General features: G+C 44.1%; 4 protein-coding genes across 5 annotated transcripts in view; 1 reads left to right on the top strand and 3 right to left on the bottom strand.

Moving 5' to 3' along the window:
- Positions 1-4321: 4321 nt before the first annotated feature.
- ppp1r3g (protein phosphatase 1 regulatory subunit 3G) lies at positions 4322-6302 on the bottom strand (the record flags this gene model as incomplete). The annotated part of the gene is made up of 1 exon (XM_080488949.1): positions 4322-6302. One exon carries the CDS (start codon positions 6300-6302, stop codon positions 5529-5531), a length of 774 nt encoding a protein of 257 aa, XP_080345075.1. The 3' UTR covers positions 4322-5528.
- A 2734-nt stretch (positions 6303-9036) lies between these two features.
- Positions 9037-17072, bottom strand: cyb5a (cytochrome b5 type A (microsomal)). Of its 2 annotated transcripts, none has more exons than XM_080489114.1 (5): positions 16733-17072; positions 12457-12585; positions 12330-12359; positions 12193-12227; positions 9037-11219 (listed from the first exon to the last, which is right to left on the bottom strand). In XM_080489114.1, exons 1-5 carry the CDS (start codon positions 16871-16873, stop codon positions 11135-11137), a joined length of 420 nt encoding a protein of 139 aa, XP_080345240.1. In that variant the 5' UTR covers positions 16874-17072; the 3' UTR covers positions 9037-11134. The 2 variants fall into 2 exon arrangements, with proteins under 2 accessions (XP_080345240.1, XP_080345241.1); XM_080489115.1 differs by lacking the exon at positions 16733-17072 and adding an exon at positions 14247-14565 and having other exon boundaries at positions 9041-11219.
- A 3747-nt stretch (positions 17073-20819) lies between these two features.
- cUnh18orf63 (chromosome Un C18orf63 homolog) lies at positions 20820-40914 on the top strand (the record flags this gene model as incomplete). The annotated part of the gene is made up of 12 exons (XM_080489929.1): positions 20820-21028; positions 21857-21935; positions 22917-23028; positions 26008-26049; positions 26273-26349; positions 26660-26760; positions 27809-27905; positions 29114-29199; positions 29899-30085; positions 34995-35645; positions 36838-36915; positions 40792-40914. 12 exons carry the CDS (start codon positions 20820-20822, stop codon positions 40912-40914), a joined length of 1842 nt encoding a protein of 613 aa, XP_080346055.1.
- Positions 40915-67536: 26622 nt separating this feature from the next.
- The window catches only part of dipk1c (divergent protein kinase domain 1C), a 40613-nt gene continuing 36060 nt past the window's right edge, over positions 67537-72089 (bottom strand). Inside the window, exons 8-9 of the mRNA XM_080489483.1 lie at positions 71033-71107; positions 67537-70491 (exon numbers count right to left, since the gene is read on the bottom strand). Coding sequence (XP_080345609.1) covers positions 70276-70491; positions 71033-71107 — 291 coding nt within the window. The 3' untranslated portion in view covers positions 67537-70275. The remainder of the gene's footprint in view (positions 70492-71032; positions 71108-72089) is intronic.

Consider the following 72089-nt stretch of genomic DNA (forward strand, 5'->3'; position numbering starts at 1 on the left):
CAGAAGAGCCGAGGACAAGGACGACAAATATCCCCCCACTGAGGAAACGTTCATTTTGTGACGAGATGACAAGAAATGCTCTTCTCTCACTTTCATGACAACTTCTTGTGTATTTTTATCTTCTTTCTGGACCCTTCTTTAGAGATCTCCTTCACTTTTCAAGAGGTTCAACACTGAGATAGAGTTCTAGAATGTGCAACAGTTCCGAGATGATCCTATTTCTAGAACGTGTGAGAGTCCCAATAGGAGTTCTAGAATGTGTAGACATTCTGAAGGTTCTTAACTGTGCCACTTCAAGAATGTGTAAGACTTTCAAAACGTGTCATAATTCTAGAATGTTATAAAATATGTCCAATTCCTAGAATATGCACAAGTTCCTAAATGTGTCAGAGTTCTAGAATATACAGGAGAGAGAAGATGCAAGAGTTCTTAACTGTAAGACTTCAAGGATGTGTAAGAGCTCCAAAATATGTTCTAGAATATACAAGCGTCCTCGAATGTGTCCAAATTATGGGACAGGCAAGAGTGTCACAGTCCTAAAATGTCCAAGAGGTCTCCATTGTGTCCAATTTCTAGAATATGCCAGAATTCTGGAATGTGCAAAGGTTCCTAAACATATCAGTGTTCTAGATTGTGCAACAGTTCTAAAATATGTCAGAGTTCTAGATTGTGTGAAATTTCTAGAATATGCGAGCGTTTTAAAATATGTCAGAGTTCTAGAATATGTGAGAGGTGTCAGAGTTTTAGATCGTGTCCAATTTGTCGAATGTGTTACAGATTTAGATTGCAGGTTCTCGAAGGTGTCAGAGTTCTAGAATGCACAAGGGTTTCAAAACGTCACTGTTCTAGAATGTGCAAGAGTTGTGGATTGTGTATAATTTCTAGAATGTACAAGATTTTCAAAACCTGTCACAGTTCTAGAATTTGCAACGGTTCTAGATTGTGTCCCATTTCTAGAATATGCCAGAGTTCTGGAACCGGTCTGTGTTTCTGAATAGTTGAGTTCTAAATTGCGTTAGAGTTCTAGATTGTGTTCAATTTGTTGAATATGTGAGAGTTTGAGAAGGTGTCAGAGTTCTGCAATGGTTTCAAAATGTCAGTGTTCTAGAATGTGCAAGGATTGTAGATTGTGTCTAATTTCTAGAAACATGTCTTAGTTCTAGAAACATGTCATAGTTCTAGAAACATGTCTTAGTTCTAGAGACATGTCATAGTTCTAGAAACATGTCATAGTTCTAGAAACATGTCATAGTTCTAGATTGTGTCCGACTTATGAAATGTTGGACTTCATGAATACGTAAAGGTTGTAAAATGTGCCAGAGTTCTAGGACGTACAGGAGCTAATGCTGAGCGTGAGCAGGACACTGAGACGTTGGTTCTGGAACCATTTTCCCGTCTGACCACAGTACCAGACTTTATTACAATATGAACCAAGATCAAATATCGAAGGATTTTATTGAAGCTCTCTGTCGTTTCCACTTTCTAGAAATGTCTTTTTCTGGTTTTCTCTCACTTTCAAAGCCTAATAACTCTATCAAGGGGAACCAGAACCCAGGAGGAGAACAACCCGTCTGCTGCACATCTTATCGTTCATCCATTTGGACTCTGTTCAGTTTGAGGTACCAGACTTAAGGTACCGGTACTTTAGTCAACAGGAAGTTGTTGTTTCTCTGGTTGGAGGCAGAAGATGGCCGACAGATTAAGAAAACAGTAAGAACCCAGTTCAAACACGTTTCAAAATGCTTCTAACAAGATCTAGGAACCAGTTCAAGACCAGAACAAAAAACAGCAGGAAACAGAACTCGACCCAGAAACTGGATCCAAACTAGTCCAGCATGTTTCCATTGATGTTAGAGCAGGTAGAGATCAGATCAGAAATCTGGTTCCAATGTATTAGAAACTTAGAAATCAGTTCACTGAATAAAAATCCAGTTTGAACCTGAAACCTGATCAAGATCCAGTTCAAACATCCTCCGAGAGCCTGAGTGAAACCGATTCAAAGACCAGATCGGCCAATCAGACGACAGTCTGAACACCATCAGTCAGAAAGCAGCAACAACCTGGAGGCCAAAATCCAAAGCGGACCAGTTAATCATTTGTGAGATTATCCAGACTGCAGCTGCAGAAACTGGGGTTCCAAACTCAAACCAGTCAGGAACCTAAAACCAGAACATATTCAAATGCAGTTCAGAAGATGACCCAGTAATCTGAAACCAGTTTAAAGCTTTATAATGACACCGGAGTCCAGAATGAGTCAGAACCCCGTCGATAGGAAAGCAGAATCCAGAAAGCGGTACCGCAAAACCCAGGAACCAAAACCCAACTAAAGAAAAGTCAGACATTTTTTCTAAACGGTAAAAAATGAAAATGGAAATAACGGAAACGCAGTACTGAATATTAAGGCCCCGTTTCCATGACAACATGTGGAAATGCAAAACATTTCAGTGTCCGTTTCCATGACAACCGTGCTCATAGTCACTGAAAACGCACCGACTCTGTCTCCGTGACGACGGGCGGGGGGGGAAGCAACTCTCTGAAAAAAAAACACTTTTAACGTCGTGTAAACGGGCCCGAGTGAGAAATCCAGTGTGAAACGGGTCCAGAACCCATTTCAACCATCAGTCACAACCTGGAGAGACCCGAAAACTAGTCTGAGATGAGGAACAAACGGGTCAGAACGCCGTCCAGAGACGATCCAGTCCTTCATAGGAAAGCAACCATCCAGGACGGCGTGATAAATCTGAACTTCAAAATAAAGGCTCGTGAAGAACCAGCCTGAGAACCAGTCATAGTCCAGAAAACCTCATATCAGACTGGAAGCTTCTTTAATGAAGCAAAAGATTTTGCAGTTCGTCTGAATGTAGTTCAGAGATCCAGAAGAGACTTGATACAGTCCAGAATCTAGTCCAAATCCGGTCTGAAACCAAGAGCTAGGCCAGATCCAGTCCAATTCCAGTCAAGAAACCAGTCCAGGGTCCAGTCCAAAGCCAGTCCTGAATCCAATCCAATCTAAATCCAGTCCACATTCCAGTCCAAAACCAACCCAAAGCAAATCCAGAATCCAGTCCAAATCCAATCCAGAACCAAACCGAAGCAAATCCAGAATCCAGTCCAAATTCAATCTAACACCACTCCAGAATCCAGTCTAAAACCAGTCCAGATTCAGCCCATATCCAATGCAAAACCAGTCCAGAACCAGTCCAGAACCAGTCCAAAACCAGTCCAAGCAATGCTCAGTCATTGTCAAGATGAGCTAAAAACCGTCCTAAACGTCTTTCAAGGTCCAGTACGGGATCGAGTCACGACCCACGTCAGCGTCCACCTTAAACCAGCTAGGAACTCGTCAGAAACCAGTGAACTGAGCCCCAAAAACCCGTCTGAACCAGTCCAGAAAACTGGGCACAACCCAGAAATACAGTCAAAACCCAAGTTTCACCTGCAGCCTGAAACCAAACCAGAGAACTGGAGTTAAAAACAAACAAACATCTGAAGTGACAGAGAATCAAGAGAACAATCGACACCCAATCCAAAACTAGGTCTACGATCCTCCGCCTCACTTTCCCTATCGGGACCGATAAGGCAGCCTCGAGGATCTGTCGATACCGAGCCGATACCGAGCCGATACCGGTGGGTTGTCGTGTCTTTGCCTCCAGAGCCTTGAGAAGTTCCTGATGAAGTTTTATTTTATTTGTTTAGTGGATTTTCACGTGTTTCATGAAGTTCACCATATCAAACGGAACAGACTCTACGAGAGAGCGGCACATGGCTCGCTTTGGTCCGCCTTCCACGCTTTGTGAAACGGAATCTTCCTACAGCTGAGATGACACCTTTTGTTTGTTTAGTTCTGGACTTTTTCCGCCGCAGTCCGATCCCATCCATGTTTTCTGTCCGACATCGCGACAACATCCAGTCTGAACGTCGTCCGGAACCCCTGAAGCGCTGCTCTAGAAACAAAGACTTCAACTCTTCAGGAGAGAAAATGAAACTGATCAAACTTTAACTTTCAGGCTTTTCTTAAAGGAGGAAACACAAGAAGAGGCGAGTCGCTTCACTTCAGTTTAAAATCAAAGACCAACGGCTACATGCTAACTTCAAAAGGTTAGCTTAGCATCAAAGCTTTAGCGTAGCATCAAAGCTTTAGCTCCGCGACCTAAAAAAAGCCCAAAACCTTTTAAGCCCCAAGAAAGAAAAGAACAACTGAAAGTCCAGTTTGCAGAAATGTTACATTTTAATGAATCATTCTTTTTCTGGAAAATCCAAAATGTTCTGGTGACACACGACAATCAAACCTCCACTTTTCATAAACAAACTTTGAGGATCAATGGAATTACCATTTAGATGATGTATTGTTACGTATAGTAAAGCCACCCGAGGCTTTTAAGACCAAATATATTCATTAATTCGTCGAGTATCACTAAAATATTTAAAGCAATTATCTCAATTTTTGTAGCAAGAAAACTATATAAAATGAAAGTAAATTAAATATGTATTTGATTTATTGATTTGTTTACAAGGATGTTGATTTTAATTGAGCATATTTCATTTAATTGGGAAAATATTTGTTTTATTTACTTCACGTACACAAGAATTGTTTACTTATTGTTTCTTATTTAAAAATGTATTTATTACTTGTTTTAATTTTTTTATTTACATATTTTTTCAAAATGTTCTATTTATTTACTTACATCTTCACTTATTTATTTTTACTTAGCTCTTATTATTTTACATTATTTATTTAATCATGTAATAATTTCATTTTACAGGACTTATTTTTGTTATTATTTCTTCATTTATACAATAATTGTATTCAAATTTACAACAAGTACCTTTTCTAGATCATATTTCATTAAAAAAAAGTTTTTATATAGAATATTTTTCTATATTAATACACCAACCAGAGTAATGATGTTTGTGTTCGTTACAGAAATCAGATCCAAACGTATCAAACAGTTCAACAGCAGCATCCGGTGTTTCTGAGTCTCAGAGGGGAAAAGATGGTCTCTTATCCAAAACTATGAAGCATCCAGAACAGGTCCACTTGGTTTTGTTCTCCAGAATCACATTTCGGAGGTTTGAGATGAGTCTGAGTGGAAGATCAGTTCGGGGGGGAAGAAGAAGCACTAAAACGTCTTTCACAGTTTGGGTTCAGGAGGTTCAGCAGGTTTTTAAACAAGCGAGTTAAAATTGGTTCTCTGATCTCAGAAGGTCACGACGGGAAACATGACGGGTTTTTCAGCAGGAAGGATTTTTACGCACGACTTTAACGTTTTACGCACGGATTGGGATGACTCGTGCATGATTGGATCGTTTTTAAGGCCGTTTGGGAAGTTCTTTAGACATTTAGAAACATTATTCAAGTGACTGGTAACCATTACGCACTGTGGGAAACGTTTTACGCACGACAATAAATGCTTTATGCGGAGTTGGAACGCTTTTTGGCGCATAGTTAGTACGTGTTACGCGCAGATGGAAATAGAATACCCCTGCAGGTGGGCTTTATGCGTGGTTGGAAAGCTTTTACGCGCCGATCAGGTGGCGTGAAACGCAGCGCTGACAAACTGCGCGTCGCTGCTGAGCAGGCAGCGGTACCGGAGGGTGTAGTTCTCCCCCTCGTTGTTGTCCCAGAACTCGCCCTGGTCGTCCTTCAGGAACACGGCGAAGTGCACGGCCGAGCCGGGGTCCATGAAGGGCGGCGTGTACACTGTGAAGACGAAGCGCTCCCCGACCAGCTCCGCTTCAGCCGCGCCCGCCGGCAGGGCCTGCACGTCCACGTGGGACAGCCAGTCGTTGAAGGTGTACCTGATCCCGACCTCTTTGTCCTCGTAGTCGCCAAGGACCCGGATCTGCCCGCGCACGTCGAATTGCGTGATGGTGATGAGCTCCAGGCAGACCCGGAGCTGCTGCACCCTGCGCTCCACGTCCCGGGGCTCCAGGAAGCAGGCCACCAGTCGGTCCGGGCCCGGGCCCGTGCCGGGGTCCTGGCCGGGCTTGAAGCCCTGGCACAGGTCGCTGAGGAGGTCCTGCTGCGGGGGGAAGCTGCGGTGTCGGGACAGCACCTTGCTGGGGATCTGCGGCTCCTCCAGCGTGCTGTAGTGCTTGATCCGCGCGAGGCTCTGACCCATCGAGTCCGCGAACTTCACCGACTTCTTCCTGCCGTTGCCACCCGGGGAGCCCTCCAGCAGGCAGGCCGGCAGGGACCGGGCCCTCCTCCGGTCCCTCATGAACCTCTCCAGCCGGGACGCGTCCACCTCGTCATCCAGGATCTCCTCCTCTCCGCCCTCCTCCTCCAGGCCGTTCTTCATGCTCCAGTCCCGGGACTGCGACGGCGGCGAGCGGTACATGTGTGGACCCCCGGGTCAGAAGTCCGCCTGCAGGGGTCCCGGAGCGGGGCAGCTTGTATACACACTCCCCCCCTCCTCCTCCCCCTCCCCCTTCCCCCCCCGGGACGAGAACTGCAGACAACAGAACTGGAACGAGTGCGGTGGTGTCGCCACGCGCTCAGCTGGCTGCGCAATAACACGCGGCGACACGTAGATCTAATATCAACCTTCACCTGTTTGCGTGTAGAACGAGGATTAATAAAGGACAAACACACTGGTAGATTATATAACACCGCCCTGATGCAGAAACAACTCTTATTTTTATTCCAATGACACATTTAGATCGTTGATTCATTAAGTTCTGAATTCATTCAGACTTTTTTCACTTCAAACTTTTGATTTAAAACAAACCAAAACTGACAAATCAGTGCAAATGTTTCTCAAAAGTCTCATTGGTAAAGTCTTCAGAAACAATCTTTATTATTTCCCTAAAATTCTGGAAAAAAAACTAAAAGTCTAAATATCAAATTGAAGTCCTTGTAGTTCTTTGGATAAAAACAGTGAAGTGAATAAAATACAGTAGAGAATAATGCTCATGGATAAAAATACTTTTGGAATCAAGATGTGAGATTAAACAAAAAAAGGAATTTAAAAGATAAAATTTGTCAGATTTTCTTATTAAAACATGAAAAAGGTGTGAGATGTCATTACAGCTGCTGCACCTTTAAATGGAATGAGTCTCTTAATGAAGCATAAAGAAAGTTAAAAATCGTCACGATTCACATTTAAAATGTTTGTTCTTTTTGTTTTAATAAAGATTCTTTCTCATCTTAGTAAATCTGTTTTTCAAGCCTTCTAGTTTTCAAGGTTAGAAGTTACTTTCTTCAAACTGGAGGGAGGAAACGATCCCCGGTGAAGCAGACGGGCTGGTCTTCATGGAGTTCTGTCATTTACCATGAAAGCAGCAAGGAAAAGTCAAAAGATAAGATGAATAAAACCAGGAAAGGAACCGTGGGGAAATAAAAGCAATCTCTGGATCAGAACCTAAAATGTAAATTAATAAGATCAATAGATTAAATAAAACCCAACATCACTGCTTCTTATCAAGTCCTGCACCTTGGGACTGAAGGGTGGACCTCCCCTGGTAGAGGATGGTTCCTGATTGATCAGCTGCTGAACCTCAAGCAGACCAGCAGGAATCAGAGTGACTGACAGGTTAAAGAGGATTTCATTCACAATCAAAGGATCGACTCTCCCGGGAACAACGTTGTCTCTCACCGTCCTCTGTCCCCGTTTAGTCCACAAAACTGTGACTCACCAATCAGACGTCTCACTATGTGGTTTTCCTCGGTACCAGACGTCTGACCAAACCAGCAAACTCAGTGAAGGAACCATGGACATGTAGGTTTTGTCAGGCCGCAGCGCTCCGGGCCTCTTTGTGTCGTCAGGAGGAGAACGAGCGCTGACCCAGTCTGAGTGGTTCCTGTAGATGATTCATTGTTCTACAGGAACAACTGCATGTGGTTCCTCCGTCTGCGGGGACGGGACCTGATGGTGGACCTGATTTGTTTACCGTGTTGTTGACAGAGTCAACGGAGCGTCCTGCTCTTCGGCCGGCTTTGCTGGAACGCAGACTTTCCACGTGGATCTGTGGAAGTGCGTCAGCCGGAGCAGGTAAACAAAACACACGGCGTCACCGCTGACATCATCACCGTGTCACCGCTGACATCATCACGGTGTCACAACGCCACTTTCACTTCTGGATCTTTGTTTTGTTTTTCTCTTTGAGGGACAAAATACCAAGGATTTGATTTCCATTCCCTCTGTAGCTGTTTTCATCTCCCACCTTCAGATCTGCACTGTTGGATTATCAAGAACTTTTCCACACGTGTTGAGAATTCCTCTTCATCTGGTCCGATGGGAGCGAGACGAGTCCAAACTACAGTAAACTACATGAAGTGTAACATGAACTGCAAAACGAAGCAGTGGAATCCCCAGAAAACCAGTTCCAACCTGGTCTGAACTACAGAGGTCCGGTCTAAACCTGGTCTGAACTACAGAGGTCCAGTCTAAACCTGGTCTGAACTACAGAGGTCCAGTCTAAACTTGGTCTGAACTACAGAGGTCCGGTCTAAACCTGGTCTGAACTACAGAGGTCCAGTCTAAACCTGGTCTGAACTACAGAGGTCCAGTCTAAACCTGGTCTGAACTACAGGCGTCCAGTCTAAACCTGGTCTGAACTACAGAGGTCCAGTCTAAACCTGGTCTGAACTACAGGCGTCCAGTCTAAACCTGGTCTGAACTACAGACGTCCAGTCTAAACCTGGTCTGAACTACAGAGGTCCAGTCTAAACCTGGTCTGAACTACAGAGGTCCAGTCTAAACTCTAGACTCAGTCTAAATGGGTGAACTTTAGTCTTAACCTAATCTAAACTATGGAGACGGGTGGATTAGAAGGTGATGTGATCCACCACTCCTTCCATCATCTGTCCTGGTCCTTTGAATTGTTCTCTGATGTTCACACATTTGACATTTCCTGAGTTTAACCAGGTCAGAACACATTAAAGTCCATTTCTAATCAATCAAACACTTTAACACTCGTGTTTCATTAGTTAGTTATCAGTTAAACCTCCTGAAGCAGTTTTCTAACTCAGTATTTTCTGTCTTCAATGTTTTTGTTCAGTTGGTTCTTTTGTGAATTATATTCCAGAGCAGTCATGGAGATTAAAACAACCCCTCGGTTCTATTTATTCATTTTCATATCAAGGACCTTGTTTTCCTGTCCAGCCTGTTGGACGGTTTCTATTGCAGGTGGCATCTTCCCCCACTAGGTGGCAGCATTACTCTGTTTTTCCAGTTTCTTCCCTTCACCTTCTTGTGAAGTTCCACTGCAGGATTCCTTCCACTGTCACGTCCATCTGATGTTCTCCAACAAGGGAACATCCACAGAATGAAAAGGACCCAAACAGACGTTAAACAAGACAAAGAAAGAAGAAGAATTACAAACATGATCCCAGAAATCAGGAAGAGATGAAAAATAACTGAAAGGAAGAGAAAACAACTTGGAGCAGACGTGAAACAAAGACTGTCAAAATAAGAGAACCATGAAGACTTGGAACCAAAACATGAGAACAAGAACAACGTGTATGTTCAGACACATCGAGAGAAAAGACATGGAGACGCCAAGAACTCTGTGGTTCTTCTGGGGTGGGTAGAACCGTGTGTGTAGAACCTTGTGGTACCTCTATAGAGTGTGTAGAACCTTGTGGTACCTCTGGAATGTGTAGAACCTTGTGGTACCTCTATAGAGTGTGTAGAACCGTGTGGTTCCTCCGTGTGGCGCTGCAGAGCTCACAGCTGAACTGTCCCACATTGAGAGGTTGTTCCATGAGAACCTCGGTGAGACGAAGCCGCTCAGGTACCAAACTCACATCCGGCGCGTTAGCAGAAGCTAATGCTAATGCTAACTGTGTATCGGCATTAGCGGAAGCTGCTGAACTCGTAGTTCCTCTGGAATCAAACTCCAGTTTACTGGAGGAAACTTTCAGTTAGGCTCAGTGAGCGAGCATTAGCATTAGCATTAGCCTGTATCGACAGTCGCTGTCATTAGCGTAGAAGAGCTTTTTATAGAGCATCTTCCTCCTCCAACACCCAGATTATAGAGCATCTTCCTCCTCCAGCACCCAGATTATAGAGCATCTTCCTCCTCCAGCACCCAGATTATAGAGCATCTTCCTCCCCCAACACCCAGATTATAGAGCATCTTCCTCCCCCAGCACCCAGATTATAGAGCATCTTCCTCCTCTAACACCAGATTATAGAGCATCTTCCTCCTCAAAGAGAATTTTTCCAGTTTGTAAAGTTCCTACATTTCTTTTTCAGGACACGACCAGTAATTTTAATCCAGTACTTTTTCCTATTTGACCATCATAAGATACTAAACTGATGTTAGTCAGCGGCACTAACCAGACTTCACATAGTTGAGATCTGCAGGTTAACAAGACGTTTCTTCATTAACTCAGCAGGTTGATGTGACTCGAGCTGCAAGCGACAGACGAGACTTCAGAATCAACGAGTTTATTTCTGAACGGTTCGTAGCTTCAGCGGGTTTTTGGTCCTCGGCACCAACATCAATCACAGATTAGACCAGATTATTCCCCTCACCTCCACATCACGATCCGTATCAAAGTCTAATCCCATCATGCATCACTGCAAAAGACTTTCTGATTGGACCTGTTAGCACGAGATATCTGGTTATTGTCACAGTTTCATTGGTAAAAAACATTTAAAGAAAACCTGAATGAGCAGAATTTGTCTTTCAGCTTCGAAGGAAACAAAATGGAAACCTTCAACGTTCCATTTCTTCATGGTTGATTAGAGGAAAAACTCTTTTCCACTCCTGAATCTGTGATCGAGGTGGAAAATAAAGAAAAACAAAGACGGACTGCTGCGCCTCGTTCCCACCGAGCCTCCAGCCCCGGGAGTCTCAGTGAACAAGTCCTGGATCAGCGCCGTCAGGGAGAAGCAGGACAGCGCTAACAGTGCTAACAGTGCTATGCTAACGACGCCGCGCGAGCTGCTAAATTGCATGTTGATCATCTTGTTTACGTTCCGTTACAAAAGAGACAAATTGCGACTTGCATCATCAAACATCAAACATTTTTACAATGTGGCTGAGATTCATCCCCGTGAGGCCGCGTGACTGGGTGGTGGAGCAGGCGCCGCTCTGCAGTGGGAGGAGTCACCGCATCCGCACGCTGACATTGGCTGATGTGACGGCGGCTGATGACATCACAGCTGCGCGGGTGGTGATGTCACTCGCTCTCGCCGGTGAAGATGCGATACATCAACGTGACGATGGACGCAACCAGGGCGGGGATCACCCAGCTGGACCACCAGCTGTGGGAGAGAGGCAACTAGTTAGTGTTTAACCAACCAGTTACATCACTAACAGCTGTGAGAGAGAGGCAACTAGTTAGTGTTTAAGTAACCAATCAGCAGCTGGATGAAAGAAATAAAGTACTTCATATCAAAAGACTAACTAACCAGTCAACAACTATCTAGATAGTAGATAAAAATGTTAACATTCAACCAACTGATTAGATGACCAGCTGCAACTTATTTCCATCTAACTAGCTGACCAACAAATCAGTTTAACCAGTAGTTGTGAAAAAGACACAACGAGTTAATGATCAACTTCCCAACAAGTTAGACTAGCAGCTGTAATCAAGGAACTATTTAATATCTAAATAACCAATCAGCCTGACCACCAGCTGTAAGACAACTAGTTAATATTTAACTACCGGCAAGTTAGACCAACAGCTTAACTAAACAACCACTGAGACCAGCACTATGAGAAAGACACAGCTAGTCAGTATTTAACTGACCAATCAGTAAAGAAGACAATTAGTTGATACTGATTTGAGTTTGATCACAACATTTAAATGGGGACAACTAGTTAATATCTAACCAACCAGTTATACCAATCGCTGCAAGACCGAAACAAATAGTCTCTATCAACTAACCAGTCTGACCACCACCTCCAAGATGTTAATATTTACCACAGTAGCTAATTAGACTACCTGCTACAACGACAACAAAACAGCTAGTTAGACCACCAGCGGTTTAACAGCTACTGGTTACCAACAAATGTAAATACAAGACAGATGAGATATCAGTCAAACCAATTTTTACCAGAAGGTTCAAAACAGAAATGAGTGAATATGAAATTAATACAAGACATTAATAACTAGGTACACAGTGTGTGTGTGTGTGTGTGTGTGTGTGTGTGTGTGTGTGTGTGTGTGTGTGTGTGTGTGTGTGTGTGTGTGTGTGTGTGTGTGTGTGTGTGTGTGTGTGTGTGTGTGTGTACCTGTTCTCCTCATGCACATTAGTCACCAGGGTTTTCTGTGAACAAAATAAAAACCATTGATCAGAGGCTGTGATGTCACTGAAAACTACATTTCCCATATTGCACTGCAGCATTTTATAGAATCCCCAATGACTCACGGCAGGTTTGTTAATCTTGTGTCGGTCGTCCTGCAGAGGCACACAAACACAAAGATGTTATAATACAACACACACACACACACACACACACACACACACACACACACACACACACACACACGCTCACCGGGTGCACTTCTCCGATCACCATGCTGCTCGCCATCTCTCGGGCGTCGGTGGAATGTCCGACGTCCTCAAAGCTCTCGGTGGCGTTTCCTCCCGCCTGCTCCTTTAGAACCTCCTCTCCCCCAGGGTGCTGGGGTGAGACACACACACACACACACACACACACACACACACACACACACACACACACACACACACACACACACACACACACACACACACACACACACACACACACACACACACACACACACACACTTAACATTTCTCTCATTCAGCCACTTAATAACGGCGGTCGACCTCCAGCAGGACGTTGATGTTGTCATTGCCGCTGGTTAGTTGCTGGTTAGTTGCTGGTTAGTTGCTGTTTAACTGGACTCAACAACTTGTGAACTTTTCTAACTGAGCTGAAGAAAACACTGGAAGTCTGAATGATCCAATGAAATGCAGTGAACTTGTTCATGATGTGCAGGAAAGGAAATGATGACATTTTGACAGCGACCCCGACGCAAACCTATCGTCTCCATGGCAACCTGCCTGCACACCTGCAGCTCCTGTCGTCTCCATGGCAACCTGCCTGCACACCTGCAGCTCCTGTCGTCTCCACGGTAACCTGCCTGCACACCTGCAGCGCCTGTCGTCTCCATGGCAACCTGCCTGCACACCTGCAGCTCCTGTCATCTCCACGGTAACCTGCCTGCACACCTGCAGCTCCTGTCGTCTCCACGGTAACCTGCCTGCACACCTGCAGCGCCTGTCGTCTCCACGGTAACCTGCCTGCACACCTGCAGCTCCTGTCGTCTCCACGGCAACCTGCCTGCACACCTGCAGCTCCTATCATCTCCATGGTAACCTGCCTGCACACCTGCAGCTCCTATCGTCTCCATGGTAACCTGCCTGCACACCTGCAGCTCCTGTCGTCTCCATGGTAACCTGCCTGCACACCTGCAGCTCCTGTCGTCTCCATGGTAACCTGCCTGCACACCTGCAGCTCCTGTCGTCTCCATGGTAACCTGCCTGCACACCTGCAGCGCCTGTCGTCTCCACGGTAACCTGCCTGCACACCTGCAGCTCCTGTCGTCTCCACGGTAACCTGCCTGCACACCTGCAGCTCCTGTCGTCTCCATGGTAACCTGCCTGCACACCTGCAGCTCCTGTCGTCTCCATGGTAACCTGCCTGCACACCTGCAGCTCCTGTCGTCTCCACGGTAACCTGCCTGCACACCTGCAGCTCCTGTCGTCTCCACGGTAACCTGCCTGCACACCTGCAGCTCCTGTCGTCTCCATGGTAAATGCATTATTTTATAGAGCTTAATAATGTGATGAGACAAGAAGCTGCTGTATTCTTGATTTATTGTTGGTTAAAGACACCAAACATCAGTGTGTCACTGCAGCTGCTGGGACCATGAAGCTTCAGCAGGACCCCTCCTCCTCCTCCTCCTCCTCCTCCTCCTCCTCCTCCCCTCCTCCCCTCCTCCTCCTCCTCCTCCTCCTCCTCCTCCTCCTCCTCCTCCTCCTCCTCCTCCTCCTCCTCCTCCTCCTCCTCCTCCTCCTCCTCCTCCTCCTCCTCCTCAGAAACACACGGAATATGAGGGAGCGCATCAAATATAGTTATTAACCTGAAACGTACATTCTAGTGTCGAACATATTTTAATCTGGAGCCACAAACAACCAAGTTCATCTCATCTGGAAGAAAAACCTTAAAAAGGTTTCTCGGGTCTAAACATCCAAACCAGATTAAATGATCACATTTGATCTTACGAGTCAAACGGGAATGTGAGTCTTACTTACTGTGGTGACTCTCCTGGGGCCAGATGCATTCTGGGATACGCTGCTGTCCCGAGTCCAGACGAGGCCACGCCTCATGTGTGTTTGATAAAATGATCGGGGCCAGATTATTTTTTGATTTGAACTTTGGAGCGGGACGAGTGGCGGCGCAATGACGCGTCCTCAGAGAGTCCAGACCGGCCCCCAGCCGTAAACCCAGGACAACACGCCCCCACCCTGACCTCTGCACAGCCTGACGGGGGAGGAGGAGGAAGAGGAGGAGGGCTGCAGGACGAAGTCCAAACGCTGAGTCACTGTGTCTGTTTCCACCACGTAGACGAGGAGCGGAACTAATCCAGAGACTGTTTGACCCGGTGAAGCTTCAGAGTTTAGAGGAACGGTCCTTCGTAACGGCCGCTCAGCATTTTAACTCATTTCAAATCAACAACTTAAGTACTGTGGTTCCTTTTTAAATAGCAGGAGAAGTATCTAATTACTACTTTGAAAATCTGAGCTTCAATTACAGCCAATTTAGTTTGTTGTTCTATAAAGTGGCAATTTGTTGACTGTTAGCTTTAGCATTGCGCTATGTCGTGGTCTCAAGTTGCCATTTCAGCAAAGTCCTGTTTACTGGAGGGGGAGCCTCGTTAACCCCGAATCAACACACAGCAAGTTAGCATTAGCCTTTATCCACAGGAGAGGTGGTTAGCATTAACATTAGCCTTTATCCACAAGAGATGTGGTTAGCATTAACATTAGCCTTTATCCACAAGAGATGTGGTTAGCATTAGCATTAGCCTTTATCCACAGGAGATGTGGTTAGCATTAGCATTAGCCTTTATCCACGGGAGATGTGGTTTGCATTAGCATTTATCCATGGGAGCTGTGGTTAGCATTAGCATTAGCCTTTATCCACGGGAGCTGTAGTTAGCATTAGCATTAGCCTTTATCCACAAGAGATGTGGTTAGCATTAGCATTAGCCTTTATCCACAAGAGATGTGGTTAGCATTAGCATTAGCCTTTATCCACAGGAGATGTGGTTTGCATTAGCATTAGCCTTTATCCACGGGAGATGTGGTTAGCATTAGCATTAGCCTTTATCCACGGGAGAAGTGGTTTGCATTAGCATTTATCCATGGGAGCTGTGGTTAGCATTAGCATTAGCCTTTATCCACGGGAGCTGTAGTTAGCATTAGCCTTTATCCACGGGAGCTGTAGTTAGCATTAGCATTAGCCTTTATCCACGGGAGCTGTAGTTAGCATTAGCCTTTATCCACGGGAGCTGTAGTTAGCATTAGCATTAGCCTTTATCCACGGGAGCTGTAGTTAGCATTAGCCTTTATCCACGGGAGCTGTAGTTAGCATTAGCAGCATCATACAAGTTTCTTTTTCTTCTTTTATCATAGAAAGTATCTGTAAATATTCAGAACGTAGAAAATTAGAAGCCATTTTTTTAGTCTTCTAATTCAAACAATTTAAAATATTGAAGCTCCTCAAAGGTTAATATTAACAAATATAACAAATACATTAGACTAAAATATATTATAATGAATCGAATATTTGCAATTTAAAGCAGGATGTTGTTCATTTTTAAAAACCTTCTGAATATATATATATATACATATATATATATATATATATATTTCCCAACTGACTTTAATAGTGTAAGACAATTAAAATGATCTCAAAGCTGAAAAATACTCCTGAGTTTAGCAGAATCGTCCACTTATGTATTAAATAGTATTTGACCCAGCTTGAGGTTCCACCTGGAGCTGCTCTGGGCCCCCTGTACTTTCTGGAGCTGCTCTGGGCCCCCTGTACTTTCTGGAGCTGCTCTGGGGCCCCTGTACTTCCCGGAGCTGCTCTGGGGCCCCTGTACTTCCTGGAGCTGCTCTGGGCCCCCTGTACTTTCTGGAGCTGCTCTGGGGACCCTGTAATTCATCAATTCAACTCATTTTACACATTTAAGTTTCACTATGCTCTGTGAGGCTTTTAATCTGAAGTTAAACCTGGGTTACTTTAATTTAGACCTGGATTAGCTCTAGTCTTGCTTCAAGATAGAAGACTGTTAAATCTGAGATTATTTTAATCCACGCCTGAGAGCCATTTCAGTAAATCCGGGATTAAAGTGGGATTCAGTCTAGAACTTGGAACATGAAACTGGACCAACAAGTTTGTTGATCAACAGAGAAAACACAGAATTTACCAGATTAATACTTTGGTGTTTGGCAGTTAAAATGTAACTAATCACACAAGTAGTTAGAGTACTAGTTGAGTATCTGTATGTGTCACAGGTATTTTCTAGCTGCTATATCTGATCATATATTCTATCTTTATATATTTTATAGCCTCTAAACGGTGATAACTGCTCCTGAATGAGGCCGGAGTTCCTCTGGGAGTCCTGCTGGGTCCTCTCTCATTCTTACGTTCAACACAATCGGTGTTTCCTCTTGGTTTGGACTGTCTCCTGGGTCCCCTGTCTTCACTCACGTCCTCACTGTGGACTCACCTCCTCCAGGAACTTGGTGACATCGTAGACTTTGTTGTGGATGATGATCCAGGTGGATTTGAAGGTGTTCTGCTCCTCGATCTCAGACAGTCTGTAGAGCTTCACGCCCCCGCTGCTCTTCCGTTCCTCCGTTTCGCTCATAATGTTTCAGGAAAAGTCCCGAAGCTTTTAATTTATGTGCTTTTGTTGTTATTGGGAGAGCGGACGGCAGCTGCCTCACGAGCGGGTGGAGGTTATATAATCCCAGGGGCGGCGACTCGATAAGAAACAAGGCGACATTTAACCCAAAGAGAAGTTTCAGCTCGGAGCTGCCAGAAAGGTGTGAAGCTCACCTGAGCAGACCGGAAGCACGCGCCAAGGCCTTCACAATAACAGTCTGCACGTTACGACAAGCGACAACCTCCCCCCCCCCCCCCCCCCCCCCCCCCTTTTAAACAAATAAAACCACCAACAACAAAAAACTATTTTACACATTTATACTTACCTAAGGAAGATGACCAGGGCCACCTAATAAAGTATATCGTATTTACAAATTAGTTTTATTCTAATTAGATTCTCAGAATATTGACATCGAAGTAAAAATCCCCAAATCATTTTAATATCTTTTTTTTTCTTTTAATGGTGGGTAGCCACATTCCTCCTCTGTACATGCCAGTTTGGTAAAAATAGAAATTATAGAGATTTCCCATTTTGTACTTCTTCAGAACTTTCAACAATTGTAATATATTCTGTTATCCAGAGTTTCTTCTTCTTCTTCTTCTTCTTTTTCTTCTTCTTCTTCTTCCTGATGTTATTGTTGTTGTTGTTGTTGTTGTTTTGCCCACCTACTAAATAAACCACACAGCTCATTATGATTATATTGCGTTTTGTTTAAATTGTTTCTGTACTTTTGTGGTTTTTCTCTCATCTTGTATCTCAGTGAGCAGTTTACCTACTTGTTGGTATTTGTCATGTCTTTTCTGTGAGGTTTTTGGGGCTTTTTTCCTGTGTTTAGCACTTTATTTTGAAGTCCTATTAGTAGCTATTTTATGTCTTTTTTGAGTTATTTTCTGTTTCATCTTTTCTTATTAGTCGTGTCGATTTATGATTCTTTTTGTAATTCAACACTTTTTAACATCCTAGTGTGAGACTATCTATTTGTATATTTTCAGTATTTCTTTATGACAATTACTTTTAAAATCTTAGTCTTAATCTTGAAATCTTGATCTTCACAGTGGGTATTTCCCTTCTTCGTAGTTAATTATCTATAACTCCATTTTATTGACAATATTTTAAGTTAAAAATGTCCTTTATGCCTTTTCGTTGCAGGAAGGTTTTACATTTGACCAGCAATGTTTTGAAAATGCTCTTACTATGGTAAATCCAACAAAGCATCTATAATAATAATAATTTAAAAAAAAAGAAACCTGAATAATTAATGTTGTTCCATTTTAAATGAGAAACATAAGATTTTCAAAACAAACATTTGTAATGAAGCCAAAATGTTAATATTCTCTATTTGCTGTAATAGTAGTATTTTTAGTATCTTAAACTCCACTTTATATTCAGTATTTAGTTTTCAGTCTTTTCCCTTTTCTGCTGCATCATGGTTTTATTGTGAAGGTCTTCCCTGTCATCTTGGCTCTTTCCGGTTTTTGTTCTTGAGCTTCACGAGCTCTCAAAGTTCCTCATACGGTCACTGAAGCCCCGCCCACTACCCGCCCACCAGGTCGGTCTCTTATGTCTGCAGCCTTGAGACACTCTGATTGGCTCCTGTTCCTATCAGTCACGCGCGGGGCCAGTGGGCGGGGCTAAAGTTCAGCTGAGGTCGAAGACTTTCAAGGAAACTCTCTTCTCACGCAATCCTGCGGGTCTTTGGACTCTCTCCTCGGGCATTAGCGGTCATGCCGAGGTCCTACTTCCATATAAACTCATCCTGGGTCCGTACAAGTTTTAAAAAGTCCCAATAAGTCGATAAATTCAGTTAAAAGTCTTGTTTTTACCGCATTTCTCCCGCTGCAGTAGAACTCTATATAGATTGTGTATTGCTGTGACGTGTCACCCGAAGCGCCTTTCTGATCTCTCACAACTTTATTATTTACACCCTCCCTTTACGGAGCTCAATAAAAACAATAAATCCGCCCTCCCAAAAAATATACCAAAAAAACTTTTTGGTTTCTTGTAATTGTAATAATTATCCAGATAAGTGTATACCTGTGCATACTTTTATTATTACACTTAAAACAATAGGGTTGGCCATAAAAGTAGAAAAATTAACAAATAAACAATCAAAACACAACAAATAATCTGCTACTTAGGTTATAAATTAAAACAAAAGTTCAATTCATTCTAGCAATTATTAAATATAATTTTAAGTCATCCATTCTTTTAAATAAAAACTCTCTGATTAGACCTTCTACAGCCATTCTCCATTAATTTATTTAAGTTTGTTTTACTTTGTTCCTCTGCTTGAATGTAAGGATTGAAATGCTTGCAATTTGAGCAACATAAACAAGACGGAGTGAGAGCTCACACTTTGATATCATATCTTTGGCTTAACGGAGCATTATAGCGGTAAATGCTAAGATATCTTCTCATTTTTATCATTATTGTATTGAAATAAAGAGGAATTATCTCACACATTCTAATGGAAATTAGAGGTCAGTGGATAAAAATGTCCATGTTGAATCCAGAAACCTTTTAGTTTGAATCTTTGTGGCATCTCTGTTAGCAATAGCTGCTAGTAGCTTTAGCTCCCTGTGGCTAACAGACGCGTCACAAACTGGATTTTTTTGTGGATTAAAAGATTAAAAAAAGGTAAGTGAGAGTGAAATTAACTATTTCACTGAAGGTATTTTAAATGTTCATGGTTGTTTTTGTCATTTTTAGTCTTTCAGGTGATGTGTAAATGTTTCTAGTTGATTGTTAGCTCTTAGCAGCTACTAGCTCTTAGCAGCTACTAGCTCTTAGCAGCTACTAGCCTCCAGAATAGATTATTTGATTTAAGTTTTATAATTATTATATTATTTCACAGACTAGGATCCTCCTTTTGAATGTAAATATTTAATCTGTTTTTGTAGAATTCATCTTTGAAAACCTTTTTAATTTTTTTTAATGTTGCTCCTCAATATTATTAAAGCTGATGAGGTAAATATATAAACTAAAGTTATGTCAACTTAAAAGATGAAATATAGTTTTATTATCAATTTTCATACAAAAAAAGTTCCCACCTCTTAAATAAGTGTACTTTAACAGATATTGCCGAGGCTGTGCAGCGGTAGTTTACGTCAATGCAAAACCCTGACATATTATTATTATATGAAATAAAAATTACGTTTTATATCATTTAATAAGTATTGTACCGGTAAGTAACTAAAAGGAAGTACTTTTCCTTTAAAAAAAAGTGTGTTTCCAATATTGTTAGGGTTATTGGGTGACCTGTATATTGATGCATTTTACATGTTATATATGGTCAAATAATGGATATAATATATAATATAATATAATAAAATTTTATATATATATATTTAAAATTTAATTTTTTTTCAGAGTGAGAAGACGGCATCCAGGAGCTGATTCAGATCTACAGAATTTCTAGTTCTAGTTTCATCTGAGTTATTGAGGTAAAGTCCAATCTGCTGTTTCCTCTGAAGCTGATCTAAAAGTCTGAATAGCAACTTTTGCTTCATGGATTCATGATTCCTCACTTAAATGTTTAATGATTCTAAATGAACCTAAAACTTTGACTTCAGGAGTTTAAATCATTTTTCTGTCTCTGGTTCTTTAGTTTAGTTTTTCTGTGGATGTTTATCTCTGTTTTGTTTGTGCCTTTTAGTGTAGTTGTTGTTGTTTTGTGTTGTTGTTTGTATGTTTTTGTAGTTTGTATGTTGTTCGTATGGTTCTGTGTGTATGTTGTTATTTGTATGTTTTTGTTTGTATGTTTTTGTGTCTTCCTGTTGTTGTTTTTGTGTAGTTGCATATTTTGTTGTGTTACTTTATTTGTGTGTTTTTGTCGTTGTTTGCCTCCTACTGATGTGCTGAGTCGTCCTTCTGACCCTGGATGTTATTGTTTTTCCAGGTTTGTTGATTTGGACTCATTGAGAGACACATGAAGCCGTTGTGGTCCTCCGTCCTCCGTCCTCCGTCCTCGTCTCGGTTCTGGGTGCTGAAGGTTCTCCTTGTTGTTTCCAGGATGAGCGTCGTTGTTCCTCCGTCGCTGTTTTTCCTGCAGCTTCCAGAGCTGAAGAGTTTACTGAGCGTCACTCTGAGTCTGCAGCCGGACGAGGATCCGAGGACCCGACAGATCCAGACCTGCAGGTCCTGCTGACTGAAGGAGCCGTTAATCTCTGAGATTATGAAGAATTAACACTTCCTGACTTGTTAATGCTGACTTCATCAGATTGTCTGAGATTAATTCAGTGGACAATATAAAGGAACAGCACTGTGACCACTCAGGTCCACTTTATTCCAGCAGAACGGTTCCAGGCAGAACTTCCTCACTGCTCTTCTTTTACTTTACATTCTCCATCACTGGTTCTGAGGCGGAGGTTCTCTTGTGTTTCCTGTTGGAATATTAATTCATCACCATGACGACAGGAGGAGTTCTGGTTCCATAGATTCATGGTTCTGCAGTTCTGTCAGGTGTGATCATGAACCTCATTGTCCTCGTGGAGATAAACAGACCTGGAAAAAGTCAAGAAGAAGAAGAAGAAGAAGAACCAGAACCTCCTTCAGAGCCTCAGAGACCAGGATTTATTTTATTATGTCAGAAAGATTATTCTAGATTAATTTCTCCTCTCCGCTGCAGCTCAGAGCTGAACCTGCCCACCAATCACCATCATTTAAGAATGGCCGGGGCATTTCCCAAGAGTTTTGATTGGTTGGGAGGCGGAGCTCTGACCTCTTATCTAGAACATAACCTGCTCCGGAGCAGGTTAGACTTTCAGTGTCAGTTACCATGGTGATTTATCCTGGTGAGAAGTGAGCGAGTCGTAGGACAAAACCTGGATAAGAGAAAATCCAGCGTCGTACTACAGACCTCTGCTGATGATGCTGCTGCTGCTGCTGCTGCTGCTGATGATCATGATGATGATGATGATGATGATGATGATGATGATGATGATGATGATGATGATGTCCTCACAGGGAGCTGGTGCTGTTGTTCCAGGACGTTCTGGCCTCTCCAGCTCTGGACTCCTTCTCTGACATCACAGCTCTCATGACTGTAAGAAACAAACAGTTATTATATTTTACACATCAGAGTCATTTTCAAAATCACTTTGTGCTCTTGGCTAAAAAGAGATTTTTAAAATGTACAAGAAATAAATAAAAGGGCTTAAAAAACCCTGAAATAACAAGAAAATTGTAATTATTTTTTAAACTGTGGAGTATAAATCTTCTAAACTGCTTAAAAAAGCTAAACTAGTTAAAACATCTAAACTCGTCGTAGTTTCACCCAGAAAATAGTGAAAAAGAGTGAAACTGCTAAAATCAGCTACAAAAACGAGTCAAATGAAAGGAAATGTCCCTGAATTATAATGAAACTTAATAAATGCAACATAAAATACAGTTTCTATCAAAACTTAAGTTATTTTACACTCATTTTAGACATTAAATGTGTTTTGCGGCTCCACCTAAACTTGATTTGGTGGAAAATCACAGAAAACGTCTCATATGGTGATAAAGGTTACAGACTCCGGGTTTAGGAGAAGAAATACTATTTTCATTAAAGACACAAACACTCTGATCGGAATTAAGTGGAGATTATCGCAGAGATTAGTATGATCAGTTGTAGTTGTGATGAGGCGTTCAAGGACAGTTTGGAGATTTGTAGTTTTTAGGACTCGGTGAGTTGGAGGAGGTGTTTGGCGAGGCGTTCAGGGACCGTACTGAGGCTCGGGTGTTTGTGCTTTTTTGGTCATGGTGAGGCGTTCAAGGACAGTCTGTGATCATCAGTTATCTGTGTTCTACTTCCTGTTTTTAAACCGTGGATAATAAATACGATATCAATCCTGCAGATTCCATTTTTCCATAAAGGCATCGTCCAGGCCTTCGCTCACAGACGCCACCTACAGGTCAGAGACGCTTTTACATTTAGTTTCATTTCTTAAAAACTGTACACACAATGTGATGTGTGTGTGTGTGTGTGTGTGTGTGTGTGTGTGTGTGTGTGTGTGTGTGTGTGTGTGTGTGTGTGTGTGCGCAGCTGTCGTCTCCTGAGCGAGTGTTTCCCGGCGACCTCCAGCGCTGCCTCTCGTACTCTCTGGTCACCCGATTGGCTCCCAGCTGGAATAAGGCGGGGCTTCACCTCATCTGTGGTAGGCCACACACACACACACACACGCACACACACACACACGCACACACACACACACACACACACACACGCACGCACGCACGCACGCACGCACGCACGCACGCACGCACACACACACACACACACACACACACACACACACACACACACACACACAGAGGCAGTGTGAGAAGGAACATTATTCATTAAAAAGAACATTTCAGGAGGAAGAATGTCTGAAGTCAAACATCTGTGTATAAACTGTGTAGAAACGATGTATAAACGGTGTATAAAAGGAATAATTCAGAGAGCCAGAGTCAGAGACGAGACTTCAACGGTGTGATTAATAAACTTTGACTGGTTTAGTGTCTAAAATCCAATATAAAGAGACATTTTTAGAGACGGACCGTCTCAGTTTAAAGACACACGGTCTGTTAGGAATCAGTCAGATTGTATGAAAGGAACATTTCAGAGCCACAGATTCTCCCAGAAACTACCAAGTTGTGTGTAAATAGAGTATTTTAGAGGAAAGAGTGGGGTTTTCTTCCAAGCCGCCGTAGTAAGACTGCTACAGGAGCTAACGTGTTTGAGCTAATGGCCTGCAGAGCGGCGTTTCTACAACACACACAGGAGTCACATGACCAGACACTCTGCACACCTTCAACACACCATGACAACCTCACAGACTCTTTACCTTCTTCCATCTAACGTACATCAAGATGAACAGTTTGGTCTGTGAGTGTGGAGCCAAAGAACTTTAATCTCAGGGAGAGGCGCAGTGGAAGCATGACTCAGCACTTTTCTGTTTATCAGCCTGTTGATCGGGGCCAAGGCTCTGTGTGTGTGTGTGTGTGTGTGTGTGTGTGTGTGTGTGTGTGTGTGTGTGTGTGTGTGTGTGTGTGTGTGTGTGTGTGTGTGTGTGTGTGTGTGTGTGTGTGTGTGTGTGTGTGTGTGTGTGTGTGTGTGTGTGTGTGTGTGTGTGTGTGTGTGTGTGTGTGTGTGTGTGTAAATCAAAGTAGATAAACTGACGACCACTAACCAACTACTCTAACCAGAGATTACAGATCATCTTAATGAGTAGAACTTCTCTGTTTCACATTCTGCAAACATGTTAAGCTTTTATTTTGACACTAACTAACAGGAAAACCATGGCAGGTGGAGACCCCACACACAACCTGGTTACCCACCCATAACTGATAAACTAAACTAAACTAGATGAACTAACTAACTACATGAACTAAGCAACAGAAACACAACATAATCATTAGCAACACTACAAACCTAATATAACCTCCAATAACTACATCTAAAACACGTCGAACAGAAACTCCCACAATGCACTGCAGCCACCAGCTGGTTCTATCACTCTGTTAGTTCCCACCACTCCGTGAGAGAGGGAGGGAGGGAGGGAGGGAAGGAAGGAAGGAAGGAAGGAAGGAAGGAAGGAAGGAAGGAAGGAAGGAAGGAAGGAAGGAAGGAAGGAAGGAAGGAAGGAAGGAAGGAAGGAAGGAAGGCAGGGAGGGAGGGAGGGAGGGAGGGAGGGAGGGAGGGAGGGAGGGAGGGAGCGAGGGAGGAAGGGAAAGAAAGATTTCAACTGATTTCTGTGATCTTCACTTCCTTTTTCCGTCTCGTCTTGATTCTGAATCTGACTTGATGATTCGTCGTCACTTTGGATTTGACTTGTTGACCTTCGACCTCGTGGGTCACTTGATTCTCTCGTCTTCATTTGAACTCAACGTCGTCTTGTTGTAGAACCTTCTTCAAGTGTTTCGTCTCCATAGTTGATGTGGAACCTTTCAGTCTTGATGTGGAGCTTCTTTGGAACCTTTCGGTCTTGATGTGGAGCTTCTTTAGAACCTTTCGGTCTTGATGTGGAGCTTCTTTGGAACCTTTCAGTCTTGATGTGGAGCTTCTTTGGAACCTTTCAGTCTTGATGTGGAGCTTCTTTGGAACCTTTCGGTCTTGATGTGGAGCTTCTTTGGAACCTTTCGGTCTTGATGTGGAGCTTCTTTGGAACCTTTCGGTCTTGATGTGGAGCTTCTTTGGAACCTTTCAGTCTTGATGTGGAGCTTCTTTGGAACCTTTCAGTCTTGATGTGGAGCTTCTTTGGAACCTTTCGGTCTTGATGTGGAGCTTCTTTGGAACCTTTCGGTCTTGATGTGGAGCTTCTTTAGAACCTTTCGGTCTTGATGTGGAGCTTCTTTAGAACCTTTCGGTCTTGATGTGGAGCTTCTTTGGAACCTTTCAGTCTTGATGTGGAGCTTCTTTGGAACCTTTCAGTCTTGATGTGGAGCTTCTTTGGAACCTTTCGGTCTTGATGTGGAGCTTCTTTGGAACCTTTCGGTCTTGATGTGGAGCTTCTTTGGAACCTTTCGGTCTTGATGTGGAGCTTCTTTGGAACCTTTCAGTCTTGATGTGGAGCTTCTTTGGAACCTTTCAGTCTTGATGTGGAGCTTCTTTGGAACCTTTCGGTCTTGATGTGGAGCTTCTTTAGAACCTTTCGGTCTTGATGTGGAGCTTCTTTGGAACCTTTCAGTCTTGATGTGGAGCTTCTTTGGAACCTTTCGGTCTTGATGTGGAGCTTCTTTAGAACCTTTCGGTCTTGATGTGGAGCTTCTTTGGAACCTTTCAGTCTTGATGTGGAGCTTCTTTAGAACCTTTCGGTCTTGATGTGGAGCTTCTTTAGAACCTTTCGGTCTCGAGCTCGGATCTGATGTTTTGGTGATTTTCATCTTGAATTCAAAGTGGATTTCAAAGCGTCATCCTTTGATGTGTTTAGTCTTCATCTTGTAATTCTGACTTTGGACTTGATTTAAGGTTTTTAGTTCTGATTTCAATTCAGACTTCATGCGGAACCCGATGTGGACTTATTTAATCTGGACCCTTTATTATATTTGGAGATCTGTTTTAATCTGGCCTCGGTCTTTATTTGAGTTTTGGAACCTTCCAGTCTTGATTTTTAACGTTTGACTCGGTTGATCAGTAAACTTTGTGTTTTCAGGAAAAGACTTCCTGACGGAGAGAAGACGACTCAGCGCCGTCAGTAGGTGGCCCTCTGACATCACAACAGAACAACAACAACAACGCTCTGCTCAAGACCTGTGTGTGTGTGTGTGTGTGTGTGTGTGTGTGTGTGTGTGTCTGTGTCTGTGTCTGTGTGTGTGTGTGTGTGTGTGTGTGTGTGTGTGTGTGTGTGTGTGTGTGTGTGTGTTTGTGTGTGTGTGTGTGTGTGTGTTTGTGTGTGTGTGTGTGTGTGTGTGTGTCAGGCCTGGAGCTGAGCAGCAGTAACCACCAGCTGTGTCTGAGCGTAGCGGCGAGCTCCGTCCGACTTCCTCCGACCAGCGTAAGAAACCAAAACACCGTCACTCAGGGTCGGCTTCAAATATCCACATCGGATTATAATCAGCTGGATTAGGGATTTATTAGTCTTGATTTGACAGATTATGATCTTGATTCAGGACTTGTTAGACTTGCTCTGGGTTTTATTAATCTTGATTTGAGACTAGTTCTTCTTGAATGGAGAGATTATTGTCTTCATTTGGAACCTATAGTCTAGATTAGATCTCAGAATTTGCTCAGCCTCGATTCAGGTTAGTCTTTTAGACTTATTGATCTTGAATCTTGATCTCATTGATTTCCTGTGTGTGTCTCAGCTGGAGGACTTTGGCCTCCCTCCGCTGGTCCAGAGGAAGTTCTTCAGCGATCCGGACTGCGTTCTGGATCTCAGCTCCACCTGGTGCCACGTCCTGCCCAGGTAGGCCTCCCCCTGCTGGACACGGCAGGAACTGCAGCAAGCTTCTGTCAGGCTGGGTCCTGACTCGGTGCAGCTTTAGAAGAACTGGGATGTTTTTAACGTTTCTACACTCAGTAAAATCATGAAGAATGTTTAAGAGTAACGTGAAGCTTCACCGTCTCTGGAGATTCTTTAATCTTGTCTCAATGTTTTAGAAAAGCTTCATAAAGATAGAAACTGAAGGTCTGAACTCTTCAGGACCAACTCAGCCATTTGGATCGTTTTACACCAAATAAAAGTGAGGAGACTTAAAACAAGTTTAACTTTTGCATTAAAGATAACACCGTGCGGGAAGTTGTGAAGTTTTGCCATAAAAGTTTTTGTCTTATAACAGTTTCACTCATTTTTAAAACCTTTTTCTGTTTATTTCTTTCTTTAGTTTTGAATTCTTTTTAGCTTTTTCTAGCAATTTCAGCCAATTTGAATGTTTTTCTTTTACACATGTTTCAGGTGTTGTAGCTTTTCCTCCCCCACGTTTACACAAATATTAAAGCCCTTTTAAACTGAGATCTAAGAGTCACTCTGAAACGTGGTTAAAGAGGTTTCTTACTACAAACCTCCCGTGAGCCACAGAGAAGCTGTAGAGCCGACCCCTGATATTAACACACAAACATCTTCTAATCCTATCAGAATATCTGAAACCAGGAAATGAGTTTTAAATGTTTTCTTTGATTTTTGTTTTGTGTAAATATCTCTACTTGTCATTAAAGTGAAGAAGCATTGTGTTTAATAGTCTGACCAGCAGGTGGAGCTGCTGCTCTATTTAAACTCTCCTGTGTGTGTGTGTGTGTGTGTGTGTGTGTGTGTGTGTGTGTGTGTGTGTGTGTGTGTGTGTGTGTGTGTGTGTGTGTGTGTGTGTGTGTGTGTGTGTCTGTGTCTGTGTCTGTGTCTGTGTCTGTGTCTGTGTCTGTGTCTGTGTCTGTGTGTGTGTGTGTGTGTGTGTGTGTGTGTGTGTGTGTGTGTGTGTGTGTGTGTGTGTGTGTGTGTGTGTGTGTGTGTGTGTGTGCAGCATGAAGAAAGGTCAGATCATGTCTATCAGCCGCCGGCTGCCTGCAGACGGTCCGTTCACGACCTACAGAGACCTGCAGACACACTGGAACCTGCTGGTACACACACACACACACACACACACACACACACACACACACACACACACACACACACACACACACACACACACACACACACACACACACACACACACACACTATAATTCATGATTTTATTTGTTAGAGTGCATCAATATTTTATCTATATTAATATGCCTTTCAATGAGAGGTCTTATAGTATTCAAATCCTTTTTTTTTATATTTTTGTACTTCATTAAATATTGCATGGCGCTTTTATTCCTTTTTAAAAATGTAATAGTTTTTTTCATCTCATTTTATCAGCTATTTTATAATTTATTGTCTCGGTTTACCTAATTACATTTATTTTATTTCTTTTATTTGATTATTTGATTGTTTCTGAATTTCAGTGAATTCTTTAAGCTATTTTAAGATCTTTTTTCTCAACCTTATTTTATATCTTGTTTTTATTTTTGCTATTCTATATATCATCTTGTTGGTCTGCTTCTGCTTTATTTCTCAGAAAATTGTTCAATTGTCAATTTATTTAAACATTTTTTTAAATGTCATATTTGTGTCAAAGGTTTAGTTTTACAATTTGTTTACACTGCTGGTAGAGAGTGTGTGTGAGGTAGAGAGTGTGTGTGAGGTAGAGTGTGTGTGTGAGGTAGAGAGTGTGTGTGAGGTAGAGTGTGTGTGTGAGGTAGAGAGTGTGTGTGAGGTAGAGAGTGTGTGTGAGGTAGAGTGTGTGTGTGAGGTAGAGAGTGTGTGTGTGAGGTAGAGAGTGTGTGTGAGGTAGAGAGTGTGTGTGAGGTAGAGAGTGTGTGTGAGGTAGAGTGTGTGTGTGTGAGGTAGAGTGTGTGTGTGAGGTAGAGAGTGTGTGTGAGGTAGAGAGAGTGTGTGAGGTAGAGAGTGTGTGTGAGGTAGAGAGTGTGTGTGAGGTAGAGAGTGTGTGTGAGGTAGAGAGTGTGTGTGAGGTAGAGTGTGTGTGTGTGAGGTAGAGAGAGTGTGTGAGGTAGAGAGTGTGTGTGAGGTAGAGTGTGTGTGTGTGAGGTAGAGTGTGTGTGTGAGGTAGAGAGTGTGTGTGAGGTAGAGAGAGTGTGTGAGGTAGAGAGTGTGTGTGAGGTAGAGAGTGTGTGTGAGGTAGAGAGTGTGTGTGAGGTAGAGAGAGTGTGTGAGGTAGAGAGAGGTAGAGTGTGTGTGAGGTAGAGAGTGTGTGTGAGGTTAATCCTGTGTGTTTCTGCCAGTATGGGTACCGACTCCCGCAGCTTCCAGAGGAGGAGCAGGTTTACTGCAGCGTTTACTTCAGACTGGTGGGACAGAAGTTCTTCACGTATCCTCACATGTTCATTTGGTCACTCAGATCCAAACCTCAAACCAGAGGCTAACATCCAGATTATAGAGCATATCCCCCTCTAACATCCAGATTATAGAGCATCTCCCCCTCTAACATCAGATTATAGAGTATCTCCCCCTCTAACATCCAGATTATAGAGCATCTCCCCCTCTAACATCAGATTATAGAGTATCTCCCCCTCTAACATCCAGATTATAGAGCATCTCCCCCTCTAACATCAGATTATAGAGTATCTCCCCCTCTAACATCCAGATTATAGAGCATCTTCCTCCTCTAACATCAGATTATAGAGCATCTTCCCCCTCTAACATCCAGATTATAGAGGGTAATATACTGTTAGTATTTATAACACTGGATGTTACTTGGAACTTCATCAAGTAATTGCAGTAACTTGAAAGTTGCTCAGTCACTATTAGAAGTACTACTTGTAATACTGTGTGTACATGATGAGCACTAACGTTAGTTGTTGTTACCACTCATTAGTCGACTCACGTCAGCATCCTGCCTCCGTCACATCAACACTACAGAACTTTACTCAGTAACTAACTAGTTACTTTTTTCAAGTGTGAGCAAAGTGTCTCCTCTGAGGACACGAGATGAGACTTGAATGTGAAAACATTTAAAGATGAGTGTTATATGTTAAAAGTGTGAAGTCTTTAACCTGCGTGCGAGCAGCTACCCTCTGAGCTGCGTCCGCCTGCAGCCGCTGCAGCGTTGTCCCCGGGTGGACCTGCAGGGGGCGCTGGGCTGCTTCCTGTCCGACGTCAGGGACACCCTGCAGAGTGTGTGCGGCTTCCCTGCACAGCTGACCAGTAAAGCCCGATACAGTACGCTCAGCCTGAACCCCGCCTCCTCCGCACAGGTACAGGGTGTGTTACCACACACCTCCACCAGGGGGCAGCATGGTGCCAGTCACTATATATGAAAACGTCTCTTGGTTTGAGTCGAGCATGATATAGCATATTAGGAGAACTTTAGTGGTGATTAAGACCTTTAAACCTTTAATTGTAACTGTCTCTGGAGGGTAGCATTTAGCATTTAGCATAATCAGCTTCTTCCAGTAACTTCCTGAAGCGTTTACATCAAACACGTTTATACAACCCAGTTTTATCTCTGTGGAACAGTGTCTTCATTGGTTTTAAATTTAAACTTTAAAGTTTTTTTGTTGTGGCTCAGATTCTGGAAACTTTTATTTTGTCCCAAAACCAAACAATGACCACAGAAAATAACTACAATCTCAATATTTTAATGAAACCTTCTGGTACAGAATACAGTGAAAAGTCAAAAGAACTCCTCTCGCTGTTGCATTCTGGGTGTTTTTACAAACTCCAACTCCAAATACCAGAAATACATTTGAGCTTTACAAAGTAATAATCTTAATCTGAAGTGACCTGGAGTATGAAAAACATTAGAAGCTCTCACATTCTCTCACACACACACTCATCCTGTTCATCGGGTCGACTTTACTTTGTGTTTTTGGTTTCCTACAAGTATTACGTCCTCTGGTCAGGGAACCAGAGGACGTTCCTTCGTCCAGGAACCACAGACTGACTCTACGCAGCCAATTTAGACTTACTCCATTCCTCCATGAGCGGCGCCAGAACCACCAGCAGCCGCCATTAACCAGCTCGTCATGAGCAGGATAATATTCAAAATACCACTGCATGTTGCATTTATTGTTTTAATCTTATCCAAGAGTGCAACATCTTAGAAGATCGGGTCCATATTGATTCTGACCCGTGGTCGTGATTCGTCCTGGAGCCAAACTTTGGACGTCTCTGCCTTAAAATATAGACTTTTATCTGGATATATAACATTTAAAAAATGCAGTGTATTCAGTGGAAATACTGGTCTTTGTTCTGTCTGGAACAAATCAGTCTCCTCCTCCTTCCTCCGGCTTCAATCCTCCCGACATGAAGGTCTTTGTTCCTCCACCCAGAGCGTCCCGGTGACGGTGGACGAGTCCTGCTGAGCGTCCGTCCTCTCAATCAACCACGTCAGCACCGAGAGGTGGAAGACATGCTGTGGATTGAGAGGAGCGGCGCTCCCATGAGACTCCTCTCCTCAAACTAATGAAATAAAACCAACGTAGTCATGAAAACATCTGTGAGGGAGTGAGGCTGCCGGCCGGCGCCCCCTTCTGGCCCCTTGGGGGAGAAAACACTGCGTTCTGAGAGTTTGTTAGTGTTTTTAAAAAAACAACAACGTGTTAGCATTAGCAAACACTGCTAACCTTGTGCTTTCTGTTTCCCGGGCAACGCCTTGAAAACCATGGCTGCTTAATTAGAAATGACTATGTTGGGCCAGTAGGTGGCCCCGTTGGTTGTTTTTGTAATGAAACCACACACACACACACACACACACCTTTGTTCTTACTGTCTCTACTGAGCATGTGCAGAACTACTAGTTACTGCAGCCGTGGTACTCAGTAACAGAGTTTCAGAAGGTCTCCTGAGATTTCCAGTGAACCAGGAAAGCTTAAGATAAAGAATTATGGTGGTATTGTATTTCCCGACTTGTGTAAAACAAACATAATACTAAACCAGTTAAAAACTTGTTTTTAGTTTTTAAATTTTCAAACAAAATAATGGGAGAAGAGTCGTTTCCTGTTTTTGGTTTTCTTCCATCAGAAGGAAAATCAATTGGTCACAAGGAAGACGGAACGTTTCCGCCGGTTCTTCTGGACAGGAACCAAGCGTTTCTAGAAAGTGGTGTTTTCACCCGTTTCCACGGCAACGGAGCTCCAGCTTTATGGAAAAGTTCCACCTTGGGAACCGTTTCCAAAAAGTTGCATCTTCAGTTGCTCCGAGCAAAGTCACGTAAACAAACCCCCAGATCACTACCGAGGGTTGGTGTTTGCACTTGAAAACTTGTAAACAATGTAAACACTACAAATACTGTAAACACTACAAATACTGTAAACACTGTAAACACTACAAATACTGTAAACACTACAAATACTGTAAACACTGTAAACACTACAAATACTGTAAACAATGTAAACACTACAAATACTGTAAACACTACAAATACTGTAAACAATGTAAACACTACAAATACTGTAAACACTACAAATACTGTAAACACTGTAAACACTACAAATACTGTAAACAATGTAAACACTACAAATACTGTAAACACTACAAATAATGTAAACACTGTAACAGTGTAACAATGTAAAGACTACTAATACTGTAAACACTACAAATACTGTAAACACTGTAAACACTACACATACTGTAAACAATGTAAACACTACAAATACTGTAAACACTACAAATACTGTAAATACTGTAAACACTACAAATACTGTAAACACTAAACAGTGTAAACAGGACCTTGATAAAATGAAGGAAAATGATTAAATCCTCTAAATATTGATTGTTTATAATAATTTATTGTACAAATATCATGCTGGAGAAAAAACAGCCTCTTCCTGGTGTTTCTTGACAAATTGCATGGTGAGCACAGCTCCATCACATCCCTCCATCACATCCCTCCATCACATCCCTCCATCACATCCCTCCATCACATCCCTCCGTCACATCCCTCCATCACATCCCTCCATCACATCCCTCTGTCACATCCCTCCATCACATCCCTCCATCACATCCCTCCGTCACATCCCTCCATCACATCCCTCCATCACATCCCTCCATCACATCCCTCCGTCACATCCCTCCATCACATCCCTCCATCACATCCCTCCGTCACAAGCCTCCATCACATCCCTCCATCACATCCCTCCATCACATCCCTCCGTCACATCCCTCCATCACATCCCTCCATCACATCCCTCCGTCACATCCCTCCATCACAAGCCTCCATCACATCCCTCCATCACAAGCCTCCATCAGATTCCTCCATCACAAGCTTCCATCACATCCCTCCATCACATCCCTCCATCACAAGCTCACAAGCTTCCATCACATCCCTCCATCACATCCCTCCATCACAAGCCTCCATCACATCCCTCCATCACATCCCTCCATCACAAGCCTCCATCACAAGCCTCCATCACATCCCTCCATCACATCCCTCCATCACAAGCCTCCATCACATGCCTCCATCACATCCCTCCATCACATGCCTCCATCACATCCCTCCATCACATCCCTCCATCACAAGCCTCCATCACATCCCTCCATCACAAGCTCACAAGCTTCCATCACATCCCTCCATCACATCCCTCCATCACAAGCCTCCATCACATCCCTCCATCACATCCCTCCATCACAAGCCTCCATCACATCCCTCCATCACAAGCCTCCATCACATGCCTCCATCACATCCCTCCATCACATGCCTCCATCACATCCCTCCATCACATCCCTCCATCACAAGCCTCCATCACAAGCCTCCATCACATCCCTCCATCACATCCCTCCATCACAAGCCTCCATCACATGATGATTTTACAGGACTGGTAGAACACTGAGTTCCTATTGAAGGTACACGTTCTGCTCCCGTCTGCTGCAGCAGAAACTTGAGATGTAATCAAACTACTTGGAATTAAAGTCGTTCCTCATCTTTTAGCGCCGCCGTCTGCAGCTGCTCAGGATTAAACTCGAGGTTTCTTTATTCAGAGCGCGGCCGAGGAGCTTTTTATCAGCGGGAGAGACTCCTGCTGGGATCGATTCACTGCTCACACACTGAAACTCTAATATTTATCAGGCTCATTTCCTCCCAGAGCAGCTGCCAGAGGAGTTTATTCTGCAGCCCGCTCCAGTTTACGCTCCTAACAACACATCAAAGGCTCTCTTGGGTTTTATCTTCAGGTTTGTGGCAGATTCTGATCAATATTGGAGAAAAGTTTATCTGCTGTTATTATCCTGGGATTTAGCTTCAGAGGGTTTATTCTCCAGGTCCAGATGGAAGAGTTGATCATCCAGGTCCAGCAGCTGCTGGTCCAGAATCTTCTGGCCGTTATACTTTTAGCCAGTGATTTGCCTCCTTCATCACAGTAATCGTGTATTTCCTCCAGTCCCTCACAAGTGTCTCACACGCTCGGCTCCCTTTTTGTGTTCTGATACATATTTTATTCTATTTGCTTCAAATTTAACTTGAACTCACAGTTCAGTTCATAGGAATGGAGGTTTTTCTGTGGTACTGTAGCAGTTCTCTGATGTCATACAGTGACATCTAGTGGTCACAAATATAAATCACATGACTTATATTCCAGGACATACAGTATATGTATTATAATGATTTTCAGGTTTTTATTTATGTCTGTCTAGAAGATTCTTTTTGCTCCTCAGGTGTCGGATGGTGAGCAGATGAACACCTCGTTCTCCGCCATCAGGCCGGTCGTCACCCAGCTCCCTCCTCTTCCTCCTCGTCCTCTTCCTCCTCCTCGACCCGGGTGGCCTTTGTTTGGGACGCAGCCACCAGCCTCGACCCTGGTCTATCAGCAGGGCGGCGCTCTGGAGCTCGCAGATAACAAAAGATTTCATGGCCGATTGACGCAAAGTCAAGGGTGTGCAAAACAAGGCGGGCCTTCCTCCTCCTTTTCCTCCTCCTCCTCCTCCTCCTCCTCCTCCAGTGTTTCTTATTCCTTTTCGGATTCCTCAGTTTACGAGCCAACTCCACACCTCTCCTCTTCCTCCTCTTTCTCCTCCACCTCTTCTCTTCCTCAACATCCTGCAGCTGCCCCCCTCCTCTCCACCTCTTCTATCCCGCTCAACAAGCCTTCTTCATCATCCACCTCCTCTCTCCCACCTCTCCGAGCACCTTTGCCCCTCACCTTTTCCTCCTATTCCTCACCTTTTCAGCCAGCGTCGTCCCTCAACTCCACCTCTTCTCTCCAGCTCCACCGGCAGGCTTGCTCCTTCACCACATCCTCCTCACCTCTTCCCCCTCTTCCTCCTCCTCCTCCCCCTCCTGCTCGTCCTAAACTTGTTCCCATTTTCAAGAACAAGCATCCTTCACGTCACGTCAACGTGGCCCTGCTGAGGGTCCAGAAGGAGAAAGAGAAGGAGCAGATGAGGAATGGCGGGGAGGAGAGTGGGAGGGTGACCCTACCTCCCTTCGGGAGGAAGACTCCCGTCACCTCCACCTCTGCAGCCTCTCCTTTTCCTTCCGTGCCGGCAGCGTCGCTCCCGGTCCGTCCTCTTCCGAGCGTCCCTCGCTTCGACCGCCGGGCCAAACGTCCTCACGATAGTCCTCCGCCTTCAGACCTTCCAAACGTCAGGCGCATCTCCAGCCTCAGTCCCGTGTCCAAGGTCAGACCCAGCGTCATCATCGCCCCGAAGACGGAGTTTAAAGTCAAAACCAAGCCCATCCTCAAAACCAAGACGCAGACCAGCTGTGAGAAGCCCAGGACCAAATCCAGCAGGGAGACACAGGAAGACCCGGCTGCTCCGTCCCAGCCTCAGCCCTCCTCCAGCCCTCCCAGCAAGGATCCTCCAGCCAGCAGTGTGAAGGTGACTCCACTCAGCTTGTACGGATAAAGAACCATCTCACTTGTTTTATGAACCTGCTTCACTTTAGAGACTCGGGTCCCGTCTGCACGAGCCAAAACACTTTGTTTTCTTCTCACCGGCGTTCTTAAAATAAAGTTCCTTCCACACGTCACTATGAACACGCCTCAAAATAATGTAGTACATATGCCAGGCCTTTAGGTGGCGCTATACCTCACCAAATACACCAAAAATGGAGAAGAAGACTCGGACATCACAAAAATGGTTTTCTTCTCACGCTTTTCACTGACATAACCAGCATCAGGAGCTTCTGCAACACCAACTTCCACATGTAGTCCACCATTGTTGTTAAGGGACGTTGCTGAGAGGGCCGCCGCGGGGGAGGGGTGTTGATGACATCATCAATTTCCACAGATGTGCATCTTCTCCCTTTCACACCTCAAAGCCTCGAGATTTTAAAATGTCCCCACACCGGAACCTGTTTTCAACTTTGTTGGCTCCTGTCCAAACTCTCCTCTGTCTGCAACATGTAAGAAATGTGTGCTCGTATGCAGACGATGGTCAATTAAGAAACGCTGAGAAACTCCTTCTTGTGACTATCGACCGCGATCCCAGACGGAAGCTAACAATCAGGAAAGAATCGTGGTGGAATCCGTGGTTCTGAGTCACACTGAGACTCAAGGACGGTTATTTTCATCGTCTTGCGTTCAAAGACGAGCTCCGATAAAATTCAGACGGTGTCAGAATTTAGTTTTGATGGCGGCTGCTGCCGCGTCCTACGTTAACTAACTAACCAATAGAAATGCAGGATGAGGTGATCAGCGCCACACTGGCGCTAAACACAAATAGATGCTTTGAGGCTACAATGGAAAAACACAAAGTATTTGGGACGTAAACAAATTTTATTGATTTATTTTTCTTCTCCAAACACATAAATGCAGCGAGTTGTTTGGCTAGTTTCTTTGGATGGCGCACGCTAATGACGCTTTATTCTTGCGCAACCACATCGGCTGACGTCGACAGATTCAGTGAGGCGAACTTCTAAGATTGTTAAAATCACACATTAGTCAAGTCGTTTTCAAAAAGTTTGTGAGTCACAAGAGATTGTTGTTTTCACTGGAACCTTCTCCTCAGGCTGTAGATCTCAGCCGCTGTCTTCAGGTGCCTCTGGTTCTGTGGTTCTGTGTTTCTTCAGAAAGTGGCCTTCGAAAAAAAGCCCAAGAAGTCCAAACCTGGTGTGGAAGATGTGGAAAACATGGCCCAAAACAACCAGGTGAGACAATTAAAACAAACAGCAATCGGGAGGAGGAGGGGGTGGATGGAGGGATCAGACTCTTTCATGTGGAGGGAAGTTTGAGAATGTACCTCATGTGGCTGGTTTTGATAGAGCGAGCAGCTTTAATCTCACAGGAAGTTTGTAGCTTCATATCCTAAAGCCAATCAGCTGGTTTTGCCGTCTAAACTGAAGTAATCCGTTTTCTAACTTGAACTTATTTAAGTCCAGTGAAACCAGGTTTTTGAGTTTCAGGTTTTTGTTGATGTTTGTTCCAAGATTTCTCACAAACCAAGGGTCAGTTGAAACATCCCATAATACAGCCAACATAAACTCCATACAGTGAGTCTCTGTGTTGTGGAGTTGTGAGGTTGATGAGTTGCGAGGTTGATGAGTTGCGAGGTTGTGGAGTTGCGAGGTTGTTGAGTTGCGAGGTTGATGAGTTGCGAGGTTGTTGAGTTGCGAGGTTGATGAGTTGCGAGGTTGTGGACTTGCGAGGTTATGGAGTTGTGGAGTTGTGAGGTTATGGAGTCGCAGTGTTGTGGAGTTGTGATGTTGTGGAGTTGTGAGATTGTGGAGTTGTGAGGTTGTGGAGTTGTGAGGTTGTGGAGTTGTGGAGTTGTGAGGTTATGGAGTTGTGAGGTTATGGAGTTGTGGAGTTGTGAGGTTGTGGAGTTGTGAGGTTATGGAGTTGCAGTGTTGTGGAGTTGTGATGTTGTGGAGTTGCGAGGTTATGGAGTTGCAGTATTGTGGAGTTGTGATGTGGAGTTGCGATGTTGTGAGGTTGTGGAGTTGCGAGGTTGTGGAGTTGCGAGGTTGTGGAGTTGCGAGGTTGTGGAGTTGCAAGGTTATGGAGTTGTGGAGTTACGAGGTTGTGGAGTTGCGAGGTTGTGGAGTTGCAAGGTTATGGAGTTGTGGAGTTGCAGTGTTGTGGAGTTGTGATGTTGTGGAGTTGTGAGGTTATGGAGTTGCGAGATTTTGGAGTTGTGAGGTTGTGGAGTTGCGAGGTTGTGAGGTTATGGAGTTGTGAGGTTATGGAGTTGTGAGGTTATGGAGTTGTGGAGTTGTGAGGTTATGGAGTTGTGAGGTTGTGGAGTTGTGAGGTTATGGAGTTGCAAGGTTATGGAGTTGTGGAGTTGCAGTGTTGTGGAGTTGTGATGTTGTGGAGTTGCAAGGTTATGGAGTTGTGGAGTTGCAGTGTTGTGGAGTTGTGATGTTGTGGAGTTGCGAGGTTATGGAGTTGCAGTATTGTGGAGTTGTGATGTGGAGTTGCGATGTTGTGAGGTTGTGGAGTTGCGAGGTTGTGGTGGAGTTGTGAGGTTATGGAGTTGTGAGGTTGTGGAGTTGTGAGGTTATGGAGTTGCAGTGTTGTGGAGTTGTGATGTGGAGTTGCGATGTTGTGAGGTTGTGGAGTTGCGAGGTTGTGGTGGAGTTGTGAGGTTATGGAGTTGTGAGGTTGTGGAGTTGTGAGGTTATGGAGTTGTGATGTTGTGGAGTTGTGATGTTGTGGAGTTGCGAGGTTATGGAGTTGCAGTATTGTGGAGTTGTGATGTGGAGTTGCGATGTTGTGAGGTTGTGGAGTTGCGAGGTTGTGGAGTTGCGAGGTTGTGGAGTTGCGAGGTTATGGAGTTGCAGTGTTGTGGAGTTGCGAGGTTGTGGAGTTGCGAGGTTGTGGAGTTGTGAGGTTGTGGAGTTGCAGTGTTGTGGAGTTGTGAGGTTGTGGAGTTGTGAGGTTGTGGAGTTGTGACGTTGTGGAGTTGTGAGGTTGTGGAGTTGTGAGGTTGTGGAGTTGCGAGGTTGTGGAGTTGCAGTGTTGTGGAGTTGCAGTGTTGTGGAGTTGTGAGGTTGTGGAGTTGTGAAGTTGTGGAGTTGTGAGGTTGTGGAGTTGTGAGGTTGTGGAGTTGCAGTGTTGTGGAGTTGTGAGGTTGTGGAGTTGTGAGGTTGTGGAGTTGTGAGGTTGTGGAGTTGCAGTGTTGTGGAGTTGCAGTGTTGTGGAGTTGTGAGGTTGTGGAGTTGCAGTGTTGCGCCGCGCCGCGGTCAGAAAGTAAATGTTCTTCCTCCATCAACCAACCTGATCTCACAATGGTTCCTCCCGACATCCTTTAACCTCACAGTGCAATTATCTCCCTTGTGGATTATTTAGTGTACTACACCCACACAGATACATCAAGAAATGGCCATTACAGCGTCTATAAAGTACTTTTTATAAACTTAACCCATTGACCTTTGGCTAAGCCCCGCCCCCCCTTAGTTACTGTTGTTAACTCGGACAAGCCGTCGCAGCTGACGACATGTTTACACGTCAGTGTAGGAACCACACTGCAGCTGGCTCTGGACAGTACTTTAATGTACTCTTCTTTACAACACAGCAGGAGAGGAATAGTAACTAAATACAATAAAATAAGTTCCTACATCATTCTGAGAACAAATTTGATTCTATAAATGAGTTTGACTAATTCCTGCTAAAAGCAAAGCTTCATCCAATAAAGCTTTTTGCTTTGATCAACTTAGTTTCTGCAATAATTTACTATCAGTATATTCTTAATGCCACAATAGCAATGAAAGTATCGGATTGGAAAAGTATCGGTATCGGCCGATACTCAAATCTGAAAAATCCAATGGTATCGGCGTCTATAAAGTGATATGGACGTCCCCAGTGTCCCCAGTGTCCCCAGTGTCCCCAGTGTCCCCAGTGTTTGCTGGACCTGAGCTTCCTCATAAACATCCTCCATTAAGGTGATGTATGGCGGCGCGTCGGCGTGATGAACGGCGTACACAGCGTCCTGTCGCACAAACATCCCTTCAGAGGAGGCGGAGGACTGTTAAAGTGATGAATGGTCGGAGGAGGCGGGGGCACACGGGGAGCCCGGCACATTAATAACAACATTCATCAGTTTTACAGCTCCAGCCTGCGAGATCTCAGAAACAATACGTCACTTAGCGCTCGGCTCCCGCTGTTATTTACTGCTCTGCATTACGGCACGCATTGTCCTGCAGACGCTTTAACAAGGGAACATTGCTGCTGCCTCAGTCTGATCAACACGGTGGTGGCGGTGGTGGTGGCGGTGGTGGCGGCGGTGGTGGTGGCGGCAGTGGCGGGGCGGCAGCAGCAGCAGCGGCGTTTAGGGAAGCGACAGGCCGTCACTCGCACTAGTTCAGGACTTCAGTTCATTTCACTCTTTGTACAAATACTGACTGAAGATAAAAACTAACCAGCTCCTCTGGATGGTAACGGTTACTCTTCTTTTAAGATGTACCTCTACATCAGCAGGAGGAAGATGCTCTATAATCTGATGTTAGAGGAGGAAGATGCTCTATAATATGGGTGTTAGTGGGGGGAGATGCTCTATAATCTGATGTTAGAGGAGGAAGATGCTCTATAATCTGGTAGTTAGAGGAGGAGGATGCTCTATAATCTGGTGTTAGAGGAGGACGGTGCTCTATAATCTGGGTTAGAGGAGGACGGTGCTCTATAATCTGGTGTTAGTGTTAAGAATGAATCACTCCTAAAAAGTTACATGTACTTAGTTACTTTACCACCTGTGTCTCCCTGCTGTATAATCCACCATAAATCCGGAGGACTGTGGACGTTAGTCGGAGTGGTTTAGTGATTCCTCTCATGTTTTCCTGAGTGGACGTGCTCTATAAATAAAGTTTGATTGATTGAGCTCTCGGAGGTTTTCCTCTGTTGTGGGAGGCGTGAGAATCTTTTTATTTCCTGCTCCCAGACAGATTCATGACCTGCTGGGTACCATCGTTTGTATTGCAGAATGGAGGACATAAACACCAAGACTGGATCCTGTTTGACTTCCTGTTCTGGAGGGAATCATTCACTGCTTTTCTCTCACTCTTCTTCTTCTTCTTCTTCTTCTGCAGCTGTTCAGGCTGAGCTCTTCTTCTCTGACTGCGTGGCTCAAACTCAGAGGACTTCCTGTTTCTGCCAGACTGAAGAAGGATGAGCTGATACTGAAGGTCATGAGCTGTCTGGCTGAGGCCTGACACACACACACACACACACACACACACACACACACACACACACACACACACACACACACACACACACACACACACACACTGCTGGAACAGCCCTCACTGTGTCATGCTCTCTAATTGAGATGCTGACAGTTTGCCAGAGTGGCTGTGAGACGAGGACGTGTCGGAGGCTCTTTGTCTCCTCACTCTTTGTCTCCTCACTCTTTGTCTCCTCACTCTGTCCCACTGCAGCTCGCCTGGTTCCAGGCTGGACACACGTTCCTTCACAGATTTGTTCACACAATCTGTCGCGTTCACCTGAGCTGTATTTAACGTGCCTGGATGTTCTCGTGTGTTTAACGTTCGTCCTCCGGCTGCTGGTTGAAAAATGTTTTTTCACACTCATCTGGTGAAGCTTCATTTACATAAAAGAAAGAACATCTCCGTGTGGCAGTGCAGGCTGTTCATCCAGTCAGCAGGAAGGCTTATTATCTCTTTACAACACACACACACACACTAATGGTTCAGCATTCTTTAAACTGTAGCACTTTACAAATTACTGCAGATTAAACGTATCCAGTGTCTTGGTAAAGTTCCTTCCACTGTCTTGTGTTTTAATAGATTGAACATGCATTTGTGGGATGAACAGCTGAGGGGAGGAGTTCCTGAAATCTGAACCAAAACACTTTGCCTCCTGTGTGTGTGTGTGTGTGTGTGTGTGTGTATGTGTGTGTGTGTTCTCAGAGGGACTGGGGGGTTCTGTGTAAACATGTCACAGTTCACTTCATGGTATCAGCTCTGAATTCAGCTGGAATAATAAAACACAGACATCAGTTATCAGAGCGCTGTACAGGAACATTACTGTGTGTGTGTGTGTGTGTGTGTGTGTGTGTGTGTGTGTGTGTGTGTGTGTGTGTGTGTGTGTGTGTGTGTGTGTGTGTGTGTGTGTGTGTGTGTGTGTGTGTGTGTGTGTGTGTGTGTGTGTGTGTGTGTGTGTGTGTGTGTGTCAGATGTCAGCATACAGATTTACAGCCATATAAGGTTTTTAGAATAAACCCTCTGGGAGAATCAGGTTGACTGTGGGACAGAACCACACACACACACACACACACACACACACACACACACACACACATTAGGAGAGGGGCATAAACAGACTATGTAAGTAAACAGACAGGTAGGGAGGTAAACAGGCAGGTAGGGGGGGTAAACAGTTATGTAGGGGGGTAAACAGGTAGGTAGGGAGGTAAACAGGTAGGTAGGGAGGTAAACAGACAGGTAGGGGGTAAACAGACAGGTAGGGGGGTAAACAGGCAGGTAGTGGGGTAAACAGACAGTTAGGGGGGTAAACAGACAGGTAGGGGGGTAAACAAGTAGGTGGGGGGGGGGGGGTAAACAGACAGTTAGGGTCACTGAGGGTTTCTGGGCAATAAACACCAGGAAACCAAGAACAGACTTCGCAGGCTTCATTTTTCATTTGGACGTTTGGAGGCTCTGGGGGCTCTGGGGGGGGGGGGGGGGGGGGGGCTCTCAGCAGGCTTGAGAAAAGCTTCAGTTCCCACAGGAAAAGGTTGAAGGAGCCTCTGGAGCATTGATGGGTGGGTTCTACAAATCTGCCCCAGACCCCGTCTGGATGGAAGATGTATGAGGACAGCTGGAGGGACGGATGGACCTCTGGTTCTACACGGACCTTCAGCCACCTGCTGGTCGGTGGATTCCTCAGTAATGGTGCGTCATGCCCCCTCCCTCGCCACTGCTCTTCCATGTGAAGTCCCCCCACAATGCATTGTGATCGCTCCCCCATCAGGAAACCCGATCCTGAGCTATGGGACGTTTGGGACGTTGAGGAATTCCATTATTTTAGTCACGCTGCGAGTCCGTCCAGGCAGATTCCCATCAGGTGAAGTCACTCATCTCACCCTGGACCTCAGCAGAGGAACTCCCTCTGTGTATAGTCATCACTGATTGGTCGGAGCAGAGTGTGACAGGAACCTCTCCACTTCTGAAACTCAAGCTTCCAGGCCCAGAGGCCGACAGTGACCTGGACATTTATATTCATTGGAAAGTGACTAGAGACGTAAAACAGATTCTGCCTTCCATAAGAGGAGGTGGCCTCTCCAGACCAGAACCAGAGTTCCAACGTATCTGGTCTAAATCTTTGTTGGACTTGATCCCATCAAAGATTCAATTACCACAAAAGAACGGCAACAAAATCAGATTCCTACCAACTAAACCAGAACATGTCAAGTTATCCGTACACTTATTGGAACATTGTTGACTAGAATCTAAAAAGACTCTGAAACAGTTAAAGAGGTTTACCGAGACACGAACGACCCAGCAGACCCCTCAAATCACAGCAACAGCGTCTTGACGTCCAACTGTGAAGGCTGACGTTGGTCTTTAGAGGGTTTCTGTTCACTTTTTAAATACATTTATTAATATTACTTCTGTTAATGTCCTGTGTCCTTATAGACTTTAAATATCTTTGGTACCTGATAATGTCCATTACATAAATAGTGATTTATGTCTGGAGGCTAACCTCCATCGTTAATGCTCAAGCTTTGACTAAAGGCATTACAAGACTTTGACTTACATATTTCTCATATTATCAATCCATTAATCACATAAAAGTGTTTTCTTGTATGAACTGAATTCATTCTTTTCATGCTTGTGTTTTTTTCCCTGCATTTTTTGTGTTGATGTTTTGACGTCATTGTTGTTGGCGTAGGGATCATGGAATGTCCTGGAATGCTGAACTAAACTCAGACTTTCTTTGTGGTGATACATGACAGGAATGAAACAGAATGCAGCAACGTTTTGTGTTAAAAATGAAAAGGGTGCTCGCTTTCTGAGAACTGTCACGGCTCATCTGTGTCCGACTTGTCAGGATATCTCAAAAAGGACGAGGCGATGGGTCCTTCACCTGTCAGTGTCTGGAGACCTGGAGTCGCTGGTTTAGGACAGGAAGACGCTGCTTGAGTTTGAGGCAGTGAAGATTTTAAATCCAACGACTCGCCGTCCTGAAAACAGCAGAACAGAGATTTGTCTGCCCCCGATCCAAATAAGTCCCGATGTGGTGTCGCACCAGTCGAAGCGTCACGCAGGCCGGCTCTACACAGCGAGGTCCTGGAGGGACGACTGGAAACCTCCACGAGTTCTGTGGGTCTGTTTCTAGAACAACGGGGCTCGGTCACTGAAAAGGCAAAAAACTGCTTCCAAAGTGGAACATTTTTGAAGAGCGCTCCGTCTCCGTGTAAACAGGGAAAACGGAACTTTCTGAAACTCTGCTAGCGAACAGGCGCACTGCGGTTGTAGTAAATAGTTCTGCATGTGTGCAAGAAGGATTCATTCATAACAAGACCTGCGTCCTTCACTCTTCAATTTAACAGCTCTTCTGGAATATAATCTAAGTTTACTACACCATCATCTAGTACATCTACTACACCATCATCTAGAACATCTACTACACCATCATCTAGAACGTCTACTACACCATCATCTAGTACATCTACTACACCGTCATCTAGAACGTCTACACCATCATCTAGAACATCTACTACACCATCATCTAGAACATCTACTACACCATCACCTAGAACATCTACTACACCATCGTCTAGAACATCTACTACACCATCACCTAGAACATCTACTACACCGTCATCTAGAACGTCTACACCATCATCTAGAACATCTACTACACCATCATCTAGTACATCTACTACACCATCATCTAGTACATCTACTACACCATCATCTAGAACATCTACTACACCATCATCTAGAACGTCTACTACACCATCATCTAGTACATCTACTACACCATCACCTAGAACATCTACTACACCGTCATCTAGAACGTCTACACCATCATCTAGAACATCTACTACACCATCATCTAGAACATCTACTACACCATCACCTAGAACATCTACTACACCGTCATCTAGAACGTCTACACCATCATCTAGAACATCTACTACACCATCATCTAGAACATCTACTACACCATCATCTAGTACATCTACTACACCATCATCTAGAACATCTACTACACCATCATCTAGAACATCTACTACACCATCACCTAGAACATCTACTACACCATCATCTAGAACATCTACACCATCATCTAGAACATCTACTACACCATCATCTAGTACATCTACTACACCATCATCTAGAACATCTACTACACCATCATCTAGAACATCTACTACACCATCACCTAGAACATCTACTACACCATCACCTAGAACATCTACTACACCATCATCTAGTACATCTACTACACCATCACCTTGAACATCTACTACACCATCACCTAGAACATCTACTACACCATCATCTAGAACATCTACTACACCATCATCTAGTACATCTACTACACCATCACCTAGAACATCTACTACACCATCATCTAGTACATCTACTACACCATCACCTTGAACATCTACTACACCATCATCTAGAACATCTACTACACCATCATCTAGTGCATCTACTACACCATCATCTAGAACATCTACTACACCATCATCTAGTACATCTACTACACCATCATCTAGAACATCTACTACACCATCATCTAGAACATCTACTACACCATCATCTAGTACATATACTACACCATCATCTAGAACATCTACTACACCATCATCTAGAAGGTTTAGTACACATCATCTAGAACACGTGGAGAACCATTTCTTACAGATACTGAATTGAAGCACGTCCATACCTGAGCTGCAGCCTCCGATCTTCTTTCTAGTTTGTATTTTTTTTATGTCACTCTTGCAGAGTTCTTCTCTCAATTCTATTTTTAAAAAGTTCTTTTGTCAGTTGTTTGTTTTTTTTTAACTCGATTTCCAAGAAAACTTCACTCAAGACGTTTCCTTGAGCGAAGGAAACGTCTTCAGCGTCGGTTCTTGTGGACAAATGTCAAATAAAAATGAATCTTGACAATAACAAATCAACAAAGAAAGACGGTTTAGAGGAGCTTCAACGTTTACAGTGTACTCTTCTCTGCTTACATACATAGGTGGGATTAGTCCATAAAAACAGCACCCACTGGTGGCCCTACAGGGAAATTACACCGTTTTCAGCACTTCAGCCATTTCCGAGTTTAACCTCAACATGTTTCAAAAGGTGAAACTTTTCTAGGATGAAAATCCCCAAAATGCTGCAGTTCTTGATGATCCCTATCTGGGATAAGAACCGTGTTCCGGCTGACGGGTGCGGTGGTAGATGTGGTCCTGAACAGCCAGCTGGCTGCTCTCTGCAGCGTTTCATTCTGAACAGTTGTGACGAGTCGTCCTGATAATGTGAAGACAATGCAAACCTCAGTGTGGAGTAATGAAGCCTGAACCCTCCTGCAGGTTTTCTTTTCCCAGGTCATTTGGAGATATGTGGAGCTCCGTTTACTTTCTGGCTCCTCCTAAAAAAAGCGAAGCACTCGTCACCGTTTGGCAGCCTGAGGGGGATGTTTGTACGGTGGGATTTGTCTCTACTACCTCCTTCTTCTTTATTGCCCAATTCCTTCAAATCCTCCCGTGGAGAAGCTGGCGAGGCTGCTGAGAACAGAGAAACGGTCCAAATCCAAGACAAAGGCTCTTTTGTTTCTGTGAAACCGGGACGGAGTCAGTGATGGATATGCAGCAGTGAACTGTGAGAAGGAGAGACGACCATTTATTGCTTTTTATTGAGAGTCAGCGGTCAGCGAGAGCGTCCCTTATCCAAAAGGTTGGACTCTATAAACCAATAAATATCTGTAAAGGTTAACCCTGAAGAGTCGACGTGCTCTGCGGAGTTGAACCGCTGATCGTTAAAAGTGGTTCCGCCGTAAAAGAAACCTGCAAATCAACCAGCTGCCAGAAGCACACATGTTAACAGCTCAGCGTTTAAAGGAGTGTTACACTCAAGTGAAGCTCCTCGGAACCTTCAGCACATAAATCCAGCCAGCCTGATATTTGTGTGGGACTATGCTGTCCAATCTTCTCTACCTCTGCCAGCTCAGGTTTCACCACAACCAGCTGACCCTGGGAGTCCAGTTCCACCTGGACAGGTGAGTAATGCGCCCCAACACAACCACAGAGAGGAAGGGCCTCTTCACGCCAGGCGTTACCAAGCGTCATCCCATCACAACTTACAAGCCCCAAAACTAGTGTGAACAGGCACCAAAGCGTTTTTCACTGAAACCACTTCCCGAGGTGAACGGGGACGGATCTGTCCTCACAGTCTTCAGCGTGTGACCAGCATGCGTCCTGAACGCATCCCGGGATGGTGGCGTCGCAGGAAGACGTGTCACAGGTAATACCTAAACATCATCATGTTTTAGTTGAAGAGAATGTGCTGGTCTGACTTATACAGTCCACCTCCACCCTGGGTGGAGTTGAAGGAGGTGTTGCTTGGTCCACGACGCCTCATCATCATCATCATCATCATCACAGACTACAGACTGGACTCGTGCAAAGACGGGAGTTTCCATCCCTCCGTTGTTTACCAGCTAATCAAGTAAATTCAAAGATCAACGAATGTGATGAAAAGTTCTGCATCGCTTTGGTTTCTTCTTTTATTGAAAAGGATTTGCAAAGCGGTTCAGCCTTTAGCAGAGAGCCTCTTCAGTTAATGACCCCGGCTGTATACTAAATAAACCTGAATACAAGTGCAGTAATAATGGGAATACGAGAGGATAAAACCCGACTGTACTGTGAGAAGTGCTGCCTGTTTACTTCACCCAGAGATGACTCATTATACTGGGCTGCTGTTGTGTGAAGTTAATTGCATCGGTCTTGTACCGTGTTTCACTGGCCGGTAGGAAACAGATGTTTTGCAGAAGCAGCGGGGTAAAACACACAGTAACAGTGATATAACAGTGTTATGGTTTACGAGAGTGTGAAGTGACTTCAGGCTTAAGAAAGTGTGCTGGAACTAATTAGTCTGCCGAGGACATAACTACTTCACAACAAAACCTTTTTTCAAGATACCTTAAAGCTTCAGAAAGCACCAGTTGGGTGTTGACTGATTTATTTTGACCTAAAAATCCATCAGCATTAAAAGTGTGACTGTATTCTAATCAGTGGCGGCCGTCAGAAAAAGATCAGAATCAGACTGATGTTGATCATATTTGGTCCATGAATACTTCTTCAATACTTCTTCAATACTTCCAAACTGTCTGTCTGCTTCCTCTCATAGTTTCTCCCTGACTGCTGCTTCCAGACTGAACGTCCATATTAAAGCTTTGAACCAATCACAGTTCAGCCATCACCTGTTGCCGGGTAAAGAAATCTGCCTGAGGCCTTCAGATTCAGTTCTGCAAGACGTCTGCAGTGTAAAATAAGAGTCGGTCACGCTGCTGCTTCAACCAATCAGATTTAGATATTGACGACTCAGGACCTTCTAGAAGGCCGAGGGTGACGTCAGCATATTCAAGCCCTCTGATTGGATGGTCAGAGAGTTCACTCTCCAGCTAGCTGACTGCATCTGTCGTGAGCTGAACGAACAAAATATAGTTGTGTTGATTTAATAGAGGTTTTATCAACTTACAATGGCTGAAGAAGAAGATAAAAAGATTTGGTTGAAGATTTATTGTCAAAACAATTTTCAAGACAGACTTTTCCTGGAGATCATGAACGCACCACAGCGCTCCAAGCACAAGGAGGTCCGGTGCAATTTACTCGTGCTCACTACAACTTCCTTGGCAGGATTCAGGATTGTGGTATTTGCAATTATATTATGTTCAAGACCATGAAAAGCTGATGTTTGTCTCCCTCCTCAACCCCCAGAAGTCTTGGGAATAGGAGCCGTTTTTTCATGCAGCTGCAGCAGAAGGAGAGCCTGAACTGGGATTATTTTCATCTTCATAAAGCAGGGGTGTCCAAACGTGGTCCTGGAGGGTCCCTGTGCTGCATGTTTCACCTCCTCCCTGCTTCAGCATACCTGAATCTAATGATGATGTCATCACCAAGGTTGTGGTAAAGCCCAATAACGAGCCTTTCATTGCAGTCAGGTGTGTTGAAACTGGGAGAGAGCTCAAACATGGAGGGCAGGAGCTCTCCAGGACCGAGTTTGGACACCCTGGGATGGAAAAAACCAGCCAGGTCCGCCACTGGTCATGAAGGTATTTATTCTGGCTACACGAGTATCTATCTGTAATGCAAAGGCTCTTTATACTGCATTTCTGCATTTCTGCAAGGTAACATGGTTTTTGTAGCCATGAAATAGTTGTTGAGATGGATGAGGATCGATTGACTCAGACCAGCTCTAGTGAAGGCTGAGGTCTGAAATGCACGGCCGCCACTGCTTCTAATATTATGGTATTATGTTTTCTAATATTATTATTCTAACATTTGGATTTTCAGAGTAACGTCTGGAAAAGAAATATTGGAAATGAAGAAAAGCATGATTGTATTGCACAAATTGTGGGATTTGGTCTGTGAATGGATGCAAACATATAATCCACAAGGAGCCGGCGTTTTAGAAAGAGTGGAAAAGTTCAGCATGCCGATTGAGGTACAGGTGTTAGTTTTGACCCAGAAAGTGGACAGAGGACCATCGAATAGAACCTGGCAGGCGGACCGGACCGCCGCGCTGCTTTTGTCTGCTGACATTTCACTTTAATGCATTTCGCTCTTTCCTCCAGGCGATGACTTTGCTCCATCTTTTATCCACACAAACATTTTTCTTCTTCAGACAGAACCGTTTCCTCCTCCTCCTCGGGCCTGAAATGGATGCATCCTCTTCTTTCATCCCCCTCTGTCCTTCCTCCTGTCTGTTTATGCAGGCATTTTAAAGGCAAACATGGCAACAAAAGAGCTGCTGACAGTCGAGGACAAAGACCAAAATCTTGTGTGTTGCTTATAAAAACTTCTCCTTTCACACTCGCTGTGTGTGTCCTCGACCCCACCTTCATGGGGAACTCGACCCGGTCATATCTGGAAGTTTCCATCCAACATCAAACTCTTAATCAGCGTTCTCACCTGAGGACAGACACACCTTTTCATACCAGGACTGCCTGTTTAACGTCTGTTGTGTTCTAGACTGTATAGCTCTGGTTCACATCAGCCTTCTTTCCTGTCGTTACTGGTTCAGTCAAGTAGCTGAGAGGAAGAGAGGTTGATCAAATATGAGCCAAGTAGGTATACAACTAGATAAATGGACCGGTCGGTCGGTCGGTCGGTCAGTCAGCACAGTAGTCGGGCAAAGACATAAATAGGTATGAACTCAAACCTACCTACCCAGTTATCTGCTCTACCTATCTGACTGTTTACCTACCTTTGGGCAAACCTACCTGACTACATACAGACAGTTGACTTGTACTCAGAGAAGTAGAAGCTCAAGTCAATAGGTTTGTAGCCAGGTCGGTAGTTAAACGTACCGACCTGACTTTCTACCTACCTAGTTGCTTACTCAACTACCTACATCCCAACCTACTTATATGGCGTTTCTTGACAGACACGTATATAAGTGGGTAGACAGATATGTAGGTAGGTTAGTAGCAAGGTGGTTGGTTGGTCAGTAGGTCAACAAACCCACTTATCTGACTTTCTACTTACCTAGTTGCCTACATACAAACCTACCTATTTGACTGGTTGACACGTATGCATGTAAGGAAGTACGTAGGAACGAAGTGAGGCAATCAGGAAGATACACAGGCAGTTAGATATTAGAGTAGGTAACTGGGCAGATCAAAAGTCAAGTTGGTATTTTTGTATGTAGCTAGTTAGTAATAAAGCAAAGTCTAAAGTTAGACAATGGATTACGTAGGTTTGTTTGAAGACAGGTTTACAGGTATGTAGAGGGGTGGAAGGTCAAGTAGGTTTTATTGCTGGTTGGTAGACACTTCTAGATATGTAGGAGGTTAGGTAGTCACATTGTTGGGTTTGTGTGTCGGTAGGTATAGAGGTAGGTAGACAGTCATGTAAGTAGAGAGTCAAGTTGCGGATTGGTAGGTTAGGACCTGAGACATGATGCAAACAAGGTGTTTAGAAAGCATTTATCTTCTGGTCTTTTCTTTTCTTTGACCTTCGATGTGGTTTGAGGTTTAATGGCTCCTGAAGCTGACCTGCTGATCTGAAATGTTTCCGATGCTGATCAGCCTCCTTTGGAAACAGTCGCTGCTCTATCGCGTCTGACCAGAAGAAGTTCACCAACAGAAACAAACAGTTTAATAGATGCATGAGTGTATTGATGTTTGTTTTGGGATCTGCAATATAATCACATACTGTTATCTGTGTTTCCACTGCTGAGTGAAGCGGTGAAACATCACTAATGAGCATTCTGCTCTTTATTATTCATGCGGCGCCTCGTATTGATCTTCTCTCAACCCTCTGTATTTTTTCAAGAGGAAACTGGAAGCTCACATAGAGAATTAGATGTTTCTCATGTCGACAGTTACTCTCTCTTACTTGAGTATTCTCAGCTGAACGTTTGTGTGATTCCTCAGGACTCTCCGCTCTTTGTCGTTTCCTTCATGTTTAAACCCTGAATTCCCCCGAATGTAAAGCCTCTTGCTGTTTTCCTATTTAAAGGTCAAAAACAAAACAAGTTGGTTTGTTTCCTTGGTTTTTAAGTATAGATTTGAAAGTTGCAAAACTTTTTTCATTAATGAAGTTAATATTTAACACATTTAACCCCCCCCCCCCCCCGGTTGTATTTTTAGGATTGTTTCCATTATGTTTGTTGTATCCAGTAATTCAGGTTTTAACTGCATTAATCAGCCTAAATCTTACAACCTGATCTGGAATCTTCTGGACTCCACGAGAAACCTAAAGATGTTGCTGTTGTTTCTGCAACAAGATCTCTGCTGCAGGTTATTTAAATCCTGGAAGTCTTGAATCAGAGCCTCCATTGATCAGACAGGTTTGTCCTGCACATCCCACAGATGCTCAGTTGAAATGAGATCTGCTGATTCAACACTTGGAACTGGTTGTTGTGTTCTTCAAACCCTCCCGACACGCAACCAAAGAAACACGCAACCAAAGAAACACGCAACTAAAGAAACACGCAACTAAAGAAACACGCAACCAAAGAAACACGCAACTAAAGAAACACGCAACTAAAGAAACACGCAACCAAAGAAACACGCAACTAAAGAAACACGCAACTAAAGAAACACGCAACCAAAGAAACACGCAACCAAAGAAACACGCAACTAAAGAAACACGCAACCAAGGAGACACACAACCATGGAGACACACACCTACAACCATAGACATGCACAACCAGACACACACAAAATCAGAGACACACAACCAAACAGATACACAAAGAGATACACACACAAACCAAAACAGGCAGACCAAGAACCAAAGAGATGAACACATTCAATCAATTCAAACTTTATTTGTATAGCACTTTTCATACAGCTTTTGTAACACAAAGTGTTACAGAACAAACACACACACACACACACACACACAACCAGAACTTTGTGCCTGACAAATTGACTAACAGGAGATGTGATAGAGAGGTACCTTCCCTTCAGGTCATAATCTACTGGTCATAATGTTGTGGCTGGTTGGTGTACAGCATAAAGTTGTAATCTAAAATTGGTGTATTATATTCTACTGTTCAACAGAAGGCCAAAGCTCATATTAGCGGGATTTGTTCTCTTGGATCAGTCGGTGAGCGAGTGAGGGTCTCTGAGTTAAGGTCAAGCCTCCAATCGTCTGCAGCTCCAGCCTGGTCCCATTATCCAGGACCGGTCGGGTGTAGCGCCTCCGTCTGCAGCGTCTCTCTGCAGTTTGTTAGCAAACATCAAAGCCTCTTTGAAGCTGGATTATATCAAAGTGGAGCTTCCTGGAAAGCGAAGCCTCTGAGACTTCGCCGCTGTTAGCTCATTATATCCGGTCACTGCACGTCCGTCTGTCTTCCCGACGTTACGTTTGTTTGGTCTCCGAGTGTCTCGTCCTCCAGCGTCTGCCTGCGTCCTGTTTCCTCCTCCATCCCTCACAATGACGGCGCTTCAGTTTCATCCTCCACCAACACTTTGATCCCGGCGCTAGCGGCCAACATTCACATGGAAACAACTAACGTCTTCATTACTTCATCACGGCGCCACGTTCATCCGTCTGATTGGGCTTCCAGAGGAACTGGAACGTGGGGAAGTTTGAATTCCATCTAACACAGTTGTACTTGAAATCTTCCACCAAATAGGAAATTTGACATCATGACAGTATTCTTGTATTTCATTGTGATGCCGTCTGTAACAAACAGGTCAAGTTCAATTAGTCTGACTTTACTAGCTTAGCATACGGGATTTACACACAAAGAAAAAGGTCACGTGTATTTGGGAGAGTTTTGCTGTGTTTTTTTTTTTTAATGCTTTTTGGCAGTAATTCATTTCCCCAGAGCTTCTCGCTCTAGATTTGGAAAATGTCAAGAGTTGAGTTAGCGTCATTTGATGCTGCGTTCAGGAGCAACTACAAACTAACAGCGTTCTCTAACGTGAAACTGAGGTGGCGAGAAAAGAAGAAAAAACACGAGTACCGACAAACAAAGTTTTGGTTTCAATCCATCTTGTTGAGCTGGTACTATAAAGCTCAAAAAAACTTATAGAATCTTCTAGAGAAACTAATTTGAAAACTTTAATGATAAACTGATAAACTCTCACTATCACTACAATACACTGCAGTATTTCTACATATATGGAAGTAAGGCTGCACAACATGGAAAACATGCAATATGTGATCATGTTGCAATGAAGAAATTACTTGTGATGAATGAATACTTAAGTATCTAGTTAAAATGGCCTTTCTGTGGTTTATATGTCTACAGGTGGAGTACCACTCATATCCTCAAGGGGTGTAATTAGGCTGGAACTTTGGTGACATCAAGTATTTTTTGCTTGACTAAGCGAAGTACTAATGGTTAGTACAATGTTTCCTACTGTATATGGTGTGAAAACCAGAGGCTCACACATAAAGTGAAGATCTACTAGCATATGTCTACGCTGTGGGCTGGTTGGAGCAGACATTCAATACACGGGACAGATTGACGGAGTTAATTTATTAAAAGTCCCTCATTAGTCCTCCGACAGGACATGTCTTCACCAAATGGACCATCTTCAGCAGCCACACAGGGTGGTGTTCTGGGGTGGTGATGGAGGCCGGGGGTGTAGCTCAGAAGGAGGTGATGGAGGCTGGGGGTGGTGCTCAGGGAGTCACAGTGCAGGTTGTTTTGACTATCGGAATAAAACGGAGTACCGGAGTAGAACCAGCACACAGAGAGAGAGAACATGAGAACTCCACACAGAAAGGCTCCTGCAGGGTTTATTTTAACTGGACCTTGTGGCTGTGAGGCGAGAGGCTGTGGACTCTGTGGATTCAGGATGTACTGAGTGGAACATGTATTACCGTATCCTTATTATTATAGTATGTATATCTATAGATATCTATATATAGTTTCCATGTTGTCAATTGCTGAGACAGAAATTGTCCCGAGGCCGTACATCCAGATTATAGAGCATCTTCCTCTTCTAACATCCAGATTATAGAGCATCTTCCCCGTCTAACGTCCAGATTATAGAGCATCTTCCTCTTTTAACGTCCAGATTATAGAGCATCTTCCTCTTTTAACGTCCAGATTATAGAGCATCGTCCACTAACATCCAGATTATAGAGCATCTTCCTCTTCTAACATCCAGATTATAGAGCATCTTCCTCCCAGTGATGTAATGACATTTATTTTAAAGTTTCACAAAGTCCTTGTTAATAAAATCAAAATGAACGTGTCACTCACAGGAAAGCCACATCAGATTTAGATTGATGACACGTTTCTTATTAGAGATAAAACCAGCGAGACGTCGCGCCGTCTTCTGAACTCCGACTCGAGAACGTCCGCAGACTTTCCTTTAATTAGCTGATGGTTCCCTCCGTTTGAGCTTCGCTCCCACTCCAATTATAAAACAGCAGATAAAAGATGATAAAGCGCCGCTGCGCTTCTGTTCTTCACGAGCTAATTTCACACGGCGTTAGTCCTGGACTGGGAGCAATAAACCCTGCAAGCTGTGGCGAGGAGGAGGAGGAGGAGGAGGAAGAGGAGGAGGAAGAGGAGGGGGGTGAGAGGGCAGTTATGAAGTCGGAGGGGTAATAACTCACCTCCGCGGGAAACCGAGAAGCCCTAAACAGCTGTTCGATTTCAACATTTTATTAGCAAACATTTAGACGGGGAAGCTAACCTTCATTTTAGCATGCTAATGCTAATCATAGCTACTGCTGATACTAAATCTAATGCTAATGGAGATAATGAGAAGTTCCTCCTCCTGTAAACAGGAATCTGGTGAAATAGTCACAGAGCAGTGACGACTGAATGCTAAAGCTAGCAGTGTGCTAAGTTAAAAAGACAACCGTCATGAGTAAACATGAACTTTATTAATATCTCCAACAAATATCAGTTCTGGCTAATGCTAAAGTGGAAGAGCTGCTCAGGCAATTTAAATGCTAAAGCTAACAGAGAAACTGTTTTCACCATTGAAAAAGTGACAAGTAATGAGCCTACTGAGCGACAGTTAGCAATAGCATTATCTGAATTTTGTCCCCCAAAGAGTCCCTGTGTCTGATGCTAACGCTATCTCTTAGGTTGGTATGATAAATGGCAACAGTTAGCTTTACCATTAGCGCTCCTTCAAGCTGTTGCCCATGGAAGAGCAGCTATCGCTAATGCTAAAGCTAACAGTGAGCAGGACAGCAGTTTTAAAACACCCCAACTGTTTTCAATGATGACCTCAGCAACAGTTGATGAATCCACAGTGTCCTTATTAGCTTTAGCATTAGTAATAGCCACTTGTAAAGAACCCAAAACCTGTGGGAGTTGAACTACAGCTCACCTGAAGACCGAAAAGTGTTGTAGGTAAGACCATGTAACCTGTGACTGAATCAAGACCAGGACCAAGACTGGTACGACAACACAACCAAAGACTGTTAGCATTCGCATCAATGTAATGCGGCGGGCGTCTTTCTAGAAGCTATTAGTGTTAGCCAGAGTGGCTAACGTCAGTAAAGCTAACGGAGCTGCAGGTTTTCAGAATCTCTGACAGTCCGAACCCTTCAGAGGCTCGGAGGGAATCCGATCGTTCTCCACCAGACGGAGCGTGTCCAAACATGTCCAAGACGTCCATTAACTCAAAACAAGACCGTTTTTTCTCTCCGTCTGCGGTGAAACACGAGATCGGAGTTCTCAGAGCTCCGGGCGACCTGCTCCCGCCGACATGTGATCATCCGGCCGTGCTTGTTACCGCTTCCCTGATCACACAGCGGCCGGCTTCAAAGACGACCTGCGACCTTGAGGGGAGGAGAAGGAGGAGGAGGAGGAGGAGGAGGAGGAGGAGGAGGAGGAGGAGGAGGAGGAGGAGGAGGAGGGGAAGGTCCTCCTCTTCATCCAGATTTAATTTGGGCCAATTAAAGCAGCGTATTTAGTTTTCTGGATATTTCTGGTTAGAAAACGAGCTGAACAGAGTTTTGGTGAAAAGTTCATCTCAGTGATGCTAAAGACTCCAAACGCTCCACATTCTGCAGGCGGTTCCATTCATACGACATGGCAGGGTTCCAAAACATAAAATAACCATCCTGAAAATATTTCCACACCTGGCCGCCGGCGTTCTCCTCTTTCGCTAAAGCTTTGAATTCTTCACGCCAGGAGTTCAGAACCATCTGATGATCTTTCTCTGTTTTTAAACTGGGATCGTACCGACAAGGATTCTGATGGATTTCTTCACACCAGAACCCCGTCGGCCTCCATTGTCGTTAAGTTCAGTCTGCGCAGTCACAGAAACTGTCCTGGTGGATCCTTACGACAAGGTGGATGATGATATTTACGTCACACAGATCAACCCGGATCAGCACGCACCCCGCGGAGACGGAACGTACGGATTGGTCTGAACACGGCTTGTAAAAGCTGAAAGTTAATAGGAAACAAGAGAATCTGTCTGTGTTCATTATTTTCAAACCTCCATGTCGAATCCAGATGTTTGTGGAAACCCTGAGTGATTCCCAGACGGCAGTGGGCCGGGCCGGGCCGGGAGTACCCACGCTAACAGAGATGTTTGAGCGGAGATGCTTCCTGACAGCTGTGACAGATGTTTGCAGTCTGGAGCTGCACGGAGGGATTTCCATCTTTCATTTCACGGAGCTTGTCAGATTTCCCTGAGCTCCTCCGGGACGCTCTCAGGTCATCTCCTGCAGAACTTCTGACCCTGAAACTAACTGGTGTAACGTTACTGAGGCCTCGGGCCACGTTTACCTCTACAGATGTAAAGCTCACTCATCAGTCGGGAGGATTACATCAGTCGGGAGGATTACATAAGGGACTTTGAAGGAGTGCAGGAGGTTCTCCAGGAACCGGCGGGCTCAGCAGGTCACATGGCAGCTTTCAGGCAAAGTTCTCCAAAACATGAAGAACTTGAATAAAACGTGAAGAACTGCTGGACGACGTCACGCCGCTAATAATCAATCCAGACCTCCACCATCCCCCCGACACCACCCTCCACCATCCCCCTGACACCACCCTCTAACATCCCCCCGACACCACCCTCTAACATCCCCCCGACACCACCCTCTAACATCCCCCCCGACACCACCCTCCACCATCCCCCCGACACCACCCTCTAACATCCCCCCGACACCACCCTCCACCATCCCCCCGACACCACCGTCCACCATCCCCCCGACACCACCCTCTAACATCCCCCCAGACACCACCCACTAACATCTGACACCACCCACTAACATCCCCCCGCTGAGGAATACCACTGTGGAGGGAGACTCTGAGAATTGGGACCGACCAAGAAATAAAACGCACGTACACTTAACAAAACATTTTTTACCTTTTACCGGTCGCTCTACATCCCCACCCTCACCTGTCCTCAGGAACTCTGGCTCAGGACCGATAGAATGAGATCACAGGTACAAGCGCCTGATATGAGTTTTCTCTGCAGGGTGGAGGCGTCACTCTTCGTGATGGAGTGAGGAGCTCAGCCATCAGGAGAGACTCAGTCGAGCCTCTTCTCCACATTGAGAGGAGCCAGTTTGTAGGATTAGGATGCTGCCTGGTCTCTTTAGAAGTTTCCCTGGCAGGTTCAGCTGGGAGGAGGTCCTGAGGTCAACCCAGGACTCGTTAGAGAGATTATATCTGGTTTGGTCTGGGAGCGACCTGAGTTCCCTCCAGGAGAGCTGGAGGAAGGGACATGTCTGGGCTTTACTCTCCATACTGCCGGTGCAACCCCGAACAGACGAAGACAAAGAAGATGGATGGATGAATAAAAAGAAGTAAAACCCAAGTAAACCTGGGTACAAATGGCTGGATGGAGTTCCTCCTGCAGGAGGGCGAATGGATGAAGACAGATGAGAGCGGCTCTTCTTTTAATCACAGAGGATCCAGAGGAAGCCTCGGGCGGACACTTTCATCTGCTGCTCCCATTAATTAATCACACCTCCAGCCTCCTGCAGCCTTTTTAATTCATCCGCTAAGCGCAGAAACATTCATTACATCCACCTGACACTCCAGCAAAGTGGAGGACATTTGTCATGGTGACGAGCACACGGCCCACCGTTTTTCTTCTTTTGAAAGAGAATCCACTTCCTGCATCTTTGCAGCGAAAATGAGACGATTTGTTCTTTGAGGCAACAAGAGAAACGCATGTGAAGTTCAGATTGAACAAATAAAGATCCGTGACATCGCGAAGGAAAAGATCCACGAGAAACTCCCATTGAGTCAAAAACATGGAAATGAGGCTTCGCTTGTAAGAGCAGATTAAAACACTGACAGAGACTCAAACAACCGAGAGAAACATTAAAACAACTCAATACAGATCAACTGTGAAGAGATGGTAAACGATCATAAAAAGACAAAGACAAAAAACATAAAACTACCCAAAAAGACCAAGAAAGACACAAAACAACTTAAAAGAGAGACAAAATATCCAAAACGGACATAAAACAACACAAAAGTGAAAGAAAATAACCATGAAAACACATAAAACAGCAAACAAACTATTATAATTACACACAAAAAACCACAAAACAACTTTAAAAAGACACAAAATGTTTGAAACAACCACAAAAACATTAAACAACTTTAAACAGCCTTAAAAATATGTAAAACAACTACAAAGATACACAAAACACCTGCAAGAAGATGTAAAAGATGAAACGACAGAAAGAAAAGAAACAAGCTGAACGATTCAGGTGAAGAAAGTACAAACAGAATAAACTACTGCATAAAGTACTGCCAACAGGAGCTTCTAACCACGTCCAGTTTTCACGTCCCGGCTTCGCTTGTTTTCCTCTAAATAAAACGGATAAAATGTTGGACGCCGTCCAGATGAAGTGAATCATGTCATCAGCGAACAGGAAGAACCAGGGTGAGTCAGTTCACTGGGAGCTTCGTCCGACAGACAAATGTTCCTAAAAGACTTTACAGGGATTATAGAAATTATTTCTGTGATGGATTATTGTACCAGGAACCAATTAATCAGGGCGCAGACAACGTGTCGTCTCCGAGGACGAGACGGAGGAGCTTTACTGCAGCGACAGAGACTTTTTACTGAGAAATGATGTGAAGGAGCTGAAGTCTGTGATCACCGTGAGAATGACTGATGTCCATTCAATACGTCCTCACAGGGACGGAGCTGGAAGACCTTCTGCAGCTCAGAGTTACCTCACACCCCTTCGTAGACCGTCTTCATCAGACACAAACAACCACTGAGACACTAAACAACCACAAAGAGTCACAAAACGACCACAAACAGACAACAAACAACCATAAAGACACAAAACGCCACAAAGAGTCACCAAACAACCACTATGGGGCAAACAAAGAACCACAATATTTCGCGAAATGACTGAAAAGATACACAAAACAACCACTATGAGGCAAAAAATACATGCAAAGACATAGGAAACAACTGCAAAAAGACACAAAACAACCACAAGGAGACACCAAGCAACCAGGGGCACATAAGAACCATTAAAAGACACCAAACCGTCACTATGAGGTACATAACAACTACAAAGAGACACAAAATAACCACAACACACAATCACACAAACAAAACAACCACTGAGAAACACAGAAAACAAGTCAAACCTCTAACCCGAACCCCAAAACCACAGAAAGACACACTTCATGGTTTTCTAGTTTTGATTCTAACCTTCTTTCTTCTGAAGTTGGTGGTCAGTAGTGACGGTGGTCCTAATGCTCATTCCATCTGATCGACATGCTCCTCCAACAGAGGACAAGAGACATGTCCCGGCTTTGTTTTCAGGTTTATCAGCGACTCAGTTTAGCTCTTTAATCAGGACTGATCTGCGGCGGCTGTTTTCCGAGGGCGCTGCTCCAGATTGAGGAGAGACGGGATGAAAAGAAGCGTCTTAAAAAAGCCCAAGATCAGATGAAGGGATGGGACCGAACAGAAGCTCCAACTGAGGAATGAAAGAGAGGAGGAAGATGCTCTATAATCTGGATGTTAGAGGAGGAAGGTGCTCTATATTCTGGGTGTTAGAGGAGGGAGATGCTCTATAATCTGGATGTTAGAGGAGGAAGATGCTCTATAATCTGGATGTTAGAGGGGGAAGATGCTCTATAATCTGGATGTTAGAGGAGGAAGATGCTCTATAATCTGGATGTTAGAGGGGGAAGATGCTCTATAATCTGGATGTTAGAGGGGGAAGATGCTCTATAATCCGGATGTTAGTGAGAGGAAGATGCTCTATAATCTGGATGTTAGAGGAGGAAGATGCTCTATAATCTGGATGTTAGTGAGAGGAAGATGTTCTATAATCTGGATGTTAGAGGAGGAAGATGCTCTATAATCTGGATGTTAGAGGAGGAAGATGCTCTATAATCTGGATGTTAGAGGAGGAACCGCTCCGTGAGGTCTGAGAGTTTCAGCTGAACCGAATCGATCTGACGGTTGTTGGAAATCGTCCGATGTGCAGAAACGAAGTAGAAACAGATGATTTCATTGAACCTTCGTCTGATTGAGGCTCTTTTATTCGCTTCCAGAGCAGTGAGGTCACATGTAGAGCTGCAGAGCGCTGAAGTAAAGAGAAACAGACGGACTCTGACCACAGATATCCAAACACAGGAGCCAAAAGGCAGAAAAACATCTTCATTTGCTTCCTATTTCACAGTTTACACAGGTCATCATTCAGGCTGGAGCTTCAGGCCGTTAGCCGAGTCTCCACACCTCCTCTCTGCTCTGATACGTCGATGTTTTTACCTTTGAGACACTGATGTTATTGAAAGTCGACTTTTCTCTTCTAATTAAGAACCACTAAGATTATAGTTCACTAAGTGCAAGTTTGCAGCTCACTAAATCTCCACGGCATCCTCTCTGCTCTTCTGTTCATGGAATTTATGGCCATTTCTCAATTCCAAGTATGTACTTGCATACTGAGAAATACAGACTTGCATGTACACGAGAACGCAGTTCTGCTATTTCCTGACAAATGCATTATGGGTACTTTAGCTTCCCACGTCAACACAAGTCTGGTCATGATGCGTCCTCGATAATGAGGGTGGAGCAAGTATACATCCAGGTATTTCATGGGTACTTCGACTGATGATGTTTCACAAGTACACCAGAACGCAAGTATTGACAAGTACTCATATTGAGAACAGGCTGATATCTTCTTGGTGGCCTTTTTGTTGCCCCCATTTTGATTTGAAGTCTTCAGAGAAACCCTCTTCATTGGTTTGAACCAGCTTTCTGTCTCCACTGCGCCCTCTCTGCTGCTACATTTGCACTTTTGTGGTACTTCTCTTATTGAATTCTGACAATTGTCTTCTTTATGAGAACCACAATTCAGCAGTAAGACAATAGCTTCAGGTTATTCTCAAGCCGAATCGCCACGGCGTCCTCTCTGCTCTTCTGTCTTCTTGACGGCCTTTTTGCTTCCGCTCCTCTGAATGGAGCCAGCTTTCTGTCTCCACTGCATCTTCTCTGCTATTATAAGGCTCCAATCACAAATTTCAGGAACTGACATACCATTGAAAGTTTATTTTTCTCTCCCAGCTAAGAACAACTCGACAGTAAGACGAAAGCTTAGAGTATTGCTAAAGAGAGCAGTGAGTTTCCACTGCGTCCCTTCTGCTCTGATATACATTCGGACCTTCATTGTACTTTCATTATTCATAGATCATTTTTCTCTTCAAATGCAGAACTACGTCAAACCATTAAGACTTTAGCTCCTCAAAGATGCTCAACATGAGCTGAGTCTCCACAGCACCCTCTCTGCTCTGTGCTCAACCAACAAAGACAATCCCCTCTTTAACTCAGTCCACTAAAAACACTCCTCATTCTTTTCTGTTGTGGCTTTTAAACATGTGGTGACCCCTCTGGAACGCCGTTAAACGTACCCTCAATTTCTTCCTCGGTATCCGGAATCAATTAAAGTGATACTGCGGCCAAACCACAACACTTAAAGACAAAGAAAGGCCTCGTAGTACTCCAGCAGAACCGTGGAGGAGGTCCAGCCGTGTCCCTGATGTGCAGTAAATCCACTCACAGTGTCGAAAAACAGACAATACAACCGATTCATCTGGAATCTTCCATATCTTCACTGCCTCCGTGTCCAGGCGTCGCCTCCGTAAAATCAATCCGTGCAGGAGCAAATCTGCAGAAAGTCAGTTCTGCTAATAAAAGTCCACTTCGCAGTCCGTCGGCTCTGAAACATAGTCAGAGCTTCCAGGACGGAAACCATGAGCAGATTTCTGGCCGTTGAACAATGAGCTCATGCGGCGTCTCCGCTGCCAGCGTGCATGAGAGAATTCTGGTTTCCACTTTAATTGAGCGTCTCCTTGCCGTCAGAAGCAGCAGAAGCTTTTCACCAACTTTCAAACAGCATCAAGCTTTCGTCTCACTGACGTCCAGCGGCTCCACGTCGAACCAGAGGGGCAGGATTACAGTTCCTACCCTCCACTACAGATGTTCCTATCAGTTCCATATGTGTAGGAAAGTGGGGACCGGCTCACCTGGCTGCTGTCGTGCTTACTATCACCACTAGAGGGCACCACTGAGCTCTACTTCTAGCTACAGGAGGTTTCTACTACCTCATAGCTCTCGGACCAAAATCTGCACTGAAACCAAGTAGTGAGGAAAACTCACTGATGTCTGGTCTGAAGACTATATATTATTTTATACATATCACATATGTTGTGGTTGCTTGCGGCTAACCATTAGCCACTGGCCGGTTAAGGGGCGGGACTTCCTCTCCCTGTGGGCACTCTGCTTTCCTATGACATCACTTAATACTCACTAGGTTGTATCGGAGATCTTTTTCTGAGTGTGAACTCTCCTTGTATGATCGGTGCGTCCCTACTCTTAAAGGGGACATATCCTGCTAAATCCACTTTTTTAGCCCTTAAATGCATGTTGTTGTATATTTAGAGTGTTTAGAAGTACAGAAAAGTTCAAAGTAGTCTCTTCAGGTGCTCCGTTGATATCTTTATATTCTGTTTTGGTCATATTTTGCGATCGGTTTCGATTTTTCTATTCTCTATTACGTTTTTTGAACAATGACGTCACAGTATTCTCAGCAGAACTGCCAAATTAGGACATCGACATTTCGAGCAATCCGCCATTTTTGTTTCTCGCTGCGATTTTGTAGTCCAACCGAAGTTACGAGAGGATAAGTGGAAATGTTCGGTTGTTGGATGTAGTAACCCACAAGCTTCGTTACACCGTCTCCCAGCATCAGAACCTTTTCCAAGTGCCTGGTTGAGTTTTATTTTTCACAGAAATGTACCCACATCTGTGGGTAAGGTCATTTTTGTGTGCGCGAAGCACTTTAAGGACGACTGCTTCAGCAACCTCCGCCAGTATAAAGAAGGATTTGCCGAAAGACTTGGTCTGATTGAGCGGTCAGTTCCTTCTATCTATGGAGACGACGAACAGAGCACTTCGGTCAGCTGTATATAACGCTAAAAAGTGTGATGATAAGACGTCCCTGTCATTGTTTTGTTAGCATTAGCAGTTGCACCGTCTTCATATGTTAGCGCTGTGTGCTCGTTTTAGATTAGAATGTAACTTCTGTGTTAAATAGTCGTTGTAATACAGGCAGTATTGTAGTAGTGGGCATGGATGGAGAAGTTAGTGTAAATATAGTAACACACCATTGCGTTACATCCATATGAAGACGTTGTTCTTCAGGTGCATCATGGTCATTTTCATCTGGCTCCGCCGGGTCCGACTCTGGCTCCAACATGTATGGCTGGATGGACAAATCTTCCCTTGTTGACATTTTGTAAATAATGTGTGAATATAAAGTTTCTGCGCCGCTAGATAATTGTATCTGTTCTATCAAACTACAAAGATGGCCGAACAGGGTGACGTTGAACCGAGTGTCACCTCTGCAACCTGGAGAGGAGGCGGGGTATGAAGAGACCGCCCCAAAACCAGTTGCTCTCAGAAGCACATCAGAAAAGGGGTTGAAAAGGGGCCTGTGGAGCTCTAATAATGAGGAATTCAGACCCAAGCATTGCAGTTCCGCGTTGTATAGACCACAACTGTATGATTTATATGTAAAAAGGAAGGATTTAAAAGCATGATATGTCTCCTTTAAATCCAGTTTTTATAAACGCTTAGCGAGTTCAAGGCGACCAAAGTGTTCAGCAGGTCAGTAGATCCGAGCAAAACAAAGACGACATGGTAACCGTACGTTGGACAGCTTGAGATGGACGCTCTGTAGAGGTGAGATGTCTGTGATGGTTTATCAGTGGACAGGTTTTTGTAGAAACTATTTTCTGTTGGTTGTTCTGGGTTCGTCTCCTCCTGGTTACAGATGGTGCAGCTGGTTTTTACTGCCCCAGACGATTTAAGAGTTTCTCTTCTTCAATCTATCATATACTGGGCTCGAAGCTTCAAGCTGTCTTGTTGTACTTGAAGTTCCCATAAATCTTCTCATGTTATCAGAACTGAATCTGACAGGACTTTCCTGATGAATGCTCATCCTGATCTGCCAAACTAGCAACGACAAAAAATCTAAGGAATCTCATTATATTCCACAGATTTTAGCTTAAAAAAAACTCCCATTGGAACCGTCTCCCTGGTCGGTGTGGAGGGAGTCTGTGTGAGGAACTTCAGATGATACCTTGGATTCCTGATACTGACGGGCGGATGAGATCTCTGACATGTTGTGTCTCTGCTGCTGCTGCTTCCTCCTCCGGCTCACTTTTCTTCAGGAATCCTGCAGAAACACAGAAACTCGATCCGCCGGCAGGCCCAATGTCTTCAGGAGGGAGCGGAAGACGCCTTTCGCCGCAGTCGGAGGGAGAAGCAAACCCACTGGAAGGTGGAACCAGGTGGGTTTCTACTTGTCTTTGTTTAAGTTCTCCCCTCCAGTCGTCAGCAAACACATTTGGAACAGATGAGTTGGTTTATTTAAATCCACTAATGAGGTGTTTGGTTTGGCCACTTCGGTGGACAAAGACAAATTCACCCAGCAGCTGCTGCTGTGAGAAGCAGCTGGATCAGAGACGGAGGCGGGGAAGAACCACAAGGTTCCTCCCTGAAGAACGCTGAAACCCTCACACACTGGAATCTCTTCAGAACATGGCCCGGCAGCGTGGGCGGCCAGTACAAACACATGTCCAACACCTGCAGCGATTTATCTCACATCCCACCGGACCTCAAGGCCGTGGAAAGAACTTCATATACTCAAACTACGTCCTCGTTTACCGTTCATAAGACCTCGTCTACACAACAATGTTCCAAGAAACAAAACCTCGTTCATTTCAGAAAAGTTCTGCCTTCATACGGCAACAGCAGAGACACTGAAAACAATGTAGTTGGCATGCAAGGCCACAAGGTGGTGCTGTTGGTGTTTCTGTAATGAAACCACACACACGCAAGCCGAGAACAATACGCTATGAAGGTTAACACAATGGAGAGTACCCGACATTTGTGGAGACGGAAGACAAACTGGATACTATAGAAGTGAATCTCAAATATCAAACTTCCAAAATGGACAATAAAACTACGGACTGGGACTCGTGTCACTGCGGAGGCCGCCATGTTTGTTCCTCGCGCATTAGCAGAAGAACTATTGACCACGGCGGTGGCGTGCATGCGCAGTAACCATACTAGGTCGCCTCCGGCGGTCTCTGCAAGGAGTCGGGGGCGTCAAAGAAAAGTTCCACCGTGGAACCGGTTGGAAAAAGTGCCGGTTGCAGGAACTCCGATCACAACGAAGGTTTTGTGGTTACACTTGTTTTTGTTGTTTTGTCAACGCGGCCGACATCATATTTTTTTCACTGGTTTGGTTGCTTATGAAAGTAAAGTAAGACAAAGCAGATACTGTGGGACGGAACTGGACACAAGGGATCCTGGTAGTCCAGCACGCCCCACATCCTGAACCAGGCTGTCGCCAACAGAGACGGTTTTACGGTGAACAACTGTCCCGGAGGAAGTTGAAATCCACTTTGAGTCTCAACCAAACCAGCGAAAACATCACCGATCATTTCAAAATTAAATGTACTTCATGTGTTTGCTGCAATTTTGACCCAATGAGACCAACGAATCCACGTACATGTCCGTCTTTTGTTTGTGATTTTGTAAGATGATGTGAAAAACAAGAAGAAGAAGAAACACACCAAAAGTCCTTTATTCATCCACTGAGGTGGGCGTGTGGAATCTGACTTCTCTGCTTGATTCAGGAACTGTTAACAGACAAAGTCTCATCCCTTTGGCGTTTTCGCTTCAGAAAAGTTTTGCGTTTCCATGATATGATTTTATAAACAATGTCTGTTTTCATTGAAACGCCAACATTTCTGAATATGATGTTTTCATGTAGGGCCACTAGTTGGTGCTGTTGGTTGCTTTTGTAATGAAATGACACACATGCACAAAGAACGATACTCTATAAACATAAACATTGGGAGAACACAGACATTGTATGTTTTATAGTTGACATTCACCTCTAATAGAATCCAATTCGTCCATACGAACGTGGAGTACTCCCCATTGTGTTAACTTCTAGAACATATTGTTGCACGTGTGTGTAGTTTCATTACAAAAGCAACCACCAGCACCACCTTGTGGCCCGGCATGCCAACTACATCGTTTTCAGTGTTTCTGCCTTTGTGGTAAATGCACAACTTTTCTTAAATGAATGAGGCGTTGTCACTTGGAACGTTGTCGTGTTGACGAGGCCTCAGTGTGAGTTAGTACCTTTCGTGCTACATATCGACTGCCAGTCTGACTGGAGATGTAAACAAAGACAAAAAGTACTGAATGTCGGCCGGATCCAGCAAAGAAAATGATCCTGAACAAAAAGTTTTTATGCTTTTAACTCACAGATCAAAAATCCCTAAAAACTCAAAGTACTTTCCTTGAACTTTAACAGATTAATATTCAAGGAGGCTTCAGCTCATATCCCTTTGAGTGTTTTTTTGTGTGCTTCCCCCTGTATTCAACAAGAAAATATCATGTACAACAGTTCAACCTGGGGTTTGGCGCCCCCTTTTGGGGCTGATAGAATTCACACTCGCGGTCCGATTTCTTTTCCTGCTCTGAGATTGTTCAAATTGGACTTGTACATATCAAAGAAAACCAGAATAATAAAGCACATATATTCTAAAGCAGTCCTGGGAAACTGGGCGAGACGCAAATGAGAATTCAGTTACAAAATGAGTGAAATCAGCAGCTTAGCTAATTAGCAGCTTAACATCCGTATCTACTTTATTTAAAAAAACGAAATGTAAGAAGAACATTTAAAAATCTGAACTGAATCAACTTTTCAGTTGTGCTCAGTTTTAATCCGTTCCATAGATATGGGGGATTGCGGACCTCCTGAATCTACCACAGCCCCAAGAGAATAACTAACCATGTAGTTTTACTACCTAAACCAATTGCAACTGTTACTATGACAACAGAGACTCCTCCCCTTGTTGATTAATGCGACTGATAATGACCAAGAAGTTGGGCAATGCAATACTAACCCCATAATTATGGGACGTAGATTTAATCCATAAACTTACATGTTGGTATCGTCGTCACATTTACAGTAATTCGTTTTCCCTAAATGGAATCGTTACCAAGGCAACAGAGGTCTGATAACAACCGAGGTGGAACAATGCTCTGTTACCCTCATACGTCGAGAACATATTTTATGAAAAGTACAAAATGTATAATTGTCAAAGACGGATTTTTACTTAATGTGTAACCATGGCGACAAAGATCGTTTGACAGTCTTAAGTATTTTGTAATTGTTGATTAAAGCTGCTGATAATGAGCCAATGAGCAGCTGAGAGGTGGAACAAGGTCCCAATACTCCGTATCCATGGGACTGATAAGTACAACACAGTTCCACTGATATCATGTTAAATGGATATTAAAGTACATTGCTCATGTTCTGTCAGCGTTCCGTTGCACCTGCAGGTTTCACCACATCTAAAGTTTCGGTACATTTTGTTTCACTAGTTTCTCTTCAAATGAGAGATTTTTTTTTCTGAAATCTCACTGAGACTAACTGGTTAAGAAAAAGAGGAGTAACTCCGTCACATCTTCCTCCAATGAGGCGTCCGGTTCCGGATGTTTCCACCTACAGGAGATGAACGTACCAGACTGGAGCAGAAGATCAGTTCTTCTTCCTCAAACCAACTTGGATTAAGGCCACGTTTACACATAGCTGGCTATTTTACAAAAAATGATATTTCCTCCTCTACGCTTTCAAAAGAATCTTCATTTACACGGACCTGCTTCAGAACCTGCTTCAGAACCTGCTTCAGAGTGACTATGAGCTGTCAGACCTGTAGGGGGCAGTGTAACGAGAAGCATGAAGCCATGCCAGCCAATCGGAATCCTGGAGAAAAGACGACATCACGAAGTGGACGAGTTATTTTCTGTTCAGCGGTAATGACACACGGTCCGTTTGTTTGGACTGATAAAGAGGCGGAGCTCCGTCTAAAGGTGGCGGGAGAATAGAACTTAAAAACAACCCTGCTTTCCACTGGACCCATTCCCATGAACACTGGTTCTAACACACTGATTATTGTGACGTAAATCTCCGTCTCCTCCTCTCTACACACAAACGGAAGGACGGGAGTATTTTTAAATCTCCACTTTGGAAGGTTCAGATCTCATTACTCATTATTGTGACTCAGAGTTGCGTTCATGTGTAAAATCGAGGCCCAAACACAGAGAAACATCTCGGTTCTGTAGAAACCCAGCGACGTGTAAACATGGCCTGTAAGAGTTCTCCTTGTCTCAGCTCATGTCTCCTTCCAGTTGTCCAAGGTACATCTTGAGGTATTTTCTGAGTTGAGGGAAGAAGTTCTAAATAACCTTACTTTGAGGTTTTGAATTACAAATTTGAACTTGAGAAATGGAATGACCTGGAACTGAAGCCCAGTACCTGGGAACCTCCAGGTCCTGGGAGACGAGAGCCAGAGGAAGGAGTTCCTCCTCACAACCCTTAGATCAGACGTGTTCTTATAGTCAGCAGAAGCATTGAAGGTGATGCTGAGTTCTCCCTCCGGTTCTGTTCCAATAAAAGTGACAGACACTCAGATTAGAAGTAAACGTACCGGAAAGTTCTTCAGTTCCTGGATGAAGGGTTCTCTTAATCCAAATTAAACTTGTGTTTCTTTTGTCCTCAGAACCTTTGAGATGTTGTTGAGTTCTCGAGCCGTCAGTGACGCCCGGTGATATGCTGACAGGACCATGTCCTCCAAGTCCAATGAAACCAAGACAGAAAAGCAGAGCCCAGGATGTCCAGACAGGACAGGTCATTGACCATAAACGGTCTCAGGTTCCAGAGGAGGTGCTCACAACCGCCCAGATATTGTCTTTGGGCCGGTACAAGACAAGAACTTTGTCCTTTGGGTGTTCTCATTCCTTCCTAGCAGGACTGGTAATGTCTGCCTCGACTAGAGCGTCACATTTCCATGACAACCAAGAATGATGACCAGCAGTACCAGTGTTCTGTGGCCTGCTACTTTGTGCAGCTCGTTCGTCAACCATCGTTTGTCTTTTCGACGCCGTCTCTTCCCGTTTTTCATACAAAGAACGATTTGTGATTCTTTTCAGAAGCCGTTCACTAAACAACACGTATGTCTTTTCTTTATTTGAGATGTCGTCTGTGTTTATTCTGGATCAGGTACCAGTGACGCAGTCTGGCGTCGCCCTTTAGAACAACAGGTGAGAGGAACTGACCCCAGCCAGGTTCTTTCCAGGGGCTTTGGGTTTGTTTATCAGGGATTGGAGGATGAATCTTAAGGATTCTCTTGGGACAAGCAGCTGAAGTCTGATCTTCACTCTCAGTTCTCAGGCCAGTGAGCGTCTTTACAAACACTTTGTTTTGTCCACAGACACAGAGAACTTTCCCAAGAAGAACCTTTCATCAGAGGTTTGGTCCTGGAAGAACCTTCTGCAGGGTTTCCTTTGGTTTCTCAGAAGTTCAATGCGGTGTGGACGTGGTCTTTCCCCTCCCAGGCTCCTCCCCCTTCGCCTGAAGACCCGCCCTCTTGTAGGAGGCGATTCAGGATGCTGAGGAGACGCTGGTGGACGTCCCTCCCTCTTCCTCCTCCTCCTCCTCCATCCGCCTCTGCCTCCTCGACGCCTCCCTCCGTTTCCGAACACTCCTGCACGGCTCGCTGCAGTTCCACCTGACAGCAGAAACACAAACCTGAAACCAGCTTCAACCGGTTTTACAGACATTTTCATTTGTCAGCCATCTTGGATTTGCTTCTTATAAATAATCCCAAAATGGCCAAAGCTGAACAACCAGTTAACAGAGAACGATCTGAGGGAGTCGTCTGCTTCAGTGGTCGGATGGAGATTTGAGCCCCTTGGACTTGGACATGGTGAACAACACCAGCACACATACTGGAGTCTTAAAGGAAATACATTTCACTTTGGTAAAAACCCCAAAAGAATCTGGCACACAGTCAAAGCTGTGGGGGAAATTTAAGAGATACTGAAGAAGGTACGACACAAAAACTTTCATATTATAAGCCTCAAAACTCCTCCCAAAACTCTGGAATATCTGGAATATAAACACCCAATTGAACTGAAGTAACATTCTTCCTGTGAGGTGGAGAAAGTTTTGTTCATCGCTCAATGAGAAACACGTTTTGTTCTTCTCACATCCTCAGACCGTAAAGACTTTTTAGTTTTCATTCAATTAAAGTGAAATATCAGTGGTACCTGCAGGGGGAGCCCTGCTTTGGCGCCGAGCAGCGTGGGAGAAAACCAGGGCCTGAAAATCTTCTCACAGATCACCTGCAGAGAGCAACACCGAGGAAGAAAACAAAGTGAATGAAAGGATGAAACGAGACAAAGAGACGGAGGACGAGAGGAAAGATGATTTATCGTTATGCAGATGACGCCTCGCTTTTCAGCAGCGAACAACACGCCGCCACAAAGGGCTCTTTTCTTCCTCTGAGGAGGATGATGGGCAGGCAGGGGGTCACCAGAGGTCACCAGATGCCCGCAGAGGCTCGGCCAATCGGAGAGCGGCGTGTCATCGACGTGTCATCGACATGTTGTCGACATGTCAGCCTGCTCAGGTGCTCCGGTCGGCTCGTCACTCATCCTCATTGTCTCGTCTCCGTCTTTGTTCTTTCCTCTTTGTTTTTCTTTTCTTCTTTTCATTCTTCTCCTCTTTCTTTGACTTTTTAACGATTTGTGTTTTCCCTCTTTCCTCGGAGGCATTTTTTCATTTGCTTTATTCCTTTTTCATACTTTGGACATATTTATCACACACAGTAAGACTTTGTTAAAGGATTATAATCTGGTGGTATAGTTTATAGAGGATATTTTCAACACTTTTATTTTTACGATAAATTTTTGTATTTATGGAATCAAAGTAAAATTTTAACTACAATTATAAATATGTTTTTAAAAATGTGCAAAAACCTAAATTATGTAATTTGTCATTGACAATGTAATAATTTTCATTAAAAATGAAATTCTAATGATCATTTTAGAGTTTCAGTTGTATTACCTCATAAAATATAAGAAAAAGATTCTAATCCATTCAAGAGTATTAAAATTAAATGCCTCAAACCATGACGAAAAAGATTATTTAGATTGAACTTAAAGCCTTTATGAAAGACGCCTTTAACCTTTAATTCCTTCGGCTCTTTAAAATCCTCTTTTTCACATCTATTTGTTGTTTTTTCCAAATTCCTGGAATCTTCCTCCTGATTGATTCTCCACTTTTCCTTTTGCTGGATTTGCTCTTTTCTTCCCGTCGTTTGAC

This window comes from Lipophrys pholis (genome assembly GCF_963383615.2).
Source record: "Lipophrys pholis genome assembly, chromosome: 20".
In the NCBI taxonomy this organism is placed as follows: Eukaryota; Metazoa; Chordata; class Actinopteri; order Blenniiformes; family Blenniidae; genus Lipophrys; species Lipophrys pholis.

Bases quoted from the DNA above. Each gene is read 5' to 3' on its own strand.
- cyb5a (XM_080489114.1), bottom strand. From the start codon at position 16,873: ATGAGCGAAACGGAGGAACGGAAGAGCAGCGGGGGCGTGAAGCTCTAC. The intron at 12,586-16,732 runs GTGAGTCCACAG...GTCTCACCCCAG, and splicing joins TCACCAAGTTCCTGGAGGAG to CACCCTGGGGGAGAGGAGGT. The intron at 12,228-12,329 runs GTGAGTCATTGG...TTTTGTTCACAG, and splicing joins ACAAGATTAACAAACCTGCC to AAAACCCTGGTGACTAATGT.